The sequence below is a fragment of the Grampus griseus genome (assembly GCF_964374135.1).
Source record: "Grampus griseus genome assembly, chromosome: X".
Classification (NCBI taxonomy): Eukaryota; Metazoa; Chordata; class Mammalia; order Artiodactyla; family Delphinidae; genus Grampus; species Grampus griseus.
The window spans coordinates 102,946,937-103,019,025 of NC_138999.1; the positions used below are offsets into that span (position 1 = coordinate 102,946,937).

At 41.6% G+C, this 72,089-nt stretch overlaps 1 protein-coding gene across 6 annotated transcripts; it reads left to right on the forward strand.

Moving 5' to 3' along the window:
* The first annotated feature begins 23,858 nt into the window (after positions 1–23,858).
* Positions 23,859–43,917, forward strand: ATP1B4 (ATPase Na+/K+ transporting family member beta 4). 6 transcript variants are annotated; one of them, XM_082681759.1, is made up of 9 exons: positions 23,864–23,900; positions 24,070–24,234; positions 28,122–28,374; positions 32,471–32,599; positions 32,860–32,964; positions 36,012–36,208; positions 37,105–37,161; positions 39,841–39,936; positions 40,669–43,917. In XM_082681759.1, the coding sequence occupies exons 2-9, from the start codon at positions 24,172–24,174 to the stop codon at positions 40,828–40,830; spliced, it is 1,062 nt and encodes a 353-aa protein (XP_082537885.1). In that variant the 5' UTR covers positions 23,864–23,900; positions 24,070–24,171; the 3' UTR covers positions 40,831–43,917. The 6 variants fall into 6 exon arrangements, with proteins under 6 accessions (XP_082537886.1, XP_082537889.1, XP_082537885.1 ...); XM_082681758.1 differs by having other exon boundaries at positions 23,865–23,900; positions 28,122–28,386; XM_082681760.1 differs by lacking the exon at positions 32,860–32,964 and having other exon boundaries at positions 23,859–23,900; positions 28,122–28,386.
* Positions 43,918–72,089: the final 28,172 nt, after the last annotated feature.

Genomic DNA, 72,089 nt, shown 5'->3' on the forward strand with positions numbered 1-72,089 from the left:
TTTACTTCCTGGATCTGTTGAAAAGAGCCCTTTCCTGCTCTGTGACTTATTCAAAGGCGGTAGATTTCCATGTCTCCAGGTATATGAGTGGATCGGTGTTCTTAGGTATGGAATGGTTTGCTCTAAAACCCAAACAGTTCTTCCTGGTACTGTGCTTTTCTTCTTTGTAGTAGGCATTATAAGATGCCACAATTTGTCTTTTACTTTGGCAGGGATTTTCCTGCATGCTCCTAACCACTGGATCCTTAAAAAAACTTCATTAAATCTTTATAGGTTTTAGCTCCTACAATGTGGAGCACATGTGTCTTACCAAGGCCTCCAGAGCACTAGCCATCTGCTGCTGTCCTGCTCAATCAGCATGATGCGGTCATCGATGTAATGGATAAATGTGATGTTTTTGTGGCTGTTCAGAGAGGCCAGATCTCTTTGAACTATATTATAACAGAAGGGAGAAGAAGTAACATATCCCTGGACAAAACTTTAAATGAATATTGTTATACATTCCACATAGATGTGAACTCGTTCTGATCCTCTCTCGTTTGGAATAGCAAAGAACATATTTGCCAAATCAGTGGCCATATATCATGTACCTACAAGCCAAATTAATATGCTCTAGTAAAGATACCATGACCGGCATAGAAGCTGAGATTGGCTACTACTTGCTTAAACTTTCGGTCATTTCCAGTCATCTTTCAAGTTCTACTCATTTCTGCATGGTCTATACTGGTGTATGTGTGAAATGGGGAACACCATCCCTTCATGCTTGAGATCCTTAAGGTAGCACCAATCTCTGCCATACCCCATCCTGGGGCAGGGGATGGAATACTGATTTTTATTTATTATCTTGACTGTCAGCTGCAGCTTTAGAAACTTCAACCTGGCCTTTCCACTACTGTAGCTCTTACACCACAAGACAAAGACCCAATGTGAAAGTTACTCCAGCTGTCGAGTATGCCAATCCCAGTGAAGACACAGTGACCAGGGAAATGAGCACCTAGTACGTGTAAAGACCTAGTGGACCTTCTGTAAGGTGTCTTTTTGCCAGGACTCTATTTATTATCCGGTCTCCCTATAATCCACTCTCTAAAGGGAGCCATGATGACACTTTCAGTCTCTGGGTATCAATGTCCAGTATTCCTCTAAATGTCTCCCCTTTCCCCAATGTACAGTCACCCAAATAAACGGCAATAGGTCCCTTTGGGAAAGACCTGGGGTTAGTATTATGGTCTGTAATTGCCATAGTGATTTAGGGTCCTTCCTCCTGGGGACCTGGCCACCTTTTCAGCCAGTGGGTTCTAGGTCTGAAAACTGAGTCAGGTGCAGGAACTTGGCAAGGGATCATGGTTTTCTCAGACTGCTGCTCATTCATTGCAGATATATATATATGTGAATGAGTACTCAGCTTCCTAGTAATGCTACTGCCTGTCTCACTAGCACTTTCCTCATGGCCTTGCTGAACAGTGTGTTCCCTGAGCCCTTGCATGGAACATAGTCTCCAGTGGGTCTTTTGGTCTCACATAACATATACACTGCAGCATGCCTACTTCCTTGTGCCTTTTAATCCCTTCCTCCACTGTCTCCCGTAGCAACTCAGGCATTTTTACCGCACTCAGTGTGGGTCACCACGTTGCCCAGGCTCCTAGGAGTCACCCTAGCAGCAAATGTGCATCTTTCTCCTAGGGTCCTGGCTGGAGTATTGCCTCAATCCGTTCAGGCTGCTATAACAAAATACTACAGACTGGGTATCTTATAAACAATAGAAATTTATTACTCAGAGTTCTGGAGGCTGGGAAGTCCAAGATCAAGGTGCCAACATGGTCGTGTCCTGGTGAGCGCCCTCTTCCTAGCACACAGCCAGCACCTTCCCACTGTGTACTCACTTTGCAGAAGGGGCTAGGGAGCTCTGTGGGGTCTAATCCCATTCATGAGGGCTGCACCCTCATGACCCAAGTACCTCCCTAAGGCTCCACCTACTAATACCATCACCTTTGGGGGTTAAGATGTCAACATATGAATTTGAGGGGAACACAAACATTCAGACTACAGCATTCCACCCCAGCCCTCCAAAATTAATGTCCTTCTTGCATGCAAATACATCCATTCCATCCCAACAGCTCCAAAAGACAACTCGTTTCAGCATCAACTTAAGTCTAAAGTCCAAAGTCTCATTTAAATAGCATCTAATTGTTTCCCAAAGGCGCATGATGGAGCGAAAATCTGGTATACAACCGTTTCTCCAAATGTAAACTCTTTTGTTATTGGAGAATCTCTAAGAGATCTCTCAGATCCTTGGTTTCTCTCTCTTTTAAATGACAGGATTGGGTTATACCTAGGCTGCCCAATACAGAAGCTACATGTGGTTACTGGGGACTGGAAATGAAGCTATCCCGAATCGAGATGCTCTGTGAGTGTGAAACAGACCAGATTTTCAAGACTTAGTCCAAGAAAAAAAAAAGGGAATATAAACTATCTCATAAATATTTTGATATTGATTACAATGATAATACCACATAGGCTAAATAAAATACATTATTCAAATTAAAATAAAATAAATAGCATCTAAAACCAGATATGGATGAGACTCAAGGTATGATTCATTCTGAGGCAAATTCCCTTCCAGCTGTGAACCTGTGGAATCAAAACAAGTTATGTGCTTCCAAAATGCAATGGTGGGACCAGCATAGGGCAGACGTTCCCATTCCAAAAGGGAGAAACAGGAGAGAAGAAAGGGGTGGCAGGTTCCAAGCAAGTCGAAACTCCAAGGCAAACAATATTAAATCTAAGGCTTGAGAATAATCTTCTTTAACGTAACTCTTTGCCCTCTGGGGCAGAGGTCCTGCTTTCTGGACACATTGGGGTAGGCGTCCTGCCTTCAGGACACACTGGGGCACTCGACCTTCATGGCTTTGATGAACCATGTGGCAGCTCTCTCGGGCTGAAATCACATGCTAGTGGCTCTATCAGTCTGGGTCTTGGGGGTGACCCTACCCCCCATGACTCCACTGAGCAGGGGTCTAGCACCCACAGCTCTGAGTGGGACTCATCTGGCTTGTTGAAACTCTGGAGATGGCCCCCCGCTCTTGAAACCAAGGAGGCAGCCCTGATAATCTCTGAATTGCCTTTGGGTCCTTCTTCTTGAAGAATATTGTACTTTTGTAGGTGAATAGCTCTATGGTCCCGTCCTGCAAAATCTAAGAAGTCTAATAACAACTTTCCTTTCATTCTTTCTTGTCTCCTCCTTCAGTTCAAATTGGCTGTTTTCCTGCTGAGGTGGCTGATTAAGTCCATGGCTGACACCCCTACTAATCCCCTTATCAAAGCATCCCTTGGTCATGCTTATTAGTGTTCTCATCTGAATATGCTTTCTCATTTTTTGCCATATGGATAGGCTGAGAATTTTCCAAACTTTTAATTTCTGTTTTTCTTTTTTTTGTAACATCTTTATTGGGGTATAATTGCTTTACAATGGTGTGTTAGTTTCTGCTTTATAACAAAGTGAATCAGTTATACATATTAATTTCTGTTTTTCTTTTGATTAACAATTTTAAGCCATTTCTCTCTTCTCTCATTTTACTATGAGAATTCAAGAGAAGCCAAGCTGCTCCTTCAACACTTGGCTTGAAATAGCTTCAGCCAAATATCCAATTTTATCGTTCACAAATTCTGTCTTCCACAAAACTCTAAGACATGAACACACTTCAGTGAAGCTCTCTGCCACTTTATAACAAGAATGGCCTTTCCCCCAGTTTCCAGTAAGATGTTCCTCATTTCCATCAAGACTTCATCAGAATGACCTTCAGTGTCCATGCCGTGACATACTGTGACCAGGCTGTTTATGACCACTTAGGTATTCTCTAAGATTGAAGCTCTCTCTACACTCTTACCTTCTTCTGCGCCCTTATGCAAATTGCCTTTAATGGTCCATTCATGGCAATGTCGACTTTTTCTAGCACGCACCTCCAAACTCTTCCAGTCTCTACCCATGACCCAGTTCCAAAGCCGCTTTCACATTTTTAGGTATTTGTTACAGCAGTACCCCACCCCAAGTACCAGAATCTGTATTAATAAGGGCTCTCCAGAGAAATATAATCAATAGGATATATATATAGATATATATAAGAGGAAATTTATAGGGATTGACTTACATGGTTATGGAGGCCAGAAGTCCCATGATCTGCTGTCTATAAGCCGGAGACCAGGTAAGTTGGTGCTATAATTTCTTCTGAGTCCAAAGGCCTGAGAACCAGGAGCTCCAATGTCTGAGGGCAGGAAAAATGGACATTCTAGCTCAAGAAGAGAAAAAGGAAATTTGCCCTTCCTTCGCCTTTTAAAATGATGCTTGTCCACATTGGTGAGGGTGGATCTCTTTGTCAGTCTACGGAATTAAATGTTAATCTCTTTCAAAAACACTCGCACGGACACACGCAGAAACCATGTTTTATCAGCTATCTGAGCATCCCTTAGCCCAGTCAAGTTGACACATAAAATGAACTATTACAGGCACAGGGATATCGGCTTGGTGCTTTGTGACTGCCTGGAGGGGTGGGATAGGGAGGGTGGGAGGGAGGGAGACGCAAGAGGGAAGAGATATGGGAACATATGTATATGTATAACTGATGCACTTTGTTATAAAGCAGAAACTAACAAACCATTGTAAAGCAATTATACCCCAATAAAGATGTTTAAAAAAAAGAACTATTACAACGATTAGATCTTGTAACCCAAGAGAGTACCCCCAGATCAATAAACTCTCCCTTATCCAGTCTTATGACATGGCCCCCTTGATTGAGCACCCTCAAAATCAAGTCCCATGAATACCCTTCTGACTGCTGCTGACACATTCTAGCTAATTTGTGTGGATCCCTTGGGCTATAGGCCCTGTCCTCTCCTATCAGGCCCATGTCGTTCTTAGATGGGCTATGCAGCTATGCCTGCCCAACAGGAGAAGAGGTGGGGGCAGATCCTGAGGGGGGTCTCCTGTTGCCTTGAGGGAAAGAGGCCTCTGCAGTGTCTTCCCACATGGGGGTGGGCTGGAGTGCTATTTCTTAATAAAAAGGAATGGGGGACTTCCTTGGTGGTGCAGTGGTTAAGAATCCGCCTGCCAATGCATGGGACACGGGTTTGAGCCCTGGTCCAGGAAGATCCCACATGCCGCGGAGCAACTAAACCCATGCGCCACAACTACTGAGCCCGCATGCCACAACTACTGAAGCCCATGCACCTAGATCCAGTGCCCCGCAGCAAGAGAAGCCACCACAATGAGAAGCCCGTGCACCTCAAAGAAGAGTAGCCCCTGCTCACTGCAACTAGAGAAAGCCCACGCACAGCAACGAAGACCCAACGCAGCCAAAAATAAATTAATTAATTAATTTACAAAAAACAATGTGGATAAAATTTGTATTAAAAAAAAGAAGAAGAAGGAATGGGCCATCTGTGCAGGTTCTGAGGGTGCAGAGGGGCCTGGGGTAGTGGTGTCAGATAATTGACAGGATGCTCAGTTAAATTAGAATTTCAGATAAATAAATAAAATTTTAGTATAAATATGTCCCATGCAATATTCTAATTTTTGTTATATTTTTATTTGCTAAATCTGGCAATGCTAGTCTGGGGAGCTGCTATGATCTGAATGATTGTGTCCCCCCTAAATTCGTATGTTGAAATTCTAATGCCCAATGTGATGGTATTAGAAGGTGGGGCCTTTGGGAGGCGATTAGGTCATGAGGGTGGAGCCTTCATGAATGGGATTAGTGCTCTTATAAAAGAGACCCCAAAGAGCTCGCTAGCCCCTTCCACCATGTGAGGACACAGAGAAAGGTCTGAGACCTGGGAAGAGGGCCCTCATCCAACCATGCTGGCACCCCGATCTCAGACTTCCAGCCTCCAGAACTGTGAACAATAAATTTCTGTTGTTTATAAGTCACCCAGTCTGTGGTATTTTGTTATAGTAGCCCAAACGGACTAGGGGAGACGTCAAAATGTTCAGGGTCACTCATCAACACGTGTCCCAAGTTTTCCCAACCAAGACTCTGATTTTAACAAAATAGACTTGCCTCCGCCAAACAGTCATCTTTGAAGCTGGATTCGAAGTTTTAAACCTGGATTAAAGAACCTGGATTCTTTAAAATCCTGAGTTTGGTCTTGAGATTTTTTTTCTGTTCTTCCACCACAGAAGATAAGAGCTTCGGTGTAAGCTACCAAAGAGACACTCTGGATTTCACAGTATTTGTTTGTTAACGGCCCTCACCTTTTCATTAGCCTTCTGTAGGTATCCATGCAACTAAATGATAGCTGGCAAATCTCATTGTCTTTGTAGGATTCCCTCTTCTCCCCTCCCACCCGCCACCCCGCACCAACCCATTTCCCAAAAGCCTGAATCACTGCACTGACAAGGCATTCCCTTCCACAGAACATTTCCCCAAGACACTGCTTGTGAAAGTTTTAGCAAGTGCGCCACCATCTGGTGCCTGGGACAATCCATACCCCACATACCACTGGGGATGGGGTCTATGGTGACAGCCTGCTAGTGAGTAATCCCATCCCCCAAATACCATTTTACTGCCTGGTTTCTCGGATCACTCCTGGTAGCAGATGTGTTAGTTTAGGTCCTCTGGTAAGGAGACACTGAATTGGAGTACAAAGTACAAGAGGTTTATTGGAGGGTAATGTTTGAAAGGAAGGGAAAGCAGGATTGGGCGTGGAGAACCTCAGATCGTGAAAGTTTTGGCATCCTGGATGAAGAGTTCATTAGAGGAATCCCTCAATGGGCAGAAAGGATCAGGCCTTAGTACGCCTCCCATGCTCACTCATTGGCTAGGGGCTGCGTGGGAAGAGCTTGGCTTCTGCTTAAATGCTTTAGCGATCTCAAAGGTGCTGCACCTTGAAGCTGACATCTAACTGCACTCCTTGCAGCTGGATGGCAAATTCTTTTTGAAAGAATAGCCAAGAGACACAGATGCTTCTTTTCAAAAATGGTGCTGGGACAATTGGGTACCAATATGGAAAAAAGGAAAGAGATTGGACCCTTACTTCAATTAATACCCCAAGATCAGTACAAGTAGATTATACATCTAAATCTGAAGGGCAAAATTATGCTTTTACAATGTAAATGATTATGTTCACAGCTTTGGAAGTTTAAGAACTTCTTAAACAGTACACAAAACTATTAACCATAAAAGAAAAAACTGATACTTTGATTATATTAAAATTAAACAGTTCATTAAAATATACCATGAAGGGGCTTCCCTGGTGGCGTAGTGGTTGAGAGTCCGCCTGCTGATGCAGGGGACGCGGGTTCGTGCCCCGGTCCGAGAAGATCCCACGTGCCGCGGAGCGGCTGGGCCCGTGAGCCATGGCCGCTGAGCCTGCGCGTCCGGAACCTGTGCTCCACAACGGAAGAGGCCACAACAGTGAGAGGCCCGCGTACTACAAAAAAAAAAAAAAAAAAAGATACCATGAAGAAAATTAAAATTGATCCATACAGTAGCAGAAGATATTTGCAATATATATGTAGCAAATAAAGTTCTAGGACTTGGGACATATACAGAACTGCTGGAAAATGATAAGAAAAATTTTTTAATGGGCAAAAAGTCATAAACAGTTACTTCACAAAAGTAGAAATCCAAATGGCCAATAAACATATGAAAATGTCCTTAACTTTATCAGAGAAATGCAAATTAAAACCATTATGAGATACCACCACACATCTACCAGAATGGCGGCTGGCTTTGTGTGTGTTTTTGTTTTAATCCTTACAATACCAACTGCTGGCAAGGATATGGAACAACAGAAAGTCTGACACACTGCTAGTGGCAATGTAATTTGATTTAACCATTTTGAAAAAGTTTGGCATTATCTAGCAGATTTGAAACGAATGCATTTTCTGTGACCCAGCAATTCCACTTCTATATATATACCCAACAGAAATTTGTGTATATGTTCATCAAACGACATGTACAAGAATGTTCTTAGCAGCACTGTCTTAATAGCCCTTATACTTGAATAAGCCAAAATTCAAGCAGTTGAATTTTGACCAACAGTTGAAAGGGTAAACATCGTGATATTTCCAAACAATGGAAAACTATTCAGCAGTGAAAATTAATGAGCTACAGCTATATGCAACAACATGAATGTACCTTACAAACATGACACTGATGGAAACAAGCCAAGAACAAATATTACATACTGTATGGCTCCATGTATATAAAGCAGAAAAACAGGGAAAACTAATCTACATTGTTTAGGAACTCACACATAGGTGGTAGAACTATAAAGAATACCAAGGACATGATGAACAAAAGTCAGGATATTGGTTATTTCTTGGAAAAGGAAAAATGGGAGTGATCAGGAAGGGACACACTGGAGGACTTCTATTTTTTTTCCAATTTTCTATTATGGAAAATTTCACAGATACAGGAAAAGTTGAAAGAATAATACAAGTAACATTCATGTACCCTCCAGTTAGATATAACAGTTGCTAACATTTTGGCATTTTGCTTTATATCTCTCCATGTATACTTACATATATTTTTAGCAGCTTTATTGAAATGTAATTCATATCTCATACAATTCACCCATTTTAAATGTACAACTCAATGGTTTCTAGTATAATCATGGATATATGCAACCATCAGCATATTCAATTTTAGAACATTTTCATCACCTCAGATGTAAACTTCATACTTTTGGCTATCAATTCCCTATCCTCCCATCCTCCCAGCAAGCACTAATATAATTTCTGACTCTATAGATTTGCCTATTATGGACATTTCATATAAATGGAATCATATGTGGTTTCTTGTGATTGGCTTCTTTCATTTAGTATCTTAAAGGTTCATACATGTTGTAGCATGTGTCAGTAATTGTATTAGTCTGTTTGGTCTGCTATAACAGAATACTACAACCTGGGAGGTTTAAACAACAAACTTATTTTCTCGTAGTTCTGGAGACTGGAAGTCCAAGATCAAGGTGCCACCAGGGTTGGTTTCTGGTGAGACCTCTTCTTGGGTTGCAGATGGCCACATTCTCACTGTGTCCTCACGTGGCCTTTCTTCTGTGTGCCTGCAAAGAGACAGATCTCTGGTATCTCTTCCTCTTCTTACAAGGATGCTATTCCTATGGGATTAAGACCCCACCCTTAGCACCTCATTTAACCTTAATTATCTCCTTAAAGGTTCCAAATTCAGTCACATTGGGGGTTAGGGCTTCAACACATAATTTTGCGGGGGTGGGGTGGGGCATAATTCAGTCTATAACAGCACTTCACTCTTATTTATGGCCATATAATATTCCATTGTATAGATATGTTACATCTTGTTTATCCATTCACCACCAGTTGATGGGCATTTGGGTCGTTTCTACCTTTTACCTATAATGAATAATGCTGCTATATTATAAACAGTTGTATATAAGTTTTTGTGTGGACATGTGTGTTCATTTCTCTTGGGTATGTACCTAGGAGTTGAATTGCTGGGTCATGTGGTAACTCTATGTTTAACCATCAGAAGAACTGCCAGACTGTTTTCTGAAGTGGCTGCATCATTTTACATTCCCACCAGCAGTGTATGAGGGTTATAATTTTATCAAGTCTTTGACAACACTTGTTATTATCTGACCTTTTATTATAGTTATCTTAGTGGGTGTGAATGGCATCTCATTGTGCTTTTAATTTTGCATTTCTCTGATCAATCATGATGTCAAGCATCCTTTTAATGTGCTTATGGGCTATTTGCATTTCTTCTTTGCAGAAATGTTTATTCAAATCCTTTGCCCAATTTTTAATTGGGTTATTTCTCTTGGTATTATCAAGTTGTAAGAGTTCTTTATGAATTCCTTGTTTCGTGTTTCCTTGCATTTCCTGTTTTTGTCTTGTTTTGTATTTACTTACAGTTTATGGAGCTTCCTGGATGTGTAGACAAATGTTTTTCAATAAATCTGTGAAGTTTTTAGCCATTATTTCTTCAAATAATTTTTCTGCTCCTTTCTCTCTTCTGCTTCTAGGAGGTTAGTATTCGGTGGAATGGAGGGCAGTAGCCTCAAGTTTTCTACGCTTGCTTCTCCCAGCACAGAACCACCACCTTACAAGCCAGAACAAGGGTAATGGGGCCCCAGTATTTTCAGCGGTGCCATGCCCAGGGTAGAGTCTCCATCCCACAAGTGGTGGCTGGGTAAAAGAAGGAAGCCTGCGCCTCTTGGACATGGTCACTGGATCTTAGCTTCAGCGACAGGTAGCTAAGGGCAAGATGAGAAAAGCTCACATCCTGCGCCTTCTAAGAAGATAGCCTTCCAACTGGGAGCTAGGGAAAGGTGGAGCCCTGTGTTCTTGCTTGCAATCCGGAGAGGAGTTTCCTTCTTGCAGAGCTAGAAAAGGGGGAGGAAGGGAAAGGGTCTTGGTTCCAATACCACATACTCCCCATGTTCTTATCAAATTTTAGTAGACTTTTTATTGAGTAGATGTTTCTTCATTTTCTGTATGTCCTTAGGATAATTTCCAGAGATTTTTTAATGGTTGTACGTATTTTTTCATAATTTTCACCAGTTTCACTGGAGAGCTGGTCCACAGAGCTCCTCACGTTGTCCTGCCAGAAGTGGAACTTCCATATATATCCATATATATTTTTTGCTGAGCCATATCAAAATAAGTTGCAGACATCAGGAAACATCCCTAAATACTTCAGCATGCATCTCCCCCAAATAAGGACGTTTTCCTATATAACCATAATACTATTATCATTCTTGAATAAATTAACATAATTTTATACATCATCTAATAAACAGTCCATATTCAAATTTCTCCAAGAATGTCTTTTATGGGCCTTTTTTTGGGTGGTGTGTGGTGGGGAACCAATAACCAAACAAGGTTCACATATTGCATTTTGTTGCTTTGTCTCTCTAGATTTCTTTAACTTAAAACAAACCTTCCACTTTTTCTTTTCATCTTATTTATATTTTGAAGAGTCCAGACTAGTTGTCTTGTAGAAGTCCACACAGGAGGATGGTTACTTCTTGAGTGCTGTCAATCTTCTATTTCTTGACCTGGGTAGTGGTTTCCCTATGGCATTAGCTTTTAAAATTTTTTCATTAGGCTACACGATATTATTTTATGCGTCACATTTGTATGTAATCAGTACTAAAAAGAAATGAGCTATCAAGCCATGAAAAGACATGGAGGAACTTAAACGTATATACTTTAGTGAGCGAAGCCAATCTGAAAAGGCTACCTACTGTATTATTCCAATTATACAGCGTTCTGGAAAAGGTAAAACTAAGGCGACAGTGAAAAGGTCAGTGGTTGCTAAGGGTTAGTGGAAAGGGAGGGATGAATAGATGGAGGACAGAGGATTTTTAAGGCAGTAAAACCATTCTGTATGATACTGCAATGGTGGATACATGCCATTATACACTTGTCAAAATGCATAGTATGTACAACACCAAGAGGGCACCCCATTGTAAACTAAGGACTTTGGTTGATTCTGATGTGTCAGTGTAAGTTCATCGATTGTAACAAATGTACCCCTCTGTGGCGGATGCTGATAGTGGGGGAGGTTGTGTGTGGGGGAGGGTAGGGGGTACATGGGAACTCTCTGTACTTTGTTCAATTTTGCTAGCAATCTAAAACTGCTCTAAAAAACAAAGTCTATTTTAAAATCTGTATGTATATTATATTCCACAGTCTTTTGTTAAAGGAGGAAATGTCTGGAGAGAAGTGATTACAGTTATAGTGCTCTAAGTTGCTCACATGTTTTAAGAGGTATGTCAATATATTAACTTTAGACTTAATTAAGTACAGTGGGCTATCAAAGTCAAAATTCTATGCTTTCCCCATTACACCGTCTTCCTCTCTAGAACCAAGTAGGAATTATTGACTTTCCAAAGTCTCCTACGTTCAATCTTGATAAGTGAACTGCCAGATTTAGTGCCTGGGCTAATTTTTGCAGTTGTCATAGCTTCTTCTTCCCGTCTTGTGAGGGTCTCCTTACAAGCATTTCAAAGTTCCCTCCAATCTCATTCTCTCCAATGAGTTGGATTCTCCCCTTGACCTCCAAATTACAATAGCTGAGAGGTAACAATCTTCTCTCTCATGCCCTCCCCTGAAGTTAATCATGGCTTGCCCCCTGCCCTGGGGAGAAACAGTGACAGAAGTCTTGGCATACCGCTTGGAAAGGTCCCTGACTCATGATCAAGGGGATTAGACTAAGAAAGAGACCGAGCTAATGATTAAAGAGAGTTAGGGATAATGTTTCCTTGCTTCTATTCCTAGCAGTACTGTACTAGCACGGGATTGGTTCAAATTAACACCTGACTTTCTATCTGTGAAACTAGGGAGACGGATCTGTTTGGGCTAACAAAATATACTTGGGAAAAAAAATGTTTTTGCTGATACCATAAGAGTGACTGACCAGAGAAGTCTGGGAATTTTTATAAATAAAATAACCATGAATGTGCTTGTAAACACCATGCCGTTCCACAGCATCATTCCTTTTTTTAGTCAGGTTTTTGTTTTTGTTTTTGTTTTTTGAGAACAGATTTTTGTCACTGAACAGATGCAGGCTTTGCTGGGAAGGGAAAGAGTAGAAGTGGGTTACAAGAGAAGTGTAAGGTACAGGCCTTGCCTTCAAGGTTCTTATGATCCTATTGGAGAAAAAAAAATTCAGCTAGGAGAAGGAAGAGAAAATATCTCGCTGGTTTGGAGTGCATGATCATTTCTTTATATGCCAGAGGTGAAGTTGACCTTTGAAGAAGGGGAGGAAGGTTTGTGTAGCTAATTAATTGTGAAAAATGAGGGCACTGTGTAGGTTCCTTAAAAGTGAAGGCCAACAGATTTGCTTTCAAAAACACCTTTGGGGAATTCCCTGGTGGTCCAGTGGTTAGGACTCAGCGCTTTCAACCCGGGCCCAGGTTGGATCCCTGGTCAGGGAACTAAGATCCCACACACCACGCAGTGCAGCCAAAACAAACAAACAAAGAAACAAAAACCACCTTTGGCAGCTGTATTTTCTCTTAAAGAATGTCTCTTAATGTCAACTGGGATCTGTTCTTTCAAGTCCTCTGCAGATTATAGAAGTCTTATTTCTCTGACCCTACTTTCTATCACCAGTACTGCTGCCTGTCTTGGAAAGTAATAGGACTCCACTCCTTGGACAGTGTTCTACATCCTAGCTGGTCCACAAGTTTAGATTGACCTTTCACCTAGTTAGGGCCCAGGAGTGACGTTGACTCCATCAAGGAAAAGTGGTAAGAGATATGATCCTACGTGGACAGTGTCTCTCAGTGAGGCAGTGCGGATCAAACGAGGGAAATGGGGATAATGCTCTCTTCCATATGTCATGCTTTCTTGGTGACCAATAATTTCTGACTTATCTGTTTAATGTCGATCTCCCCAATGAAAGGGCATGCTCCATGAGGCTGTTGACCGTGTCTTTTTCATTCTTGGTTGTATCACCAGCACCCAGCACAGTATCTGACACATAGTCAGTGTCCTATAAATAGCTTTTAAATAAATAATTAATTAATTAGTTAAGCAGGACTTAAATCCTGACGCGATGTAGATGGAAACTAGAAAATGAGTGAGAAAAGGTGGTGAGAAATAAACTGAAGTCTTCGTTGGGAGCCATGAAGTGACTGCAGGGACAGACCAGGAAGTGTGGAATAGGAGGGCTTTCTAGTAACAGTGGTGAGAAAGTGAGAGTGAGAGGAATGAAATTAACGCTTGTTGAGCATCTTCTAGGTGTCTAGTGCTTTAACATGTATAAATTCATTTAATCTTCACAGCTCCATGAGATAGGCAATATTATAATACATGTTTTACAGGTGAAAAAAAAAAGAGGTTCAAAGAGGTTCAATAACTTGCTAATGATCATTATTGTGAGATAATTTCCCATGGATCTCTCATGTTTTTCCACATCTTGTGAACAGAGACACTGACTGACATGGTTCTGGACTATTTTTTCAAGGATACTTGTATAGTGAACAGCTTTGGAAGACACAGTGTCTCCCTGTGGAGCAATGGAAAGGCAAACTTACTGCCCATCATAAAAGATTCAGACTCATTAAGCTCAGTGTTGCTCTCCTGTAACACAACCCACTGCATGTGCAGGTGTCACCTGGCCCTTTCTGAGTAGCTCCTATGAGACTTGGGGGCAAGGGGAACTGACACAAGAAAAAGCTTATACTCTGGCTACTACTATTGCTGACCCAGGAGTCTCATGTCTTCTGCCAGCATCCATGAAAAAAATGTGGCAGGCTAACTTGTTAGCTTGCAAGTAAGATAAAATCTCAGAACCATCACAAGTCTTGATGGTTACACAGGTGAAGTGTCAGAAATGGGAACTGTACCCATATCTGTTTGGCTCCAGAACCCACACTCTCTTCCCAGGATGCTGTTGCTTCCTGAGCCGTACACAGGAGTAGCTGCTGCATCGTATGATGTCATTCCTCCCTGCCCTTCTCCGGTACCTATGTGTCACTAGACCTGACTTTACTTTTCAAGTTGGATGATTTGGGTGTTCCATTAAGCAGAGAAGAGGTTTAAAGTATCTGATTATAATTGTCTTTCCCTCTGTCTCCTAGATTAATGGAAGTCTTTAATCTATCATCCTATCTGCTTAATCACGCTATTTGCCCAGGGTTATGGTTCTTGTAACAGTCAGGCTTTTGTCAGGCATATTCATCCTGATGAACAAAAGTTCCCAGAGGACACAACAACTGGAGCACCTTAGATACTTCATAAATAACCGGCTAGTTTTAGCTCTTTGGGGGTTACTTGCCAAGCTCTACATCAAAAAGCACTGGGCCTTCTATATCCTTGTTGGGCCACCTAGGGGGTATACAATGGTGGGATCCCAAGATCACATTTTCCATATATTTTTAACCTGCAAATTAATTGTATAAAGTGGTTTCGGTAGACATTTCTAATCTCAGGAGTCCCAAATACCCCTTTTGTTCATATAGGTCTTTTGCTCTTGTTATCTACAAACTCTTTTTAGCTTCAACAATGTTGGGATGTCAGGCAATCATTCTCTCTGTTCACTAAAGCTGGAGCTACAGCTGCCGCTACAGCGTTGGGGAGAGAGGAAACAGGAGGTTGTGGTGGAGTGAGGCCACTCCCCCTTATCATGTCCCCAGAGGACTGCTCTACCAGAAGGCCTGATGATTTGTCTAGCATTTGCACCAGAGTGATCGCATGCTGTCCTCACAACAGCCCTTTGAGGAAACAGGTCCAAAGAGTTTAAGTGACTAACTAGTCCAACATTATACTGTACATTCCTAGCAGATCTGAGGCTAGAATTCCTCTCTATACCTTGTATATTTAGTGAGTTCAGAGGCTAGTGTCCTAGTCTTCAGGTGGTAGAGGAGTAGGATGAGGAATCTTCCTTTTGACAGCTTCTGGTCATCCTGCCATAAGACAGAATGCCCGGAGGCAAAGGGCAGGACAACGTCAACGCCTAGCCACATCATGCTTCCTTCCACAAAGGCAGGGTGGAAGGGTGGTGGAAGGACTGATGTACTGCAAAGAGCTGAGGGCTGGGAGTCCTAAAGTCTGACTGGACCATGAATTTTTCTTTCACCACCCTGCATCCAAAATCTACAATGTGCCGGTGTCTTTGGGTCTGGGAGTCCAGCCAGATAACCAGTTCTCCTTGCCGAATGGCCCACTGGCAGTTTCGAGCAGCAGAATTAACCTCCCCACAGCCTTCGGCTCTCCCCTTCCTGACCCCCTCTAGCAGCTGTTGCTCTTGTCTGAACAGAGGATGATTGTTTCACTTCTTGACTTCTAGGCATGGATTTACCAAGCTGGGCTCCGCTTGGGTTGGAGCCAGAGTTGATGGGAAGCAAACAGTTCAGAAAAGGGCTACATAACTTGGAGTTTCCACCATGGTGAACCAAGCAAGGAGGACTGGGGATAGGAAAGGGAGGCATTTGGGATGCAGGCATGTGTGAAATAAGGAGGGTCTCGAGAAAGTAGACTCGGGGTCTCTTTTCTTGAGCTGTATGTCTGTTTGAAGAGGCAAAAGACAGGGAAACAATTAGCTTATTTCTGTCCTGCCAGCTCCTCAGGTGAGCAGCAACATGCCCCAGAGACACTTTCTTTTTCAGTGTGGGCATTAGCAGTTCTCTAAGAACTGGGAACCTCATAGAAGGCACATTAATTTAATCCTTTTATCATAGATAACAGAGGTCCATTTAGGATACCTCAAGTAAAGAAAGATTATGATGACGATACACATAGCCTGGAAGACCTACTAGATTCCAAAGCAGCACTAGTCCTCAGCGTCATGTTCCCTTCCTCTTGTATAACGTCCCTGCTTCCCTCTGTAAGTCGGCTCTATTCTCCTCTTGCCAGGGACTAGAAAATTCTCTCCGTAGTCTATATGAACAGTTCCACAGGTTGCTGGTCTGACTGCCCTAGCTTGATGCCATCAATCCTGTTGGACAGAACTCTTTATGCCTGGCTACCTTATCTGTCACCAAATCTTGCGGCCCATTCCTGGTACAGTCAAGGTCACCCCTATGCCACAAATAGCTGGATTTGCTTTCCTGACCAGGAGGCAGTGAGGAGAGTATTGGACACGGCAGACACCGTGACTAACAGGTCTAGTACAGAGGACTTCCCCTGAAGGTTTACATCAGCCTTGGTGACAATTCACCTATGAGAGATTCATAGGTGAACACGAGAGAGACAGGGCCAGTTCTGTGTGTATGTGGAATAGGCAGCTGCCCACGCCAGTGTTTCCCAAATCATGGTCCTCAAACCCCAGCAGAAGAGTCATCTTCGTGCTTTAAACCTTCAGATTTCTGGGCCCAACTTCAGGCTTACAGAATCACAATTTTGGAGTCGGGATCAAAGAATCTGCATAGGTAACAAGCTCCTCACGTGACTCTGTGTCCACTAAAGTTGAGGACCTCTGTTCTATATTCTTCGAGCTTCATTTGAGTTGTTGCCTCTTTCTTCCAGTTCTTCTCCTGCTATCTCTGTTTAGCAAAATCCTGCCCCAACCCTGGAGGCCAAGCTCAGGTGTAGCTGCCTTCATGGAGCTCTCCCTGATTTCATGTCTCCTTAACTCCAACTATTTCCTGATGCTATGCAGCAGGGGATATTAGGCATCTAAGAACTGGGGTGCAAGGGAGTGTTGAGGCTATGAGAAGGCACATGTGGGATGGAGCTGTAGGAAAGAATTTATGTTTTGCTCCCAACTTTTTATTTGGAAAAATCTGAAAATAAACTATGATAAATAACAGCATATCCTTCACCTGGAAATTAACATTTTAGATTTGCACATATGCTGTCTCTCCATACACACATACACACATGTAATAAAAACATGTATGTGTTTGGCTACAACATTTGAAATTAACTTGCAGGTATCATGCCACTTTGCACCTAAATACTTCAGCATGTATTTCCTACAAACAAAAGCATTCTCTTGCATAATAATAACACCATATCACATCCAAGACATGTAACATTGATAGAGTAATATTATTCAATATTGAGTCCATATCAAAATTTCTCAAATTATCTCCAAAACATCCTAGCTGTTTGTGTTGATACAGGATTCAGTCAAGAATCATGGATTTCATTTGATTGTCTTTTCTTTTTAGTCTCTTCTAATCTAGATTCTAGAACAGTACCTTTGGCTTTTTTTCTTAATGAGGCTGATATTTTTGAAGAGTCCAAGTCCTTTGTCTTGTTTACAGTCTGGAGTTGTCTGATTGTTTCCTTACGATTAGGTTCATATTAAACATCTTTGGCAAGAATACTACAGAAGTAACGTTGTTTACTTCCCATTGTGTCACATCAGGAGGTTCACATGCAATTGCTCTGTTATTGGTGATGCTAAATTTGATCACTTATGTAAGGTGGTGTCTTCTAGAACTCTTCATTGCAAAGGTACATTTTCCCTTTGAAATTAATAAGTAATCTGCGGAGTAATCGGGAATGAGCACATTTAACAAGCTCTTATGGTGACTTTTTAGTGCACTGAAGTTTGACCTGCTGTTTTACACGGTGTGGTGTGAATGAGGGTCCTCAAAGGCCTTATCTGCCTCCAAAATACCTCAGGCTTAGCATGTCTGCCTTCACATTTCACCTCTCACTCCACCTCCAAATACCCTCTCCCTCTTGCCTGGCCCCAAATCCCTAGCATGAGAGACACTAGTAGGCCAGATGGGGTCATTGCCTACAACCCGAGGGAGCTTTCTCCCCTACTCTGGTCATTGGCCTTGTGAGGAAGCGCCCTTGAAACAGACAAGGTATTTTTGTTTGGTTGGTTTGTATTATTATCAATAATAATAATAATTGAGTGAACTAAGCCAAGCACTGTACACAAATTACATCATTTGATCCTATGCCAATCTGATGATTTTACAGATGGGAAAACTGAGGCTCAGAGGAGTGAAGTAACTTCTCTAAGGTTACACAGCTATTAAGAGTGGGAACTGGATTCAAATCCAGTACCACTTATAAAGCTCATGCTTTTAAACACTAAGCTATATACTACCTAATGAGCAATAATTTACCCAACTTCAGAATTCTCTTGCCATTTTCTTCCGAAGAGTTCTAGGCCCACAGCATTCCTGAGAGTGAGGAAGCAGGGACACTGGACTTATTATCTTTAAAGGTGGAGAGATGGTTTAATAGAGAAATCAATTGGCATTCCTGTGGTCTTACAGCAAGTGAGTAACCAAGCAGGGATGTTGATGGAGAGACCTTAAGCTCTTGCTTATGAATTTGATTTTGATTTAAGAGGCCGCTGAGAGCCACTGTGATTTCTGACTGGTGCTTGCTGAATCCAGAGTGGGTTCAGGTTGGATTAATATCATTGTCCTTTGTGTGGGGAAATGCTGCTGCTTGATAATAAACAGGCTTGCAGGCTTTGGTGGAAAAGACCGGTGTTGCCTAACAGCCCCTTTCTGTGCTTTGCACACTTGATTGACTGTCTTTATGTTTACACCTCTCTGTCCAGCCTGTCACAGGGGAAAATGCTACCTCTTAGATTCTAGTTAGCTCAAGAAAACCTCTTCCCCTCAACCTACACCCTCCATTCCCAATAAACAGAAAGAAAAACCTTGTAAAGGTGCTCTGAATCTGTGTAGCCCACAGTTTTCTCTAGTCTGCCAGTTCTCCCATGAGGATGCCCAGTCAAATGCTGCAGTGAAATGGAAAAAAAAACCCCACAAAAACCAAGACTCTCTCCTGCTAGCAAGAGTCATTTGTAATTTGGGGGGTTATTGACCGATTTATCTTTAAGCTTCAGGTTGCCCATTTCTTAGCAACAGGGGTGTCAGGAAAATACCTCTGCACCTGTTGCAAGGTTTCATCTATGGCTGGAGATAGACACAGACAAACACATATAGAGTATCATCCCAATTTTAGCATTTGCGCTGTTAAAGCAAGCACATGTGCATATAAAGTATCACCCAAGTTTAGCATATGTCCTGATAAATTAAACAACATCATATATAGACACACAAGATTTCAAAATTGGAAGAGTCCTACTCTTCACCCCCTGGCTGTGCACGCTTAGAACATCTTAGAACATCTCTATACTGAGAGACCAAAGCTTGGGCAGCTCATGTGACAAGTTACTTACTAAGTTTCAGAGGCAGCTGGTCTCTGTGACCAGCTTCCAGCTTTTTTTTTTTTTTTTAAACAAAGGTCTTTGAGAAAATAAAGTGAAATCCATCCTCCCAGTAACTTCTAGCTTTTGGTGGCTGCTCCCTTCCTCTGGAGTCACGAAGAACGAGGGATCACCTTTTCTACCCAGGCCCTTCCCCCTGACCCTAGAGAGACTGAAACTTCCAGCACCACAGTTCCCAGCCAGGACCTTCTCTGCAGTGACTCTTCTCCCCTTCTGACTGCTCCCTTTGGATGGCATGTGTCTCCAAGGTTCATGCTCCTGGTGGGTGCTGTCCCACCTATATTGCTCTGCTTCTCCCTGCCCACCAAGCAAGCTCAAAGCTCCTGGGAGGCTGGGCCTCTGCCAGCCCACTGCAGTGCCATCGCTCCGCTTGCCAAAAGCCATCTGATGCATCAGGTAAGCAAGTGGTTAGAGAGGTACATTGGGTTTCTGAGAGGCACTAGTCTAGCTAAGGCAGAAACAGGCTCGAACTTAATAATCTGCTCATCACACACAGTAAGAGACACCCTGACTTATTCAAAGACACCGTGGGTGGTGCAGAGGATGAATAAGCATGATTCACTGCCACTCTGGCACCCGGGGCATGAAGAATAATAAAACCCAAAGAATTGTAGCCGCCTGAGTAGTAAATTAAGAGATCCGGGGCTCAGCTAGACTCTCGACATCAATGTTACCATGGCAATAAAGGGCCCCAGCATTCAGCAGCTATTACAGAGCAGACATCTAATAGGCTAGTCTATGTCACAGCCAAAGCCCAAGGGGCTAGCAAAGAAGACCAATTAGCATATCCATTCATTAGGGGCCTCTGCACACTTCTTCTCTTAATTCCAATTAGTTGTTTGTTTGAACCAACGTCGCTTGCCTGCATTATACTCATTAGTGCCTTTTAGCCACTGGAAATAGGCTTGAAACTCCACAAGGACCTCACTATTTCCCAAGCCTTCATTGTTTCCCTAGGGGTCTAAGCTTATATAGTCACCAACTTAGAGCCCTCAGTCCCTCGAAATGAAAGCATCACTCACTGTACAACTGTACTCGACAGATGGAAACTCTGCTCAGGAATGTGATGTGCTAAGGGTTCTTCCTGGAACTCAGCGAAATAAGGATCTGGGGCCATTATCTGGATCATTCAGGTCAAAGAAATCCTCTGGCCTTAGCCAGTGAGCCTGCTGGCCACGCTTGCTGGCCACTACTCAGAGGCTAGCTGTTCAGGAGGGGAACTTTGGGCACTGGGGACCATACTGGCATCATCAAAGTCGAGCAGTAGCTGTTCCAGCTTGAAGGACTGCCCTTCAAGGTCCAGCCCAAACCCCGCCTATTCTGGGAAGCCTTCCCTGATCTTTGCAGTCCCAAATGAGTTTCCCCTCCTCCACAAATTTTGAAGATGACACCCTATGCTGGGCAGCATTCATGGGAAGCCTCAGGTCCTAGGCCAGCCTGGAGTTTCCTCACCAGTGACTTCAGAGTCCTCAAGGTCACTACTTCTGGAAGGGACTGGGGTTCTAGAGAGCACTCAGCAATGCTTGGGTGACTCCAACGGCAAACAACTCTTAAGCTCCACTGCACATGACCTCCTAGAGACTCCCTGAAGACCTAGCCAATCCCTAGGCAGGGAAAGTACATAACCGCTCTTTGATGGCTCTAGGACACTCCCCCTTACACACACACACACACACACACACACACACACACACACACGATTGTGTAAATAGCCCACAGGAATAGATACCTTAAACTAGCCCCTCTCAGAAGCAAAGAATCTCTCAAAAGTGCTACCTTCTCTTCCTTCCTTTGGGAACAGGAGAACTCAGTCCATAAGACTGTTTCTGTTCCCCGTCAGCCACCATGTGGTTTTCCTGAGGCAGGCAACCAGGAAAAGGGGCTTATAGAAGCAGCTGCTAACATCTGTGCACAAGGACTGGCCATATAGTTTTAGGGACTTGAATCATTTGCCTTTGAACTTGCTATCAAGTTCAAAGCCTCTCCTTTCTCCCTCCTCTCTTGCCTCTGTAGCCACTGCTTCATTTGCAGCCCCATTGGCCACTTCTGGCTCCAGTCTGCTACACTGTTAAGCAGATTGCTTTTTTCCAAAATTGGCAGGAATGGTTTCTCCTCTAGTCTTTTGAGTGTGAGCTCATACAGATTTCTGTCTTTGAGATCCTATGGGATTTTGTTATTTTACCCCACCCAACAGCTGGCATTCCAGAAGCCAGCCTGGGCTATAGTCAAAATACACTGCAAATATATTAAGGATATGGCAAACCCCAAATTACCCAGAATGCTAGGGAATGAGAGATTCTGGAGAATGGAACATTTTGTTACCTGAGTTCACATTGCTCCAAATCCTCTTTTATCTCCCACTCTTAGTTTTTTCTCCCAGTTTTATTGAGATATAATTGACATACAACATTACATAAGTTTAAGGTATACAATGTGATTTTATACACATATATATGTGTATATATGTGCACTATATATGATACACATATATATTGCAAAATGATTACCACCATAGTGCTAGCTAACACCTCTAGCATGTCACATAATTACCATTTATTTTTTATGGTGAAAACACTTAAGATCTACTCTCTTAGCAACTTTCAAGTATGCAGTACAGTATTATTAACCACAATTACCATGCCATACATTAGTTCCCTAGAGCTTATTCATTTCAAAACTAGAAGTTTGTACTCTTTGACCAACATCTCCCCAATTCCCCCACCACCCCCCAGCCTCTGGTAACCGCCATTCTACTCTCTATTTCTATGAATTTGGCTTTTTTAGATTCCACATATAAATGAGATCATACAGTATTTGTCTTTCTCTGTCTGACTTATTTCACTTAGCACAATGCCCTCAAGGTCCATCTATGTTGTCATTAATGGCAGGATTTCCTTCTTTCTCATGGCTGAATAATATTCCGTTGTATGCATATATACCACACCTTCCTCGTCCATTCATCTGTTGACAGGACACGTATCCGTATCTTGGCTATTGTGAATAATGTTACCCCCTACTCCTAGTTTTTTAGATCTTGCTAACACGACTGTACTGTCTTTTCTGCCTTAGTAAGACAAGACCAATTTATCTATCCTCTGTTTGGTTTTTGAGGCTCCCAAGGGCTTCAGGTTTCTTATACTTAACATAAGGAATCACACAAAAATCTCAAGTGGAGAAAGTGTAAAGATAAAGCTCAATGTCTACTGAGACCAGGTTATCCCCTGGAATACATTTTGCTTTTATTAAAATCCAAAAAGAGGAATGAGTTTCTCTTTTCTTTGTCAGTGTTCTCTTTCTCTTCAAATGAGGGTATCGGGGGAGACTCCGTAAGAAAGAATCCTGAGTAATAACGTTCTAATAAATGGAGTCTATATTTAAAATTAACCACTATTGAAGCTGTCTTCATCAGAATAGCCTAGGCTTGGCATTATGAATAAATCTGTCTATCTAAGAGGTTGGGTTGGCTTTCTTGGTTATGAATGTGCCCAGAATCTCAGTACCTGCAACATTCTCAGTCACCTGGGTGTAATGGGGGGGAGGGGATTTGTGAAGGATCTCACATTCCTCCTAGGCCTTTTGGCCACCCAGGCTCCAGTGGGGTGAACCAAACAAACCAAAAATGCTATACAATGTTCTTGGCTGTTTTTACTAATTTTTCTTTTGTTGGATCCCACATTGGCTTCAGGAGTTATATATGTCTGGGAAACTGACACTGCAAAGTTCTGGCTTGTTCCCTGCCCTGATGCTAAGGGATAAATATAGAGCTCAACCACTACAGAAATTTGGCCAGGATTCCAAGGGGTGTGTGTGTGTGAGGGGTAGTGCTGATGGGGTCATTCTGACATGTAGGCTAGAAAAAGGCTTCTTATGTCCAAGATCCTCTTTGGGCAGGGAGGGGCAAAGCAGGAGCCTGGCCTCTAAAATCAGAACGCATAATCCACCTTTAAGGGGCTGGTGGATTGACACAAATAAGGAATATCGTAGGTGGCTTGGTGTGTGTGGAGGGGGAGGTGGGGAGAGCAAAGGGAATCTTTCCTGACACCCTAGATCCTTTTGCATGAGATCAGCCTTATGAAAAAAGAAAGTTATTCTTGGCCAACTCCCCTCACCCCCAACTCCCACCCACGCCCCACCCCCTGCACACACTGATATCCAACTCTCAGTTGAGAAGAACACAACTTAAGATTTCCATTGGGCCCATAGTAGCTCAGGCGCTAGAGAAGAGCAGGGAGTGAGAAGAGACATGAAGTTCGGGGCGGGGGGGTGAGTCGCTCATCCTCGTGACCCAGAATATCTCCCCCTCCCTGTAATGATGAGCTTGCTTTTCCATAAGGGCTTTCCTTTGATTCAGGGAAGGGGCCAACCAATGAGAGAGGGGCATGTTAGATTATTTTGGGGAAGGGCTCATGCCAGGAGGGTTCACTTTTACTAGGCGCCAAGTATCCCCAGCAACCAGTGTCTCCTGTACCAGCAGAAGCTCCAGAGCTCTCAGCCACTTGCCTGCCTCTGCCGCGTCTCTGCCCACTGAACAGCCATGAGAAGGCAGCTCCGGTCCAGAAGGGCTCCGGCCTTTCCATACGGTTATCGCTACAGACTTGTGAGTCCCAGGGAGCAGAATATTTTGCTGTCCCTTTTTAGTGGGGTGGGTTGGGGGATGTGTAGGTGGTGGCTTAGGGCTGCTTCTCCTTAAGATGGGCAGGAACAATGAAGTTTAAGGAAGCCCATTGTTTCAAGCTCGAGCAGTGACTCCCAGTACCCCACTGCACCCTAAATTGCTGGATTGAAAGAGGAAGCCCCTCTTCCTGTGCAACAAACATAAGGGAAGGGGAAGATGCCAGAGAATAAGGGGGACTTCTAAAATTTTTTCGTGGGAGTCTAGAATTTGAACAGACCTTTTGGAGTCTGGGAATAGAGGTTTCATTCCGAGAGCAAGAAATTTAGCCAAGAGAGAAGGGAAGGGGAAGAGGAAATGAAAGGCGCTGCCTACCCAGCTGTCTCAGTCGCTTTGGGTGGTAGCTTCTTAGGAACCCAGCTGCTCTTTTCTAAAGCAGAAATTCCAAACGATGGCTAAAAGCATGGAATCCTAGATAGAAGTTGGGAGCAGTCCTAGACATCATCTCTCCAGAACCCCTCATTATGTAAAGGAGGCTGCTGGGGCTCAGAGCACAGGAGTGGCTTGCAAGTTACTGGAAGAGCCAAAGTGAGAATGTAAGTTTCCTGACTTCTGATCCTGTGCTCTTTCCATCATATTTGCAGCATGCCACTCCCTAGCCCTCTGATTCTCCACCACCCATTGCCTCCCTGCCTGCCACCCTGCCCTGCCCAACACTCACGCACCCCGACTTCAATGTCACCATTTATCTCCAGGGTGCGTTAGAAATTTTTTTGAACCCAAAGTTTCTTTGCGTTTACTTTGCTAGAAATCATGAATATATGCCGCATGCAGTAGTTTTCTTTGCAGGGAGGTATATTCTGAAACCTCCCCCAGAGAGGGTTGTGATCTGGGCCCCAGGAAGAAACAAAGCTTAATCCATTTTTGGGGGGGAATGTCCACTTATATAACCAGGGAGCTAAGTGGAGACTGTCAACAGCCAGCAGAGGCAGACACGAATTCCTCCAACCCCGTATCAACCTGCGGAGGGCTTCTCGTAACTTTCCAGCCACAGTTTGTAGAATCTCTCTTTTGACATCCCCAAAGTCCCTACCAGGTCTCAGAGCAGTCACAGTCTGTAGGGCATACATAACTATTCCTTACTTCGCATCTTTTCTCTATAATGCTGCTAAAGCGTTGTGTATAATTTCAATTATTTGTCAACTGGTTTGGATTTTAAATGCATCAGGGGAACTTGCTCTTTATAGGGGCTACTTGATCAAATTTAAAAAGAAATTATTTGATGCAGTGAATAATCGGGTGCTAATGTCTCTTTGACAATTAACCAACTGTTCGAATGTTTACAGGGTGTTACTCAATGCAGGGCACAAATTTACCTTTCGGGTCATACTGTTTGTTTATATATTTGTTTATACGTTTATATATTTAGAGTGCTCAAAATGGAGCCACCTTCTGCCCTTCAGACTCTTTCCTTTTAGGGCAACACGATGGCCCCAGCACACTCACATACACTATCACATGAGGGCAGTGCCACTTTAGGAAACTGACAAAAACAGACCCTCTCATTACCAAAGGATTCCCTGCTGGATTCCGTTAAATAGTTAGTTGCACAAAAGTGCCTCTCTTGTACAACGTGAGGTTCTCCTATACCTGGAAGCAGGGGAGAGGGGAAAAGATATTTGCGGTTCCTGAAGCTCAGGCAGTGTGAGAGCCGTGGGGAAATTAGCTCTGAGAAGGTTAATTCTTCCCGGGAGGGTAAAGCTTTAATGACAAGCCATCTTTAATGGGATTATCGTGAGAGCTCATATCTACAAATAAGATCAGGCTGAGGCCAAAGCCAGCTGCCTCCTTGGTGGAGGGCAGGCAAACAGGCAACAAGGAGAGAAAAGGAAGTTTTCCAGAAAATATAAAGGGAATATAAATGTCTCCACGTTGAAATGTTATACTTCAAATTCTCTGAGATTCTCAGTTGCATTAGATTCTCTGGGGGCCATGATGACTACCCACTACAGTCCAAATGAGCGCTGAGGCCAGAGCAGCAAGCTCTGTGAGATCATTCCCCCAGAGCTCTGGTTCAGGAGTTTTCAGTCAGGCAGTTATCACTGACGTTTGTTCAGTACCTGCTGGTTACCTAGCTGCGGGCTCCCCATCAAGGAGTTAGAAAATATGGACCCTGCCCCCGGGTGCTCAGAATGTCATTCTGGAGGTCAAATGGGTACATATGTTCAAACACAAGGGAAAGAGATTTAAGAACATTTATGAATCCATTCAACATTGAGTGATGAGGTTTACTTTCCTAAGCCTTACTCTGTGAGTCCTTGTCAGAGTTAGAAATCTTTGACTATAAGCACCTCCAGTCTCTTGGGAACGCAGAATCTAACACATCGTCATCCTCCATAAACCACCTCTGCTAAACCGCCTCTAGGCACTTGTGCTCAGTGTGAGAAGCATCACATTGTCCAGGGTATCAGGAAGCATGGTTCTGAGACTGTCAGCTCTATCATGACCTTGCTGAGTGATTTTGGCTAGATCCTGTCCCCTCTCTGGGCCTCACATGGAGAAGTGAATCTTCAAGGTCCCTGTCAGTGCTGATATGGCACGTGACATAAAGCTGTACATTTGAACAAACTAGAGAGCGATTCAAGAGTGCTTATAATCAAGAGCTAGATAGCGCCGGGCAGACTGAATGCTGAGAGTATAGCCTTGTCACGCTGTATCACTTTTACTGATTCTGAACAATCCAGTTTTCTGACCCTCCCCCCCAGCCATGGCAGCCCTTTTAGCTGAGTGTCCTCTAAACGGCCTTTGAGGAATCAGGCAGGGAGGGTGCAGCACAGAGCCCCTGGCCTCTATCATTTGACACATCCAACCCCAACAGGTGCACAGGCCCCGCCACTCTTCAGATTTGGACAGCAGAGAGAAGGGACGGTGGCCTCAGACCCACAAAGAGCAAAGATCCAACCCTCCAGCCCGGGCTGGGAGGCATTGGAAATACCATTTGGTGAAGTCTGGGTCTTTCTTTTTTTTGTTGTTGTTTTTTGTTTGTTTGTTTAATTTTCTTAGAACCACTCGGAGAAGATTACAGTTTCAGATCTCAAGTAATGGCTGCAATCAGTCAATCAACAAATATGTGCTGAGCATTTGCTGCGTGCCCAGACTTCTGCCTAGGGTATGGGGTTGGTGGGGGGAAGATGACGTATCAGTTGCCGTGCCAGCCCTCAGGTGGTCTGTCCAACCTGCTTAAGGCAGGAGGAGGTTCCAGTGTGGGCAACAGTCAGAGAAGCAGCAAGTAACGCCCCCATCTCTTGTTTTCTGTCGGGAAGGCAGTCTAAGCTTTGAGGAGGGGTACAGCAGCTGGCCTCTCCTCCTGATGTCTGTCCCAGGCTATTTTTAGCCACAAGTTAGGATGGTGAGGTTGAGCAGCTGAAAGTGTACAGGGTGTTAGGACAAAGCTGGCTTGGACTGAGAATTTGCCATCACGGACACAAGTGTCTAAAACTACTCCATCCTCCAGTGTTGAGCTCAGCTCTGCCCTGACAGGCCAGACAAAGTTAAGTGGGAAGCCAAGGCCCCAGGACAGAGTAATGACATGAGCAGTCCTAGGGGAACAGCCCAAATGCCTGAAGCCGATAATAAAACTTGCACCTCTATGGAAAGAATATTGGGTCAAAATGGGTCATAGAAAGGATATTTCCTGCAAAAGAACAGAGAGAAAGAAATCTGCCTCTTGTAACAACAGGTATGTTTATGGGTAAGTGGACATCTGAAGCATCTCCAAATATTGAGTCGTTTTCCATTTATTTTGGCTGGTGGGATGTGCCATTGGAAATCTTCTTCTCCAAAAAGGGGATTGTGTTTTGTCACTGTTTCAGGATGATCAGGATGAAGTGAATCAGAACTACTTAGCAGATGAAGAGGAAGAAGCAGAAGAAGAGGCTCGGGTGATGGTGGTACCTGATTTGGAGGAGGAGGAGGAGGAAGAAGAAGAGGAGGGGAAAGAAGAAGAGGAAAAGGAAGAGGAAGAGAGTCAGGCTCAGGAAACAGGCAGTGCCTGGTGGCGGAAATGGCAGATCGTGAACGAGTACCTGTGGGATCCGGAGAAAAGGATGTCTCTGGCCCGAACAGGTCAGAGTTGGAGTAAGTCCCAGTTGTCCCAATGCCCCAGTCGGGTGTCCTTTGCTTTTGGCTTGGTGTCCAGGACTCCTTTACCATACGTTGGATGGGCTTGTCTGCAAAGTTCTCTAGCACTTCATGTAACAGGATCACTGCCTAGGGAAATTAATGGGGAGATCTCATCAGAACAAACTCCCAAGTGGGTGAACAAACTTGATTGTATAGCTGAAATACACTGGGCTCGATAGCATTTGCAGTGCAGAGAGACAGTAAGAATGAGTTGAAAAAGTGCAGATTTCTTTGAAGCCCCAGCCCTGTCACTTTCTATCTGTAACTTTGGGCTCATCATTTATCTTCTCTGAGCCTCAGTTTCCTCACCTGCTTAATGAAGGAAACAGTATCTGCCTTACCTCTCTCACAGGATCAGCCTGAGGCTCCAATAAGATGTTAAAATTGTAAAGTACAAAGTACTATGCAGAAGACTATTCCTAAGATACGAGACCCAAGACCCTGCTAACCTGACCAAGGGTTTGTACAGCCTCATCATTTCACCTCGTAATATCAGTGAAGGAGAGCCACGGCTGCCCCTGGCCCCAGCTTGCATGTGCTTTGCGATCGATCCCATGGTGTATAGAGAGAAATGGGTTAAAGGGATCATTTCTAGCAATTTAAGGCTGAGTCCCCATATTGCTTGATCAAAGGCAGAATTGCGGTCCCCAGCATTTCCTCTTCGTACCACATGCTGCCACCACCTTTACTTCACAGCTTCCCCAGCACGCCTCTCCCAGGGTCCTACTCACCTCTTGAACTATTAATGCTGATCCTTATCAGGAGATTCAGCTTGTGGTAAAATTCACACTCGCCATAGTCTCTGAACATCCCAGGAAAAGAGCAGCCGCTGGTTTGAATTCAGTTAACCCACAGAAGAAAACAATAGATAACTCTATGGATAAAATAAGAGTCCCCCAGTGCCAAGGGTCTAGGTTGCTAAAGTCGATGGTCATGCCTTCTAAAGGCCCCTTTGGCTGAGAATTCCCTCCTTTGTAGTTTATGTTTCTAATTCAGCTCAGTCAGGGTGAAACAGCCAGCCCTGCTGCCTGGAATTAGCAATAGCAGGTGTGGGGCTCTGAACAACACCCACCTCCCTTCACCCCTCTTCAGTTCCCAGCCCCACCCCTGCCCATCCCTCGAACTCTCAACTGGAACAAATGTACCATTCAAGGAACATTCCGACGTTCTGGAAGCTGCAGACAAATGCTGGACACTCACTGGGGCTCCAAAAGGGGGCACAGCTGTTTCTCCCTTGCCTAAAGAGGACTGGAAAAACAGGCCTTGTGAAATGCAAGTGTGATTCTGGGAGAGGGAGCCCTACGTTAACCCTTAAACAGCCAGCCATTGGAACTTAACCAGATGAGCTGATCCCAACTGCGCCTGCGGAGAACAATCCATAGGCCAACAAGTGGGGATGAGGGAGGAAGGTTCAAGTGCCCAGGGAATATATGGCAGTGGGGACACTGCACGGTAGGCCGTATCCAGGCCTCGGGGTAGCGGGTCTAAGGAGAGCCCGGGCTACCCCTGGGCAAAGGGCAAATAGTGATGCTAATGCCTAGGCCGCCACATGCCTTGCTGCCCTCCTGCTTGAGAACTAGGTGCCACTTAGCACTTACTAACACTGTCCCAGCCTGGACATCAAAATGACCAACATATTCACCCAGCCTATTATTATATTCTGGGCTTTTCCTCTGATAGCTGGGCAACTTCTATTCTTAGGAGCTTTATGTTATTTTATTGGGTACTGACAAGAACTGTATGAGGTAGTAATATTATTATCCCCATTTTACAGATGCAGAAACTGAGGCTTAGAGAGGGTAAGTAACTTATCTAAAGTCACACAGTTAATAAAGTGGCAGTACTGGGATTCAAACCCAGCTTGGATGAACACTGGAGTTCATTCTCTTGCCAGAACATCATGCTGTCTTCATGAACTCTAGCAATGAGCAAGGCCCTGATGGATAGGGCCTCAGGACTTGATGGGGTGTTTTAGTGGAAGGACTGAAGAGTTGGGATCGTGGGTACCTAGTCTATTCAAGATATAATGGTCTATCCAAACTTGGGTGGGACATTCAGGAGAAAACCCTGGATTACCTAGAGGAGCAGCCCAAGTAAAACTTGGACATTTGGAGCAGAAAGGGTTGGAGGGATCAATGGGTTCAGGTGGGTACAGTGCTTGGTTTTGCCGGGGGCAGGGGGTGGTGTAGCTGAGACAGTTAGCCTATCACAGACTCCAGGGCACAGACTCCTGGGCAAAGCTGAGGGGACTCCTTGCTAGTGCCCTTCTCCCATCTACAGCTTCCTGGCCACACATCCTGGGCAAGAAGGAAGATATCTCCAGGGGAATGTACCTGTATTCTATTGCTTTCCTCTCATCCATGAAACTGAGCCTTCTGGTCCCCCAGGATGGCTCCAGCTGTTGATCGGTTCCCAGGATGGGGATGGGGGTAGAGGGTTGGAGGAGGAGTCACAGGGCACATCCCATCAGGACAGCAGGCGGGCAGCAGCCAAGTATCACAAGCACACGAGGTGCTGCTGTTTCTTCTCCAGGGACTCCAACTGAATCAATGTGTTCATATTCCAGTTCTGCTTTAGTTCATCTTATAAAACATAAAGGTTCACTTCTAGTTAGATTAGTAAGAATTTTTTTCTCCTTTTCCCTACTCCTTTTTTTCTATTTTTTTTTGGTTCATTTTATTTGGTTCATGGTTCAACTTAAAATTTAATATTTAATAAATAAATAATAATTAAAATGAATATCTGCTTATAAAAAATTAATATTTGGATTTGGTTTGGGGTACAGCAAAGCTATGTGGTTTGTTCCAGTTTCTGGTTCATGATTCAGTTCAAATCTGTAGCTCTGACATCATGTCACTGCTGTGAGTGGAGCTAGATATTATTTTCTGAGAGAGCCCCGAGGAGGACTTGAAAGAGCTTCTCAGCAGCAATCTCATGCTCATTCACTCATTCTGTGCTGCCTAATCCTGGGGCAAACCTAGTGCTAATCCAGCCCACAGAGGAAGAATTCACACAACTGTGCTTCTGGTCCTATGGCAATAATAATATTAATAATAACAATGATGAAGACTGCCACTTACAGAGCACTTAGTACATGCCAAGCTCTGTGCTGTGCTATTTATATGCATTATTCAATGTTAAGAAGTAAGTACTATTATTATCCTCATCTTACAGATGAGGAAATTGAGGCCCAGAGAGGTAAATAGCATGTCTAAGATTAAACAGTTAGGAAGTGGTAGAGTCAGGACAGGATGTAAGGAAAGGCTGAATTTCAGATAGTGTTAGGGATATTGATCAGAATATGAGGTAAGTGCTGAACTTATCCCCATTTTACCTGTGAGGAATCGGGGGTGCCAGGAGGTTCTATAACTTATAGCTCACAGGCTGAGCTCACAGGTAGCAGGTGTCAGTAATTAAGTACAGTTTGCCCCTCTTCCCTTCCCCATCCTGCGTCAGTGTTCTTTTTGAAAAGCAGAGTCACTTAGAGTTTTGCCAAAGATAAAGAAGATTTGAAATACGTAAAGTGAAACCTCACTTTGCCTTCATTAGAGGCACACCCAGTGGAAACGAATCAAAGGTTTGAATTATAGGCTATGTGAAAAGAAATGCTGTTTTCATCACTTGCAAATACATATAATCACTGGAACCAAGCTGCTAGGACTCTTTAGGGCACCTACTTTAATGAATAGCGAAGAATGACTTGTACTTAGGACATCAACCATTGCCCAGAGGACTCCCAGGCAATTTGCCCTCTGCAGTACTTTAAACTCCACGCCCCTGTAATCTCGTTCACGGTCATCATTTGCTCAGCAAGCCCTTCCATCGGAGATGCTGTAAAGGTAAACTGCAATCAGACCTCTGACGCAATTCTCACCAATTTCAAATTGGTGAAACCTGAATAAGCAAGGACATGCTGAATCTGGGGAATTAAACAAAAAGCCATGTCACGTGTTTGGGTTGGTTCTGGTTCATGAGTTCAAATGCAGAGGCAGGGCTTGTTGGCCAGCACTGACCACCCTCATCTGTGATTGTTCTGCAGGCCTGATCTTAGTCATTTACTTCTTCTTCTATGCTTCCCTGGCCGCTGTGATCACCCTCTGCATGTACACGCTATTTCTGACCATCAGTCCTTACATGCCGACCTTCACTGAGAGGGTGAAGCCTCCTGGTGAGTGCCCAAATACCCTGTGCTGTCAGAACTTGCTGGACAGAAATCTGCTTGCACAGCATGTTCAGCTTCAATTAACTTTGGCTCTTCCCGGTAATGACTTAGGGATTCAATTATTAAGAGTAAAAGTAAAATGGTACTTAGCAAATTATGGTCCTTTTCATTTTGATTGCCTGGGGGGAAATGGTTTCATGGGAATCGATACAAAAAAATTATCCCAAGAATGGGTTAATATATCCAAGACCTGTTTTCATTGCCAGGAGTTATGATCAGACCCTTCGCCCATAGCCTTAACTTCAACTTCAACGTTTCTGAACCTGACACTTGGCAGCATTATGTGATTAGTCTAAATGGCTTTCTCCAGGGTAAGTTCCTCTGAATGGTGAGAATCTCTTTGGAAAGGTGATGGGTGGGAACTCAAAATTCAAAATTCACTTGGCTCAGAAATCCCAGTCTTACTAGCACTGCCCATTCTGGTTTTTCCTTACCATGCATCCCCCTCAGCACCTGCAGATACAATCAAAACTGCTGTGGTTTGTGATTGTATGTTGCCTTGCAAGCATATAAGCCAGTAAGATGATAAGTTCATTGGGGCAGAGAACTTGTTTTCTCCTCCTGAACACCCTATAGCACCTAGTTATGTCCTGGGCACATCCAGATGGCTCAATAATGATCAATTATAAAAGATAATTCGGGGGCTTCCCTGGTGGCGCAGTGGTTGGGAATCCACCTGACGATGCAGGGGACGGGGGTTCGTGCCCCGGTCCGGGAGGATCCCACATGCTGCGGAGCTGCTGGGCCCGTGGGCCATGGCCACTGGGCCTGCGCGTCCGGAGTCTGTGCTCCGCAACGGGAGAAGCCACAGCAGTGAGAGGCCCGCATACCGCAAAAAAAAAAAAAAAAAAAAAAAAAGATAATTCGGGGGGAGGTAGTGGTGAGAAAAGAAGAGTGTTCTCCAGAACAGGAAGATTCTTGCCTCCTATGTTTTCTCAAGGTAAGAGAATTCATTTCTTGGAGATGATCCATCTTAGAGGAGGAGAAAAAGTGTCTTCATTTAAATAGCAGTCCAAAAGGGAGTTAGAGGAAGAATCTCTGGGTGGCACTCACTGCAACATTTTGATAGCAAGTGTTTTCTATAGCATCATCAGATACATTTTCAGGGGTGAATGAATGGCTTTCTGAGAAGCCCTTACACAGGGTGAAAACTGAGGTAGCAGCTTGGTTAAGGTTAAACACAGAGCACACAGTCTCTGTATTTATCCAGCTATCAAAGAGGAGCCCCCATGGGTTTACTGCACCTATTATTTGTGGAAAAAAAGCCAGGTTTGGTTTCCCTGGCCTGGCTGAAGTGGGGTGATGGGGGTGGCCAACAGAATGTGCACTGAATTAAGAGGATTCTCTTATGTGATAGGAAGTGTTATTTAAATGTGTAAATGTTGTCACTGAACTTTAACCCTGCATAGCAGAGTCTATCGTCCCCATTGGGGGAACTAAGGCTCAGAAAGGAGAAGAAATGTGATCAAAGTCTCCCAGTAGCAGTAGTGTTTAAATTTAAACCCTTGTTTCTGTTCTCGACACCCTTGCTACTCAAAGTGTGACCCATCAGCATCACTTGGGAGTTTGTTGGAAAGGCAGAATCTCAGGCTCCACCCAGACCTGCTGAATGGGGATCCGCAGGTGATCTGTATGTCCATTAAAGCTCGAGAAGTTCTTTTCATAATTCTTTGTTGCTGCCACATGACCAGGAGTTAGAAACTCAGCTTTGTATTGGTAATGCTCAGTGTCATCTTGCTTAAGTCTGAGCTTCAGATTCCTCACCTGTAAAATTAGAGGGGCTGGGTTCTTTTTGAATCCATGTAGTTCCACTTTTGGCTCCCCAAAATGTTTTGGGCATCATAGGCAGCACAATATCTTCTTTTCTTTCAAAATGTTTGTGAGCTATTGCAAATGTACTGCCAGAATCTCTGGCGAGGAAATTCCTCTGAGAAGGTAGTAGATGCAGAAATATCAGTTCTGACCTGATGACACAGGTGGGGAACATTAGGAAAAGCATTGGGTTTTTTACTTCCTAAGTGTAGATAATATGCCCTGTTAAAAAGGAACACATCTCTGAAATAGACATCCCAGAGTATCAATTTCATTCCCATGAGGACAGGGATTTTGCAATAAGGGTCATGTCCATGTCACAGTATTTTTAATGGAACTACCTCAAGAGAAACAAGGAGCACATGATTAGAGCTTCTATTTAGAAAGTTGCTATTTGAACATAGTTTACTCTAAAAAAAAAAAAAGAGAGAGAGATTAAAACAAAACCTTGAATTGAATGTAGCTTTGTCAAAGGACAAATAAAGGCTTAGCCATAATTAGAACAGATTTAAAATTCCCAGTTACATTTGGAGTTTCAACACTGGTGGATTGTAGGTGCACAATCTCCTCTAAAAAACTGAGCTACTTGGAACATGAATGCATGGGGGCTGGATCTAACAGGACTAACTGGATTCCATCATTTAGAACCAAACTGGAAATAATGCAGTAATTTCTAAAGCCCAGTTCTCTGGCATCTAGTAGCCCAAAGAGTCAGCTCACAGATAGCCCTTTTCAGCTCTCTCCCTGATATATGTACCTTGGGCACATGTTAAATTCCATCCAATGTAAAGGGACACTAACTCTGAGTGCCTCAGGTCTCAGTAGACAAGATCTCACCCCCTCACCCTCTCAGTGGAGACCCTATGGTTGTCATTGTTTTCTGTCTTTCAACCTAAGCTTCTATTTTGCAGTGCTAACTTCCCTCTGTAAAGAATGAGGAGCTGGTTTATCTCCTCCTCTTTGTCCTCCCCCTTCCTCCTGTCCCACAACACACACTCTTCACTGTCTTGCATCGGGTGCCTCTCATTGACCTCAAAGAGAGATGTTTCCCTAGGCTGAACTTAAAGATATTTAACCCAGGGGCTTTGCCTCCTTATATATGCCATGCCTCGATATGATTCAATCCTTCTTCCAAAATCCATCTACTATTTTGCCTATTCCTCTCCTAGAAGTAGGAAAGGCAGCCCTCCAAGTTTACAATTTACCGTATCAGAAAAGAAATAATGAAAAATAGAGAAAAGTTATAAAGCGATAAACATACAATCCAGAGACAGATATCGAAGAAGTTCAAGGGAATGAAAAGCAAGGGGACAAGCAATCAAAGTGGGCTGAGGGGACCAGCCCAGAAGGCTTCTTGGAGGGAGGTTGCTGATGAAGGGCCTTGGGCACCTGATGCCAGGTCACAGGCCCTAGGACAAACTGAGTGGGCTTTCAGAGGAGCACAAGCAAGTTCCTGGAGAAAGGAAACTAGGGAAGAGAACTACTGAAAACATGGCCTTCCTCTGTAGTACCTATCTAACATGACCCTTTGCCGCCCACACTTTAGGTTATAACGACAGTCTTCAAGAGGAAATGAACGTAGATTGCCCCCCGGGCCAATACTTCATCCAAGATGGTGATGAGGATGAGGACAAGAAGGCCTGCCAATTTAAGCGCTCCTTCCTGAAGAACTGCTCTGGCCTGGAGGACCCTACTTTTGGCTACTCTACTGGACAGCCCTGCATCCTTCTAAAGATGAACCGGGTATATTGGCCCTTGTCACTCTGTCTATGATAAGTGGATGAGTTGGGTAGGAAGGCTCTGGCCGCTACATTTCTCTTTGGGCTCTGTCTTCATACACTGTAAGTTTGGCCATTTTTACCAAGAGTGTCACGAATACAAACAACCAGACAAAACTACCAAGCAATAATTCCTTTTCTCCCTGAACACTTTCTATTTTGATTCTTCTCCAGCACCCCTAAACCTTTGATGCTCTGTCAGGAATGAGATCTTGAGCTGTTTGGAACAGGGGACTGACATGGGGGTGGCATGGGGGACAATTCTTATTTTTTTATTTATTTTATTATTTAAAAAAAATTTTTTTTGCGGTACGCGGGCCTCTCACTGTTGTGGCCTCTCCCGTTGCGGAGCACAGGCTCCGGACGCGCAGGCTCAGCGGCCATGGCTCACGGGCCCAGCCGCTCGGCGGCATGTGGGATCTTCCTGGACTGGGGCATGAACCCGTGTCCCCTGCATCAGCAGGCGGACTCTCAACCACTGCGCCACCAGGGAAGCCTGGGACAATTCTTATATCACAAGAAATGCATTTTCCTTCTCTCCTGCCATGCCTCAGGTGTGGCAGAGCCTTACCAGGCATACTCCTCTTGACCCAGTACGTTCTTTACATTTTCAGGGTAATCCTGCTGCAGTTACCACTGTATGAATATCAGGCACAAATAAAATAAGAAGTAAGCTGAGCTGAGCAGCTCAGAAGATACTTTGCATTTTCTGCTTTCTGTAACATTTCTGAGAGGGCAAAATAGATCATGTTTATGCCTAAAGAAAGGACAACTCAAGGGGGATTTAGAAAAGCCATATTTTTACTGTCAAATCTGTTTTGGTTTTTGTTTTTTAAAAACACGCTGGTTTTCTTTTGCTAGATTGTTGGCTTTCGTCCTGAGCCTGGAGACCCTGTGAAGGTTTCCTGCAAAGTTCAGGTAAATGCCCTTTTGAGTAAGTACTGTTAGCACATCTGTTTCATGCAAAAGGGTGGGTCATCCCTTCCAAGGGCTTTACCATGGATGGTTTCCTAAGGGTTAGGGAAAGGGTTAATCTTTTCATAACTACACCTCCATTTATACCTTCAGGCCTCCCTGTTTCCAGAAAGCATTCCATTCATGTGTATTCGTGTGTGTAGTGTTTGTGTGTGTGTGTGCTGATTTATACCTGTGAAAGCCAAAGACTGAACCTCAGCTGAGAGCCACAGCAGGAAACAACAATGTGCCAAGTCATTAACGGAAATTCTGTTTACACTTTTGCTCTAATTACTTGTTTCTTTGAACTAAACAAGCAGCTTTCATTAGAGTCATTAGTCCCTGCTTTTAAAACTGATTTCACAAAAGAAAAGCAAGGGAATGATATCACAAAAGTGAGGTAGTGTTTGTGGAAAGACAGGCTCTGATCTGTTTCTTAACTTGGGTGGAGGTCTTCAGGGGTCAATTTTCTTCTTCTTTAAATCGTGTGTGTGTGTGTGTGTGTGTGTGTGTGTGTGTGTGTGTGTGTGTGTGTAGCCTCCATACTCTTTGACATATTTTACAATATAACATATATAGCAATACAAAAATAAATAAATAAATAAAACTGATTTCACTTTTTGCAGCAATGACCAGTGGCACTGGGTGTTGCAATAACAAATGACTACAAGGGAAGTATAAACAGAACTCCATTAATATGCTAATTAACTGTCCTTCAAGGGACCATTAACTCCTATCTCATTTGTGCCAATTAGCTCCTTTGTAGGAAAAAGCCTACAAAGATCTTGGGTTTGCTGGGGTTTGCTTCTTAAAGTTGGCAGTAGCTCCCTCCTGTTTGGTAACACCTACTACACCCCCAGTCCTGGACGGTTGTCTTGCAAATGTGTGAAGCCGGGTAACCCCATTCTCAGTACCAGAAATGCTGCTCAAAACTCCAGTCTTGATCGTGGCAGATCAGAAAGCAGCAAAAGGCAGCATTTATTCAGTCAATAGTTCACATTCAGCAAGAATTTATGGATCACTTATTAAGTACCAGGTACTTTGCTAGGTGTTGGGGGTGCCAAGATAAATATGATTCCGTCTCTGAAATCAGGGCCATCAAGTAATACAGGTGCTATGAAAGGTGCAGTGTGGGGCTTCCCTGGTGGCGCAGTGGTTGAGAGTCTGCCTGCCGATGCAGGGGACACGGGTTCGTGCCCCGGTCCGGGAAGATCCCACATGCCGCGGAGCGGCTGGGCCCGTGAGCCATGGCCGCTGAGCCTGCGTGTCCGGAGTCTGTGCTCCGCAACGGGAGAGGCCGCAGCAGTGAGAGGCCCGCGTACCGCAAAAAAAAAAAAAAAGGTGCAGTCAAGACATTAAAGAGGGAAAGGTTAGTTCCACATGAGAGGTGGTGACACTGAAGTTGAGCTTTGAAAGGTCAGGCAGTGCTTGCTAGGTGAACAAGGTAGGAAGGACATTCATTCTGGTCACATATATGTGAGCATGTATAAACATACACACGTGAGGTGTGACTGCAAACTGGTGGAACTGATTCCACACACCATTCACAAAAAAATGAATTTCATTACTTTTTACAAGAATATATAAATAAACCATAAAGTCTTAAACCAGCATATTAATTGGATTGAGCCCTGCTTATAGTTCCCTAGTGAAAGCCATTCATTTTTCAGCTTACGGCGAACCTTGCTGAGAACTGTCCTTTAAAAAAAAAAAAGAAACACTGAATCATTATACATTGTATAATAATCAACACTGGTCAAATCCACACCCACTTGTGGAAATCAAGCATGATGAGGTAATTATTAGAATAAATTAAGGAGAGCTCGGTTTATACTAAGAGCCATTATACTATATCGATAGAAGTAATCACATGACCCGAGTGATTTGCTAGTAGTGATGCACTATTTGCCCCCAGTAACCTCTAGACCTCTGCTATTTAGGGCAAGCCTAACGCATGGGCAGAATGGGCAGTCCCCTACCCGACATGATATGATTAGGGTAGACTTGTTTATTTAATCATTTCCCCCCTTGCTTATCCTCCTGACCCCACCTCCTGTAATTAAGCACCTCAGAGAATGTGGTCAGAGACGTGCATTTAGGTGAGCCAACTACAGGCTGTGTCCCTATGCATCAGGTCCCTGTGCACTGGGTCTGACCTCAACCAGAAATGAGCACACCGTGTGCACGTTGTTGTGGAGTGGGATTTACTAGGCATGTTCCAACTTACACCTGCCTCAGCTCCAAAGTCCAAGACTGGGTACCAGGACCAGTGTGATTCTTTGGAGAGGTGCTGGCATGGTAGGCCCTCTTGCCAGAGCAACACTGGGTACTGCAAGCCCTTTGGAGCCCTTCTGCCTGGGTCCCCTAGGAGCCAGCATAGAGCCATACTGAGAACCTTCAGCCTCCGTGGTCTGGGCCTTCTATTCAGTGTTCTTTGCACTGAAAAGCCAAAGCACAGTCTCTCCCTGGAAACACTCCTCTGGGGATAAGTCTGGGCTGAGCTATGCCCCATTCTGCTTTCGTGGTCTTCCTGAGACAGTTGTGGGTCACACAGTGATTTCACCTGGGACACAAGCCCCTTTAGCTCAGGCTCCAACTCACTGAGTGACCCAGCACCTGATATGTACTTGCTTTTACTTACAGAGAGGTGATGAAAACGACATCCGATCCATCAATTACTACCCAGAGTCGGCTTCTTTTGACCTCCGTTACTACCCTTACTATGGCAAACTGACTCACGTAAGTCTGTATTCCCTTCAGTCTTTGCTGTCAGAAAGGGCTCAGAGACAAAGGAAGGGCTGGCTGGGATCTATGAGAATTAGGGAGCAGCAGGTAGTAGCAAAGGGGTGAATAGCTGCTGGCCCAGACTAGGAGTTCCCTCTACCAATTCCTATCCCAACCGCTCCTTTCCAAATCTGGAGGAATCTCAGACACGTCTGGCCTAACTCCTTCAGTTTACAGATGGAGAGATTAGGGTTCAGAGAGAGGAAGTGACTTGCCCAAGGTCACATAGCTAATTAGTGGCAGAGCCAGGAGCAGACAAATCACTTGCCATTGCACTAAATTATGCCCAAATAATCACTTTCCTGTTTCTCCCACTTAGAGACTTGGGGCAGTGAAAACTTCATCTCCAGCATGGAGACTTGATAAATACTAGTTCTGGTTTGATTCATGGTCTGATATCTAGAAAATCATATCACGCTGAGCTAGAATTGGTTTTCCCCAGAGGACAATCAGACAACTGACACTGACTTATGAGAGAAATATGTCATTTCTCCACTGTCCCAGGGCAGAGACAGCATGTCAGTTGCTTTAGCCATTTGTGACTTGGCATCATGGGATTTACTCAGTTCCTTTTGTGGAGGTTGTTCCATCCTCCTGCACTGATTATCTGATCACTTCCATCCTATTGCCGTCCCCTACATACCCTCCCCTCCTGACACTTAGAATTCATTGTTCTTCCACCTACAGGTTAACTACACCTCCCCGCTGGTGGCAATGCACTTTACAGATGTAGTGAAGAACCAAGCGGTGCCTGTGCAGTGCCAACTGAAGGGCAAAGGCATCATAAATGATGTCATCAATGATCGTTTTGTGGGTAGGGTAATCTTTACTCTGAACATAGAAACCTAAGAACTTCAGGGGGCCACTCCCACCAGTTCTGTTTCTGTTTTATTTCATGTTACCCTGGTAGTACCTGAATTCTTTTTCTTCAGTTGGGACACAGCCAAGTGGACACCTGAGACAGCAGATCATCTTTCCTTGCCTTTGACATATGTTCGAAATGGCATTGTGGGAGCTATTTGATTTTTAAAGGTAGTCTCTCCTGATGACAAATAGCTTATATTAATTTCCTTTTCTCCCACTTAAAACTAAAACCCATTCTTGCTGCTAGAAGTCTCATTGTAGTGTAACATAGTATCTGATAAAATTCACAATAGCCATGAAGGAGAATTTCCGTAATGATTATAAATTCATCATGTTTTCTAAAAATTTGTTGTTTTTAGAGGTAAGATTCCTCCCAACCAGGCTGATAACTAACCATTTTTGTTAACCTGCCTGGCAAGGTCCTTCCCTGAGAATCACCAACCAGACCAATCCAGAATACACCTAGGGCCACCATACCTAGGGAACTCTACATCCAGGGGTGCTTGTGAAACTGGCTGCCTCACATGGGCAACTAAATACTGATTCACAGACTAGGTTATCTTCAACTGGGACAGAAGTCAGTGATAACTGGATATTGTCCTGGGATAGACCAGAACATAGACCTTCCCTATAACTTTTTTTGGGAGGTGAGGCCCACTGCAACTGGGGAGAACACCTACCATGTGGACGTGACTGGTATTAGATTCCTTGCTTTATGGTGTAATCCAAAGGCAAATGTTCCTGCAGAAAGGTTTGTCTCAGCTTCAGACACAGGAAGAAAACAAGGAAGATCTCCACCAACTAATTCTTGAGCTCTTTGTTTGACAGTAGTGTGATGTTCTTTGAGACCATCAGGGATAGATGTGTTGACCGTCCCCGCCCACACCTCATTACAGCGCTGGGGATTGAAATCAGGGTCTCCCAACTGATACGTGGTAAGACAGAAAGCTCCTGCCAGGCCACCCTAAATTCAAGGCCCATTAGCCAGCTTTGCAGTTGTTTAAAAAATGATAAGAGGCAGATGTTTATCCAGGTTGTGGATCAGCCAGGCTGCTTTGTCTTATCTTTGGCCATGTGACCATTCCACTGTTCCTTAACACCTCCACCAGGGGGAGGGCTGGGACAAGGAGAAAAAGAAAGCATCAGAGAAGAGCATAGTGTCTCAGGGTCCAAAGCAGGGTTAAATGCCACCTAGAAGTATCCAGAGTCTGAATCTCCTCTACAATGTTTACCTTCTCCCAAAACAGGGAACTGACAGTATGGTAGTGAAGAAAAACAAGTAAAGAAGTAACTACAATATAGCGTGACAAGAGTTATAATACTAGTATGTGGAAATGCTATGGGAACATGAAGAAAAGTAAGCTGAGAAAGTAGCAGAGGAAATTTCACATGCAAAGTCACAATCACGAAAGACCATGGTGTGTTTGGGTAACTGAGCAGTTCATGTAGCTGGAGTGTAAAGGGCTCAGAGCAATGGCAGGGAGCGGCAGTGGATTGGGCTAGAAATGTATACAGGTACTGAAAGAAGACTTTGAGTTTTATCGAGTAGGTGAAAAGGAGTCATGAAAGCATTTTATGCAGGGAAGCTCTGTGATCATATTTACTTTTTAGAAAGAGCACTTTGGCAGCCACAGTGTGAAGGGTGGATTGGAGAAGGGCAAGACTGGGGAATGGGCAACGAGGGAGAAGAAGGAGTCAAGAATGACGCCAAGGTTTTGAGCTTGGCTACACCCAGTGGGATAGTGATATTGTTAAGACTGGAAATACACGAGTGAAGCAGGATTGGAGAGGAAGATGTTGAGATCACTTCTGGACATTTTAGGCTTTTGATTTCTATTGGTCAGACATTGATGTGGAGATGTAAATATAAGTGGGGTTGGGAAGAAGGAAATCTGAGAACAAAAGCAGCATTCGCTGAAGTGAACTCTCTTAATAAAGTCTAAGCTATTTAATCATGGGAATTTGAGCCACTTATGTAAAGACACCACAGCAGTCTAGTCTCTCGGGTAGTGCTTCTCTCTTGGCTTATGGCAGAAAGGACTGCTGCTGCTCGTTGGAATCTCCTTCCCAGACACCTTTCCAACTTTTAGTGACAGAGTAAAGGGGGGTTGACTGCTAGTAACAAGTGATTAAAAGACATGCGACAGCAGATTTGTGGAAAATACAAAAAACAATGAAACTGTCTCCTCCCAACGCCTTTCCTTACCAAATTCCATTTTCAAAGCTAACCTTTAAAAAGAAACAAACTTGAAGATAACAACTTTAAAGCCACCTAAAAATTACCTCAAATAACCAAACTCTCGAGATTTAGTAGTAAAAGGTAATAGAACATTAGATCTGGAAAGGATATTAGAGCGTTTAGTGAAAACAACCTGCGTTGCATCTGACTCCAGGTCCAGTGCTCTTTCTACTCTGAGCTGCTGCTTACCAGGAAGTACCATCTTTTTAAAAATCAATGAATGATATCCCAAACATTTTAAAACATATGTCAAATTTGAGTTAGAATAGTTAACATTTCACAGGAATTCAACTGGTGCTATATATTATACATAATACATTATCCTGTTAAATACGTTGACTATTAGACAGACAAGGAATTATGAATCTTTTGTCATACAGTATTTCTCATTCAGTGGAATCCATCGTGTCCACAGTTTCAAAGCAGTAATGAATAGTACTAGGGCAGTTGGGGATGTCAGCTGGGACATTTAAAAATAGCTTTATTATACAGAACTGGATATTATAATATATTCACTAAAATTGAATTCTAACAATTCAATAAACTTCAAATGGATTAATTTAAATAGTCCCCCAAACTGTGCTGTACCAGGATTTGATTTGTATACCATCTGTTGCAGTGCACTTGGTTTTACTTGATTGTCAATGAGAAATACTACTTTCAAATGCCTTCATGATTTTGTCCATGCTAGACTTAGGATTTTTTACTTCTTATCCCTCTGAAATTATTATCCTGAAGTTACCTTTCTTAGGCATCTGTTTGCTGGGAATCTTCATATAGAAGACATTAATATTGTCTTGGGGAGTTGTTGACAGCAATAAATTAAAATTAAAAAGGAGTGTATGATTTCCTCTTTCTAAACTGTACCACTGATTTTCCCATAGGAATACTGGGCAGACATGTGGGTGGAAAACTCGACAACTGACAGCCTATTAGTTTAAGACTTTTTTTCTTCTTCTCCCTCCCACTTTTTTTTTCCCAATTCCTGGGATTTGGCCACAGGAGAATGAAACTAAAACTTGTTTCATTCCCATTGCCCAAAATCAACCAAAAGTCAGAGGGCAAGGAAGCCCACCGATGTGGTCCATACAGGTCAGCCTCCCAAGGAAGAAAGCAGGGTGGAAAAGGGTAGAAAGTGCATTTGGAGGGGCAAACGAAATACCTAGCACAGCCACCAAGATTTTGAGATTCTGAGGACAGACTCCTCAGAGCCTGATACAGTGCTGGAACTATCTAAAAGGAATTTACTGAATCACATAACTGAAAAGTCCAGGAACTCTAAGATGTCATTAGGAACCAGTCTCTCTCCATCTATCTATTCTGCTTTCCATCGCATTGGCTTCATTCTCAGGCTCCACAAATCAAGATATGCATGATGGCTGCCAGCATTGCCAGGCCGACATCCTTAAAGGCTAATTCCCCTTTGAAAAGATAACTTCTCTTCCCTGATAGTTCAAATAAAAATTCTGAGTCTCTCATTGGCTTGAATTGGACTCTGTGTCCATCCCTGAACCAACCTCTGTGGCCACAGGGGGAAACTTCTCTAGTTGGCCAGGCTTGAGTCACATGCCCAGCCCTGGATCTTGGGGTGATATCAATACCACTCAACCTGCCTGGAATGGAAGTCAGGGAGAGGTGATCCTCCGGAGGAAAACTGAAGTGTTGTTACCAAAGAAGGATGTACGGATGCGAAGTGGAAGATAGAATAGATGTTCACTACATTTTGTCAGTGTCCTGTCAAATCCTATACCTACATATGGTTGTATCTGAACTTTTAGACTAAAATCTTTTCAAATTTTTAACATTAAGATATCCAAAGAACAGTCCTTTCACTCTACTCTGGCATTTTGTCAACACCTTTTGCTTGGAAGAAAAGGAAGGTGGAAAGAGAAAGAAAGAAACCATCTTGATTTGTTCTACTTTGTCTTCACCAAAGAGAATTCCAAAATTTAAATCTGCATTCAGAGTCTGGCTTCCATAAAACATTTTCTTCCCGGAATAGAATGATATAACCTTCATAAAACAGTTAACTTGAATCATAAAAGTATCTGACTTGAATCAGAACAAACATGTTCACAAATGAGATGCAGGAGGAGGGTCACATCCTTTCCCTCCTCTCCAGTCCTCTGGCTGATGATATCATCTTGTATATAGAAAATCCTAACCTCCTAGAGAAATAGAAATAAAAACAAAAATAAACAAATGGGACCTAATGAAACTTAAAAGCTTTTGCACAGCAAAGGAAACCATAAACAAGACCAAAAGACAACCCTCAGAATGGGAGAAAATATTTGCAAATGAAGCAACTGACAAAGGATTAATCTCCAAAATTTACATGCAGCTCAATATCAGAAGAACAAATAACCCAATCCAAAAATGGGCAGAAGACCTAAGTAGACATTTCTCCAAAGAAGATATACAGATTACCAACAAACACAAGAAAGAATGCTCAACATCATTAATCATTAGAGAAATGCAAGTCAAAAGTACAATGAAATATCATCTCACACTGGTCAGAATGGCCATCATAAAAAAATCTACAAACATTAATTGCTGGAGAGGGTGTGGGGAAAAGGGAACCCTCTTGCACTGTTGGTTGGAATGTAAATTGATACAGCCACTATGGAGAACAGTATGGGGGTTCCTTAAAAAACTACAAATAGAACTACCATACGACCCAGCAATCCCTCTACTGGGCATATACCCTGAGAAAACCATAATTCAAAAAGAGTCATGTACCACAATGTTCATTGCAGCTCTATTTACAATAGCCAGGACATGGAAGCAACCTAAGTGTCCATCGACAGATGAATGGATAAAGAAGATGTGGCACATATATACAATGGAATATTACTCAGCCATAAAAAGAAACGAAATTGAGTTATTTGTAGTGAGGTGGATGGACCTAGAGTCTGTCATACAGAGTGAAGTAAGTCAGAAAGAGAAAAACAAATACCGTATGCTAACACATATATATGGAAACTAAAAAAAAAAAAAAGGTTCTCACGAACCGAGGGGCAGGACAGGAATAAAGACACAGACATAGAGAATGGACTTGAGGACACGGGGAGTGGGAAGGGTAAGCTGGGACAAAGTGAGAGAGTAGCACTGACATATATACACTACCAAATGTAAAATAGCTAGCTAGTGGGAAGCAGCTGTATTGCACAGGGAGATCAGCTCAGTGCTGTGTGATCACCTAGAGGGGTGGGATAGGGAGGGTGGGAGGGAGACACAAGAGGGAGGGGATGTGGGGATATATGTATACATATAGCTGATTCACTTTGTTATACAGCAGAAACTAACACAACATTGTAAAGCAATTATACTCCAATAAAGATGTTTAAAAAAAAAAGACTATTACAGCTAAAGAACAAGTTCACTAAGGTCTCAAGATAAAACATCAGTATAAGAAAATCAGTTGTGGGACTTCCCTGGTGGCGCAGTGGTTAAGAATCTGCCTGCCAATGCAGGGGACATGGGTTCGATCCCTGGTCCAGGAAAATCCCACATGCTGCGGAGCAACTAAGCCCGTGTGCCACAACTACTGAGCCTGCACTTTAGAGCCCGTGAGCCACAACTACTGAGCCCTCGTGCCACAACTACTGAAGCCCGCATGCCTAGAGCCCATGCTCTGCAACAAGACAAGCCACTGCAGTGAGAAGCCCGTGCACCACAACAAAGAGTAGCCCCCACTAGCCGCAACTAGAGAATGCCTGTGCACAGCAACAAAGACACAGTGCAGCCAAAAATAAATAAATAAATTTATTTTTTTAAAAAAATAATAAGATTTTTAAAAATTTAAAAATAAAAAATCAGTTGTCTTTCTCTACACTAGCAGTGAACAATTCAAAGTGAAATTAACAAAATAATTCCATTTACGATAGAATAAAAGCAACAAAATACTTAGAAAAAGATTAACAAAAGAAGTGTAAGACTTGTACACTGAAAACTACATAATATTGTTGAAATAAATTAAAGAACTAAATAAATGGAAAAACACTGGTGTTCATGGATTAGAAGATTAATAGTGCTAAAATGGTCATACACCCCAAATTGATCTACATATTCAATACAAACTTTTCAAAACTCCAACTTCCTTTCTTCTTTAGAAATTAACAAGGTGATCCTAAAATTCATATGGAAATGTAAGGAACTCAGAAAAAACGAAGTAATCTTGAAAAACAAAAATCTGGAAGACTCATACATCCCAATTTCAAAACTTACTACAAAACTAGAGTAATTAAAATAGTGTGGTATTGTCATAAGGATAGGCATATAGATCACTGGAATAGAACTGAGAGTCCAGAAACAAACCCACACGTCTATGGCCAATCGATTTTTCAAAATGGTGCTACATCCATTCAATAGTCAAAGAATAGTCTCTTCAACAAATGGTGCTGGGACAATATACATACAAAAGAATGAATTTGGATCTTTACCTCACACGATATACAGAAATTGGCCCTAAATGGGTCAAAGATATAAATGTAAGAGCTAAAACTATAAAACTCTTAGAAGAAAACCTAGACTTAAATCTTTGTGACCTTGGATTAAACAATGGTTTCTTAAATATAATGCCAAAAGCACAAGTGACAAAAGAAAAATAGATAAATTTGACTTCATCAAAATTAAAAACTTTTGTGCTTCAAAGGACACTATCAAGAAAGTGAAAATACAACCCACAGAATAGAAGAAAATCTTTGTAAATTATATATCTGTTAAGGTAGGGGTCCACAACCTCCAGGCTGTGGACTGGTACCAGTCCTTGGCCTGTTAGGAACCGGGCTGCACAGCAGGAGGTGAGCAGTGGGCAAGTGAGCAAAGCTTCATCTGCTGCTCCCCATTGCTTGCATTACTACCTGAATGATCCCCCCCCCTTCCGCCCCTGGTCCGTGGAAAAACTGTCTTCCAAGAAACCAGCCCCTGGTGCCAAAAATGTTGGGGACCGCTGTGATAAGGGACTAGTATCCAGAATATATAAAAAACTCTTACAACGCAACAGTAAAAAGACAACCCAATTTAAAATGTGCAAAGAATCTAAATAGATATTTCTCCAAAGGAGATATACAAATGGCTAATATGCATATGAAAAGACGTTAAGTATCATTAGTCATTAGGGAAATGCAAATCAAAACCACTATGAGATACCATTTCACATCCACTACAATGGTTATAATAATTTTTCTTTAAAAAATAAGAGTAACAAGTGTTGAGGATATGGAGAAGTTAGAACCTTCATACACTGTTGGAGAGACCATAAAATGGTGAAGCCACTTTGGAAAAACAGTTTGGCAATTCTTCAAAAGGTCAAACATAGAGTTTACCAAATGACCCAGCAATTCCACTCCTAAATATACATGAGAGATAATTAAAAACATATGTCCACTCAAAAACATGTACACAAATGTTCATAGCAGCATTATTCATAATAACCAAAAAATGGGAAGAACCCAAATGTCCACCAACTGATGAATGGATAAACAAAGTGTGACATATCCATACAATGGAATATTATTCAGTCATAAAAGGAATGAAATACCGATGCATGCTACAGCATGGATGAATCTCAAAACATTATGTTAAGTGAAAGGAGCCAAACACAAAAGGCCACATGTATGATTCCATTTGTATGACATGTCCAGAACAGGCAAATCCGTAAAGACATAAAATAGATCCGTGGTTGCCGGGGGGCTGGAAGGAGGGGCAATGGAGAGTCACTGTTAATGGGGATGAGAATATCTAACTATCTATCTGTCCGTCTATCCATCTATATATAGAGAGAGGGAGAGAAATTTCTGGGTCATATGGTAATTTTATGTTTAACTCTGAGGAACTGCCAGACTGTTTTCCAAAGCAGCTGCACCATTTTACAGTCCCACTAGCAATGTATGAGGGTTCCAATTTCTTTACACCCTTGGCAACACTTTTACTATTTTTTTTTTTTATTAGAGCCATCCCACTAGGAGTGCAGTGGCATCTCATTGTGGTTTTGATTTGCATTTCCCTGATGACTAATGACGTAGAGCATTTTTTTTTTTTCTTGTGCTCATTGGCCATTCGTATATTTTCTTTGGAGAGCTGTCTATTTAGATCCTGTGCTCGTTTTTTAGTTTGGTTGTCTTTTTACTCTTGATTTGTTAAAGTTATTTATATATTCTGGATACTAGACCTTTATCAAATATAAGATTTGCAAAAATTTTCTCCCATTTTATGGGCTGTCTTTTCAATTTCTTGATGGAATCCTTCGAAGTACAAAAGTTTTAAATTTTGATAAAGTCCAATTTATCTATTTTTTCTTTTGTTGCCTGTGTTTTTGGTGTCATATCTAAGAAACTCTTTCCTAACTGAAGGTCATGAAAATTTACTCCTATATTTTCTAAGCGTTTTATAGCTCTAGCTTTTACATTTAGATCTATGACCATTTTGAGTTACCACACTCTTAATTACTATAGTTTTGTAGCAAGTTGTGAACTCAGGAAGTGTAAGTCTTCCAACTTTGTTCTTCTTTTTAAAGATTTTTTTTTCTTTTTAAAGATTTTTTTTTGGCTTTCCTGCATCCCTTTAATTTCCATATAAATTTTTTGATCTGCCTGTCAATTTCCGCAAGAAAGGTTATATTTCAATGGTTGCTTTAGAGTTTATACCAGGTTTTCTTAATCTCAGCATTGTTAACTTTTTGGGCCAGGTAATTCTTTGTTTTGGGGACTGTCCTGTGCATTTTGGAATGTTTAGCAGCATCCCTGGCCTCTATCTAATAGATATCAGTAGTATCCCCTTCACTTTTGGAAACCAAAAATGTCTCCAGACATTCCTAAATGTCTTCCGGGGGTCAAAATCACCCCTGATTGAGAACCACTGGTTTAGGGTATATATCTTTAACATCACAATCCACCTTCAAGTTATATTATACTACTTCACATATTGTATGTGAACCTTACTGTAGTATACTTCCATTTCTCACCTGTGGGCCTTTCTGCTATTGTTATCATACATTTTACTTATTCATATATCATAAGCCCCACAACACATTGTTATTATTTTTATTTAAACAGTAAACTATTTTTAAAGATTTAAATAATAAGAAAAATTCTTAATATTTAATTATGTAGTTACCATTTCCAGTTCTCTTTATTCCTTTGAGTAGATCCAGATTTCATTTCCAGATTCCATTTTCATGCTGCTTGAAGGACGTTCTTTAATGTGTTTTATAGTGCAGAACTGCTCGTGATGGTTTGTTTCAGCTTTTGTATGCCCAAAAGTCTTTATTTTTGCCTTTGTTTTTGAAAAATATTTTGATGAATATAGAATTCTTGATTAAGAGTGCTCGCTTTCACTTTAAAGATGTTGCTTCACTGTCTTCTGGCTTGTTTCTTTTATAAATTTATTTATTTATTTTTGGCTGCGTTGGGTCTTCATTGCTGCATGCAGGCTTTCTCTAGTTGCAGCGAGTGGGAGCTGCTCTTCGTTGCAGTGCGCGGGCTTCTCATTGCAGTGGCTTCTCTTGTGGAGCACAGGCTCTAGGAGCACGGGCTTCAGCAAGGGCTTCAGTAGTTGTGGCACGTGGGCTCAGTAGTTGTGGCTCGTGGGCTCTAGAGCACAGGCTCAATAGTTATGGTGCATGGGTTTTGTTTCTCCATGGCATGTGGGATCTTCCCGGACCAGGGCTCGAACTCGTATCCCCTGCATTGGCAGGTGGATTCTTAACCACTGCACCACCAGGGAAGTCCCTGGCTTGTTTCTTCAAGAAATCTGATGTCAATCTTTGTACATAACATATTTTTTCTCCTGCTGTTTGTGAGATTTTCTCTGTATCACTATTCTTAAGCAACTTGATATTATGTGCCTGGCATAGTTTCCATGTTCCTTGTGCTGGGAGTTCATTGATCTTGGATCTGTAAGCTTATAGTTTTCATTAAATTTTGAAGTAACTCAGCCATTATTCCTTCAAATATTTTTTCAGCTTCCACTCCCACCCCATCCTCTCCTTCAGGGACTCCAAATACACATATATACTGGGTCACTTAAAATTTTCCCACAACTCAGCGCAGTGGTTAAGAATCCACCTGTCAATGCAGGGGACACGGGTTCGATCCCTGGTCCAGGAAGATCCCACATGCCACGGAGCAACTAAGCCCACGAGCCACAACTACTGAGTCTGCATTCTAGAGCTCACGAGCCACAACTACTGAGCCCGCGTGCCATAACTACTGAAGCCCACGCACCTAGAGCCTGTGCTCCGCAACAAGAGAAGCCAACGCAGTGAGAAGCATGCTCACCGAAACGAAAAGCAGCTCCCACTTGCTGCAACTAGAGCAAGCCCTCGTGCAGCAACAAAGATCCAAGGCAGCCAAAAATAAATAAAATAAATAAATTTATTTTTAAAAAGATGGACTGAAAATAATTTCCCACAACTCACTGATACTCTGATCTTTTTTCAGTCTTCTTCTATCCATGTTTAATTTTGAATATTTTCTATTTTCATAACTTCACTAATATTTTCCTTTACAACTGGTAACCTATAGTTAAGCTAATACAGTGCTTATTTCATCTCAGATATTGTACACTTGATCTTAGCCAAAAGGCCGAGAAGCGATCATCTCAGGTATTGTAGTTTTCATTTCTGCAAGTCTGATTTGGGTTCTTTTTATATCTTCCATGTCTCTCTTTTTATGTTCAATATTATGTTCATAATATTTCTTTATAATCCTTTTAATGTCTGCATGAATCCATAGTGATGCCTTTTCTCTCATTCCTGATATTAGTAACTTGTGTCTTATTGCTTTTTTCCCCTAGAATCTTGCTGGAGGTTTATCAATTTCATTGATTTCCTTAAATACCAGCTTTTAATTTCATTGATTTTCTTCTATTGTTTTACTGTTTTCTACTTCATTGATTTCTGTTCTGATTTGTATTGGGTTTTTTTTCGTATTATTTTGGGTTTAATTTGCTCTTATGTTTTTGGTTTCTTAAAGTGGAAGCTTAGATCACTGAATTGGGAACTTTATTCTTTTCTCGTGTAAGTGCTTAGTTCTATGAACGTCCAAGGATATTTAGATTTAAACATGTCATGTTTACATTTCCCTCTAAGTAAGTTATGCTTTAGCCACACCTCAAAAATTCTAATATATTGTGCTTTTATTTTCATTCCCTTCAAAACACTTTCTAATTTCCCTTTTGATATCTTCCTTGACTAATGAATTATTTAGAAGTGTATTATTTAGTTTCCAGATACTTGGGGATTTCCAGATATCTTACTGTGATTTCTAATTTAATTCCATTGTGGTGAGACAACATACTTTATATTATTTAAACAATTTGCATTATAGGTATTAATAAAAGTGTTGAATAAATTAATTTCAATTAAATATACCTGACCAAAAAAACCTGCAAATAAATAAATAAATAATTTAAAATATATTAAGACTTGTTTTATAACTCAGAATATTGTCTATCTTGGCAAATGATCACTTGAAATATGTATTCAGATGTTTGTGGGTGTAGAGTTCTATGAATATCAATTAAGTCAAACTGATTAATCATATTTTTCACGTCTATATGTTTATTGATTTAATAATTGTTTAATAATTGTTCAGTTATTACAAGAGTGGTGTTGAAATCTCTGACAATAATTTGTTTGGATTTGTCTATTTTTCCTTTCAGTTCTAAGTTTTTGCTTCATGTATTTTGAACCTCTGATATTAGTTACATAAAGATCTAGGAATGCTATGTCGTTTTTTTCCTTTTATTTTACTTTATTTTTTATTGAAGTGTAGTTGCTTTATAATATCATGTTAGTTTCAGGTGTAGAGAGGATTGTTATGTCTTTTTGATGAATTGATCCCTTTACCATTATGAAATGACTTTGTTTTTCCCTGGTAATATTCTTTACTCTGCTATCTACTCTGCTTGAAATTAATGCAGCCATTTCAGCTTTATTTGATTAGTGTTAGCATGGTGTAATTGTTTCCTATTCTTATACTTTAGCCTATTTGTGTCTTTATATTTCAGGGGCTTTATTGTAGACCACACATAGTTGGGTCTTTCATATTTTTCATCCTGACAATCTCTACCATTTAATTGAGTTGTTTAGACCATTTATATACAGTATGATTATTGATTTGGTTGTATTTAAATCTACCATCTTGCTATTTGTTTTCTGTTGGTCCCATCTGTTCATTGTTCCCCCTTTCTATTTTTCTGTCTTCTATTGGAATTGTGTTTTTAAAATGATTCTACCTTATTCTGTCTTCTGTTGGAATTAACTGAGTTTTTAAAATGATTCTACTTTATTGACTTATAGCTATATTGCTTCATTTATTTCTTGTGTGTTTTTTTAGACATTGCTTTAGGGTTTCATAGTAGATATCTTTAACTTATCACTGTCTACCTTCAAGTCATATTACACCACTTCATGTATCGTATAGGAACTTTACAACGATTAACTTCCATTTCATCTTTGTGTTATCATACATTTTTCTTTTATGTATGTTATAAACACCACACTTCATTGTTATTATGTTTGCTTTAACCTTTATCATTTTTCTGTTCTTAACATGACTTTTAATAGCTAAATAGTATTATGTACTATCCAGAGTATGGATGCATCAAAATTTATTTAATCAATTCCAAATTGTGCATTAAGGTTTTTACCTGTTTTTTCCTTGATATTAAAAATTATATAGCAATGAACATTCGTGTGCTGAAATCTCTTTGCACACTTCTGATTATTTCTTATTTTTTTGCTGTGGCAAAAAAATACACACAACATAAAATTTCCCATCTTAACCATTTTTAAGTGTATAGTTCAGTACCATTCAGTAAATTCCCATTCTTGTGAAACAGATCTCCAAAACTTTTTCATCTTACAAATCTGAAACTTTGTGCCCATGAAACAACAACGCTTCTTTCCCCATTTCCCCCAGCCTCTGGTAACAACCATTCTACTTTCTGTTTCTATGAACTTAGATATCTCATATAAGTGAAATCATACAGTATTTGTCTTCATGTGGCTGGCTTATTTCACTTAGCATAATGCCCTCAAGGTTCATCCACGTTGTAGCATGTGACAGAATTTCCTTCCTTTTTAAGGCTGAATAATATGCCATTGTATGTATATTCCGTATTTTGTTTACCCATTCATATGTTGATGAACATTTGGGTTATTTCCACCTTTTGGCCATTATGAATAATGCTGCTATGAACATGGATGAACAAATATCTTTTTGAGACCCTGCTTTCAATTTTTCAGGGTACATACCCAGAAGTGAGATTGTTGGATAATATGGTACTTCTATTTTTAATTTTTTAAGGAACCTCCATATTGCTTTCCATAGCAGTTGCACCATTTTACAATCCCATCAACAGTGCACAAGGGTTCCAATTTCTCCACATCCTTGTCATCACTTGTTATCTTCTGTTTTGTGATAGTAGCCATGCCAATGAGTGTGAGGAAGCTCATAGATCTGTGCTTCATTAGGGTTGATGTCTAGAGTTTTATTTTGTTTCTTTGATTGGGCCATGTTTCCCTGTTTCTCTGTATACCTTGTAATTTTTTGCTGGGCTTTGGGCATTTGAAAAACAACCACTTCTCCCTATCTTTAAGTGCTAGCTTCTTGCAAGGGAAGACCTTCACCAAGCATCCCTGCAGGAGGTTCTAGGACCTCTCAAACCTTTTCTGATCTCTTGCTCCCCCCCGTGTCTACCTGCAGAACTACAGCCCTAATATGCTGTTCTCTATTCTCAGAAGCTTCCAAACTCTGGTGCTGGTCCCATCAGTGTTCTGAGTCAGGCAAGAGAGAAACTAGTCCCTCTGGCAGTCCCAGACAAGTCAGAATGTTGGACATATGGTCCATTTTTATTCCTTCTGGAGGGAGGAGCTCCAGTATGGAGGGTTTCCTCCTGGTTACTCTGTACTATGCAGAACAGGGGGAGTGACATGAATGAGTAAACAAAAATGCCACGAATTTTCCTACCCTTTCACTGGAATCCCTCTTGTTTTTATAAGGGCCTAGTTGCTGTAGCTTCTCAACTGGTATCTAGAGTTCTCACAGAGGTATTCTGGTCTGTGTGTTATTGTTAACGCAGTGTCTCTGTGGGGAAAGGAGGGCCTGTAGCTTCCTAGTCCACCATCCTGTACCCTTTGCCAATTTTATTTCAAGTGTGAGTCCCCCTTCTGCCTCAGACCTTCAGTTCCCCTTTGCAGAGACAATCACTGTGGTGGTTTTTTTTTTTTAATATTTATTTATTTGGCTGCACCGGGTCTTGGTTGCAGCACGTAGGATCGTTAGTTGTGGCATGTGGGATCTTCAGTTGCAGCATGCGAACTCTTAGTTGCAGCATGTGGGAACTAGTTCCCTGACCAGGGATCAAACCTGGGCCCCCTGCACTGGGAGTGTGGAGTCTTAGCCACTGGAACACCAGGGAAGTCCTCTTGTTCCCTTTGCCCTTTTTTCTAAAAAAAAAACATCTTTATTGGAGTATAATTGCTTTACAATGGTATGTTAGTTTCTGCTGTATAACAAAGTGAATCAGTTATACATATACATATGTCCCCATATCTCTTCCCTCTTGCATTTCCCTCCCTCCCACCCTCCGTATCCCACACCTCTAGGTGGTCAAAAAGCACCGATCTGGGCTTCCCTGGTGGCGCAGTGGTTGAGAGTCCGCCTGCCGATACAGGGGACACGGGTTCGTGCCCTGGTCCGGGAAGATCCCACACGCCGCGGAGCGACTGGGCCCGTGAGCCATGGCCACTGAGCCTGCGCATCCGGAGCCTGTGCTCCGCAACAGGAGAGGCCACAACAGTGAGAGGCCCACGTACCGCAAAAAAAAAAAAAAAAAAAAGCACCGATCTGATCTCCCTGTGCTATGCGGCTGCTTCCCAGTAGCTATCTATTTTATGTTTGGTAGTGTATATATGGCCCTGCCACTCTCTCACTTTGTCCCAGCTTACCCTTCCCACTCCCCGTATTCTCAAGTCCATTCTCTAGCAGGTATGCATCTTTATTCCTGTCTTGCCCCTAGGTTCTTCATGACCATTTTTTTTTCTTAGATTCCATATATATGTGTTAGCATATGGTATTTGTTTTTCTCTTTCTGACTTACTTCACTCTGTATGACAAACTCTAGGTCCATCCACCTCACTACAAATAACTCAATTTCGTTTCTTTTTATGGCTGAGTAATATCCCATTGTATATATGTGCCACATCTTCTTTATCCATTCATCTGTCGATGGACACTTAGGTTGCTTCCATGTCCTGGCTATTGTAAATAGAGCTGCAATGAACATTGTGGTACATGACTCTTTTTGAATTATGGTTTTCTCAGGGTATATGCCCACTAGTGGGATTGCTGGGTCATATGGTAGTTCTATTTTTAGTTTTTTAAGGAATCTCTATACTGTTCACCATAGTGGCTGTATCAATGTACATTCCCACCAACAGTGCAAGAGGGTTCCCTTTTCCCCACACCCTCTCCAGCAATTAATGTTTGTAGATTTTTTTATGATGGCCATTCTGACCGGTGTGAGATGATATCTCATTGTACTTTTGACTTGCATTTCTCTAATGATTAATGATGTTGAGCATTCTTTCATGTGTTTGTTGGCAATCTGTATATCTTCTTTGGAGAAATGTCTATTTAGGTCTTCTGCCCATTTGTGGATTCGGTTGTTTGTTTGTTTTTTGATATTGAGCTGCATGAGCTGCTTGTAAATTTTGGAGATTAATCCTTTGTCAGTCGCTTCATTTGCAAATATTTTCTCCCATTCTGAGGGTTGTCTTTTGGTCTTGTTTATGGTTTCCTTTGCTGTGCAAAACCTTTTAAGTTTCATTAGGTCCCATTTGTTTATTTTCGTTTTTATTTCCATTTCTCTAGGAGGTGGGTCAAAAAGGATCTTGCTGTGATTTATGTCATAGACTATTCCTCCTATGTTTTCCTCTAAGAGTTTGATAGTGTCTGGCCTTACATTTAGGCCTTTAATCCATTTTGAGTTTATTTTTGTGTATGGTGTTAGGGAGTGTTCTCATTTTATTCTTTTACATGGAGCTGTCCAGTTTTCCCAGCACCACTTATTGAAGACGCTGTCTTTTCTCCACTGTATATTCTTGCCTCCTTTGTCAAATTAAGGTGACTATATGTGCATGGGTTTATCTCTGGGCTTTCTATTCTGTTCCATTGATCTATATTTCTGTTTTTGTGCCAGTACCATACTGTCTTGATTACTGTAGCTTTGTAGTATAGTCTGACGTCAGGCAGCCTTATTCCTCCAGCTCCGTTTTTCTTTTTCAAGATTGCTTTGGCTACTCGGGGTTTTTTGGGTTTCCATACAAATTGTGAACTTTTTTGTTCTAGCTCTGTGAAAAATGCCAGTGGTAGTTTGATAGGGATTGCATTGAATCTGTAGATTGCTTTGGGTAGTAGAGTCATTTTCACAATGTTGATTCTTCCAATCCAAGAACATGGTATATCTCTCCATCTATTTGTATCATCTTTAATTTCTTTCATCAGTGTCTTATAATTTTCTGCATACAGGTCTTTTGTCTCCTTAGGTAGGTTTATTCCTATTTTTTTCTTTTTGTTGCAGTGGTAATTGGGAGTGTTTTCTTAATTTCACTTTCAGATTTTTCATCATTAGTGTATAGGAATGCAAGAGATTTCTGTGCATTAATTTTGTATCCTGCTACTTTACCAAATTCATCAATTAGCTCTAGTAGTTTTCTGGTAGCATCTTTAGGATTCTCTATGTATAGTATCATGTCATCTGCAAACAGTGACAGCTTTACTTCTTCTTTTCCAATATGGATTCCTTTAATTTCTTTTTCTTCTGATTGCTGTGGCTAAAACTTCCAAAACTATGTTGAATAATAGTGGTGAGAGTGGGCAACCTTGTCTTGTTCCTGATCTTACTGGAAATGGTTTCAGTTTTTCACCATTGGGGACAATGTTGGCTGTGGGTTTGTCGTATATGGCCTTTATTATGTTGAGGAAAGTTCCCTCTATGCCTACTTTCTGCAGGGTTTTTATCATAAATGGGTATTCAATTTTGTCAAAAGCTTTCTCTGCATCTATTGAGATGATCATATGGTTTTTCTCCTTCAATTTGTTAATATGGTGTATCACATTGATTGATTTGCGTATATTGAAGAATCCTTGCATCCCTGGGATTAATCCCACTTGATTATGGTGCATGATCCTTTTAATGTGCTGTTGGATTCTGTTTGCTAGTATTTTGTTGAGGATTTTTGCATCTATGTTCATCAGTGATATTGGCCTGTAGTTTTCGTTCTTTGTGACATCTTTGTCTTGTTTTGGTATCAGGGTGATGGTGGCCTTGTAGAATGAGTTTGGGAGTGTTCCTCCCTCTGTTATATTTTGGAAGAGTTTGAGAAGGATAGGTGTTAGCTCTTCTCCAAATGTTTGATAGAATTCGCCTGCGAAGCCATCTGGTCCTGGGCTTTTGTTTGTTGGAAGATTTTTAATCACAGTTTCAATTTCAGTGCTTGTGATTGGTCTGTTCATATTTTCTATTTATTCCTGGTTCAGTCTCAGAAGGTTGTGCTTTTCTAAGAATTTGTCCATTTCTTTCAGGTTGTCCATTTTATTGGCATAGAGTTGCTTGTAGTAATCTCTCATGATCCTTTGTATTCCTGCAGTGTCAGTTGTTACTTCTCCTTTTTCATTTCTAATTCTATTGATTTGAGTCTTCTCCCGTTTTTTCTTGATGAGTCTGGCTAATGGTTTATCAATTTTATCTTCTCAAAGAACCAGCTTTTAGTTTTATTGATCTTTGCTATCATTTCCTTCATTTCTTTTTCATTTATTTCTGCTCTGATCTTTATGATTTCTTTCCTTCTGCTAACTTTGGGGGTTTTGGTTCTTCTTTCTCTAATTGCTTTAGGTGTAAGGTTAGGTTGTTTATTTGAGATGGCTCTTGTTTCTTGATGTAGGATTCTATTGCTATGAACTTCCCTCTTAGAACTGCTTTTGCTGCATCCCATAGGTTTTGGGTCGTTGTGTTTTCATTGTCTTTTGTTTCTAGGTATTTTTTGATTTCCTCTTTGATTTCTTCAGTGATCTCTTGGTTATTAAGTAGTGTATTGTTTAGCCTCCATGTGTTTGTATTTTTTACAGATTTTTTTTCCTGTAATTGATATCTAGTTTCATAGTGTTGTGGTCGGAAAAGATACTTGATACGATTTCAATTTTCTTAAATTTACCAAGGCTTGATTTGTGACCCAAGATATGATCTATCCTGAAGAATGTTCCAAGAGCACTTGAGAAGAATGTGTATTCTGTTGTTTTGGGATGGAATGTCCTATAAATATCAATTAAGTCCATCTTGTTTAATGTATCATTTAAAGCTTGTGTTTCCTTATTTATTTTCATTTTGGATGATGTGTCCATTGGTGAAAGTGGGGTGTTAAAGTCCCCTACTATGATTGTGTTACTGTTGATTTCCCCTTTTATGGCTGTTAGTATTTGCCTTATGTATTGAGGTGCTCCTATGTTGGGTGCATAAATATTTACAATTGTTATATCTTCTTCTTGGATTGATCCCTTGATCATTATGTAGTGTCCTTCTTTGTCTCTTGTAATAGTCTTTGTTTTACAGTCTATTTTGTCTGATATGAGAATTGCTACTCCAGCTTTCTTTTGATTTCCATTTGCATGGAATATCTTTTTCTGTCCCCTCACTTTCAGTCTGTATGTGTCCCTAGGTCTGAGGTGGGTCTCTTGTAGACAGCATATATACAGGTCTTGTTTTTGTATCCATTCAGCCAGTCTATGTCTTTTGGCTTGAGCATTTAATCCATTTACATTTAAGGTAATTATCAATATGTATGTTCCTATTACCATTTTCTTAATTATTTTGGGTTTGTTCTTGTAGGTCTTTTCGTTCTCTTGTGTTTCTTGCCTAGAGAAGTTCCTTTAGCATTTGCTGTAAAGCTGGTCTGGTGGTGCTGAATTCTCTTAGCTTTTGCTTGTCTGTAAACGTTTTAATTTCTCTGTCAAATCTGAATGAGATCCTTGCTGGGTACAGTAATCTTGGTTGTAGGTTTTTCTCCTTCATCACTTTAAATATGTCCTGCCACTCTCTTCTGGCTTGCAGAGTTTCTGCTGAAAGATCAGCTGTTAACCTTATGGGGATTCCCTTGTGTGTTATTTGTTGTTTTTCCCTTGCTGCTTTTAATATGTTTTCTTTGTATTTAATTTTTGATAGTTTGATTAATATGTGTCTTGGCGTGTTTCTCCTTGGATTTATCCTGTATGGGACTCTCTGTTCTTCCTGGACTTGATTAACTATTTCCTTTCCCATATTAGGGAAGTTTTCAACTATAATCTCTTCAAATATTTTCTCAGTCCCTTTCTTTTTCCCTTCTTTTTCTGGGACCCCTATAATTCGAATGTTGGTGCATTTAATGTTGTCCCAGAGGTCTCTGAGACTGTCCTCAATTCTTTTCATTTTTTTTTCTTTATTCTGCTCTGCAGTAGTTATTTCCACTCTTTTATCTTCCAGGTCACTTGTCCATTCTTCAGCCTCAGTTATTCTGCTATTGATCCCTTTTTGAGAATTTTTAATTTCATTTATTGTGTTGTTCATCACTGTTTGTTTGCTCTTTAGGTCTTCTAGGTTCTTGTTAAACGTTTCTTGTATTTTTTCCATTCTATTTCCAAGATTTTGGATCATCTTTTCTATCATTATTCTGAATTATTTTTCAGGTAGACTGCCTATTTCCTCTTCATTTGTTAGGTCTGGTGGGATTTTATCTTGCTCCTTCATCTGCTGTGTTTTTCTCTATCTTCTCATTTTGCTTAAATCACTGTGTTTGGGGTCTCCTTTTTGCAGGCCACAGGTTCTTAGTTCCCCTTGTTTTTGGTGTCTGTCCCCAGTGGCTAAGGTTGGTTCAGTGGGTTGTGTAGGCTTCGTGGTGGAGGGGACTGGTGCTTGTGTTCTGGTGGATGAGACTGGATCTTGTCTTTCTGGTGGGCAGGACTGCATCTGGTGGTGTGTGTTTTGGAGTGTCTGCATCCCTGTGGCTCTGCTCTCCTCCACGGCCCCAAAGCTTCCCCCCTCCGCCACCTGCAGTCTCCACCCACGAAAGGGCTTCCTAGTGTGTGGAAACTTTTCCTCCTTCACACCTCCCTCCCAGAAGTGCAGGTCCTGTCCCTATTCTTTTGTCTCTGTTTTTTCTTTTTTCTTTTGCCCTATCCAGGTATGTGGGGAGTTTCTTGCCTTTTGGGAGGTCTGATGTCTTCTGCCAGTGTTCAGTAGGTGTTCTGTAGGAGTTGTTCCACATGTAGACGTATTTCTGATGTATTTGTGGGGAGGAAGTTGATTTCCACGTCTTACTCTTCCACCATCTTGAAGCTCCCTCCTTTTGCCCATTTTTTAGTCGGGTTTTTTAAATCATTCAGTTGTAGGAGTTCATTATATCCTCTACATATTAACCCCTTATCAGATACATGACTTACAAATATTTCTCCCTTTCCATGGGGATTCCTTTTCAATCTGTTTTGTGTCCTTTCATGCACAGAAGTTTTAAATTTTGATATAGTGCAATTTATACTTTTTAAAAATTTTGTTGCCTTCATTTTTGGTGTCAGATCCTAGAAATCATTGCTAAATCCATTCTTTTACTTTTAAACTATTTGTGTTTTTATATTTAAAGTGTGTTTCTTGTAGGAAACTTAGAGCTGGGCCTTGGTTTTAAATCCACTCTCTGAGAATCTCTGAGTTAATTGGGGTGCAACCTCAATGGTGTATTTGCCCCGTTTATTTTTTTCTCCTTTTTTGCCTTATTTTTTATTAATTCCATGTTGTTTATGATTTCACTTTTTTACTTTTGTTGCTTTTATTAGCATTAGCTTTCTTTTGTTATTTTAAGGTTGCTTTAGAGTTTACAGTATACATTTTTAAGTTATCACAGTCTACCTTAATGTGATATTATACCATTTCATATATTATATGAGAACCTTACAATAGTACATTTCCATTTCGTCTCTCCTAGCCTTTATGTTATTTTTGTTATGCATTTTATTTTACATATATTTTAAACCCTACACTAGATTGTTAATATTATTTTAACAGTCAATTAAATTTTAGATATTTAAATAACAAGAAAAAATCATATATATGTATATCTCCTTGTTGTAACCATTTCCGGTGTTCTTTTTTCCTTTGTATAAATCTACATTGCCATCTATCATTTTCTTTCTGCCTGAAGAAATTCCTTTAACACTTCTTATAGTATGTGTCAGCTAATGATGCATTATTTCAGCTTTTGTATAGCTGAATAAGTATTTCACCTTCTTTCTTGATATTGTTAAAAACAAGACAACAGGTCACAAATGGAGTCACTTATGCTAAGCCCCATGTCACCAAACCGAGACTTAATTAGCTTCAGCTTTCCCAGAAATGGAATCTTAAACCAGTCAGTCAGGAATTACCTGATCAGCACTAGTGAGGTCATCTTCCTGATAGACCCTGCCTTCCCCTAAAGGAAAGTGACCTTGCCACAACCAATTTCCTTGTTCCTGCTCCCTTCTGCCTATAAAAGTCTTTCATTTTGTACAGCTCCTCAGAGCTCCTTTCTATCTACTAGATGGGATGCTGCCCAATTCATGAATCATTGAATAAAGCCAATAAGATCTTTAAATTTTACTCAGTTGAATTTTGTTTTTTAACAATATTTTCACTCGGTATAAAATTCTAGGTTGGGGCTTCCCTGGTGGTGCAGTGGTTGAGAATCTGCCTGCTAATGCAGGGGACATGGGTTCGAGCCCTGGTCTGGAAGGATCCCACATGCCGCAGAGCAACTAGGCCCGTGAGCCACAACTACTGAGCCTGTGCGTCTGGAGCCTGTGCTCTGCAACAAGAGAGGCCGCGATAGTGAGAGGCCCGCACACCGTGATGAACAGTGGCCCCCGCTTGCCACAACTAGAGAAAGCCCTCACACAGAAACGAAGACCCAACACAGCAAAAATAAATTAATTAATTAATAAACTCCTACCCCCAAAATCTTCTTTAAAAAAAAAAATTCTAGGTTGATAATCATTTTTTTAATTTCAAGACTTTAAAGGTTTTGCTCCTCTGTCATCTTACATTATTTCTGATATGAGATCTACTATCATCCTTTTATGTAACCTATGTCTTGTTCTGGTTGCTTTTAAGATTTTCTTGGGGAATTCCCTGGTGGTCCAGTGGTTAGGACTTGGCACTTTCATTGCCATGGCCCGGGTTCAAACCCTGGTTGGGGAACTAAGATCTCACTTCCCAAAAGCCACGCAGCGCAGCCAAAAAAATATATATATTTTTTCTCCTCATTGTGAGCAACTTAATCATATATACCTTTAATCATATATGTGAGGTAGAGCAGGTGGAAGTCTTGTGACATTCAGGTAGGGAGAGGAGACCTCATGATGCTCAGCAGAGGAAGGGAGGGTAGACCTTGGAGTCTCTAGTTAGCAAAATCTAAAAATTTTATTTGGAAGGACGTGTTGATAACATACATTTCAAAGAGTCACAATATTTGTCCAATAAAATATTAAAGAACTAAAAACAAAAGAGGGACTTTCTTGGTGGTCCAGTGGGTAAGACTCTGTGCTCCCAATGCAGGGGGCCTGGTTCGATCCCTGGTTGGGGAACTAGATCCCACATGCATGCTACAACTAAGAAAACATGCCACAACAAAGATCCTGTGTACCGCAACTAAGACCCAGCGCAGCCAAAATTAATTAATTAATTAATTAAAATAAAAACAAAACAAAAAAATCATACATGCCTTGGTGTAGTGTTCTTCAATTTTTTGTGTGTGCTTGAGGTTCTTTGAGCTTCTTAGATCTGTGGGTTTATAGTTTTCATGAAATTTGGGGAAATTTTCAACTATTTTCTGTACTCCCTTCATTTGGGAACTCCAATTACACAAATACAGTTTTCTCACAGCTCAGTGATGCTTTGTTCATTTCTTTGGATGTTTTTTCTTCTGAGTGTGTCATTTTGGATAGTTTCCATTGCTACAGTTTCAAGTTTACTAATTTTTTTCTTGTGCAATGTCTAATTTACTGCTAGTCCCATCCAGTATATTTTTATTTCAAATTGCATATTTCTCAACTCCAGATATTTGATTTCTTTTTATATTATACATGTCTTAACTTTTGAAGATATGGAGTTATAACTGTTTTAATAGTTATAGTAACTGTTTTAATGCCTTTGCTGCTAATTCCAACATCTGTGTTATTTGGGGGCTGCTTTTGATTGGTTGATTTTTTTCATCTCATTATGAGTTATGTTTTCCTGCTTCTTTGCATGCCTAGAAATTTTTGATTGGATACACAACACTGAGAATTTTAACTTGTTGAGTGCTAGTTGTTTCTGTAATCCTACAAATATTATTGAATTTTTTTCCTCAGAAACACTTAAGTTACACGGAAGCAGTTGAATCCTTTAGGATCTTGCTTTTATGATATTTTAGGTGGATTGAGAGCAGTGTTCAGTCTGAGTCTAAATATCCTCCACTACCTAGGCAAGAACCTCAGTATTCTATCCAATGTTCCATGTTTTACCAGTCTGGATAAAGGGAACAGGCACTATTTCCACGTCTATTTGTGTTCCAATCCTTTTGTGTGATTAATTCCTTAGCTTTGGGTAGTTTCTTCACATGTGTGAGCACATCAGTACTTAAGGGAACCCTCTGCAGGTCTCTGGAGTTATATATATGTATATATGTATATATATTGATAGGTATCTATATCTATATATAGATATAGATATAGATCTTACTCTGTCTTCCAAATCATAGCTGCCTTAGTTTCCGCAGATTCTTCACTCCATCTCCTCAACTCATAGAGTTTTTCAGGTTCCACCTTGTTCCCTCTCCTTATACTATGTCCTGGAAACTCCAGACAGCATGCTGAGCAAACATGGGGCTCACCTCATTTGTTTCCCATTTCTTAGGGATCACTGTCCTTCATTTCTTGATGTCCAGTGACTTGAAAACTATTATTTCATATCTGTTGTCCATTTGTAAAAGTGTAGTTTTCTTTTGCTGATAAGAGAGTAAATCCAGTCCCTGCTATTACCACCTTGGCCAGTAGCGGAAATCTACCTCCTTTTTTGTTAAATTTTATTTCAAAGTATGCCAATCAGGCTTCAATCAAAGTAGCAGGACTACACTGTGTATGTGTGTGTGTGTGTGTGTGTGTGTACGTGTGCACACGTGCACACATGTAAGTGTGCATGTGAGTGTATGTGTGTAATTTTTAAGGGATTTGTTACAGAGATTTTACCTTACAGAATTGTGGGAACTAGTTAAGAAATCTCTGTAAGGCTGTTTTCTTCACATCTGATGCTGGAACTTGAAGTCCACAGTGCAGATAGTCAGGAAGGCAAGATGGAAATAGATGTAAAGTGGGAGAGAACAAAAACAAACTGGAACCCACAAGCATGAGCTAGCGCTCCCAAGGACGAACTGAAACCTGCGTCAGTTTCTTGTTTCCTCCGACCCTGATAGAATGGGCATCCAGTAGAGGCCAAGACACCGTCTCAAAACTAAACTTACACACCTGACCCAAGAGTCAGAGGAGTTAAAGGAGAATCCAGGGGAAGGTGGGGGCAGTTCCAAACCCAGTTGCTGCCTTGTGCCAATGAGGTGAGTCAGCAGAAAAACAGCAACGTGATCAAGCTACAAAATGGCTACTGCTTCACTTCTGTCCTCTGAGTCTCCACAATAATCTCTCTTGTGTCCCACCCTAGCTGGAAACTTAAAGGGAAAGGAATTCTGGGAAATGTAGCTGAACCTAAAGAAATTAATGCATTATAAACCTACCGTGAAGTATTTTATAATCTAAGTCATTTTGGTGAATGAAGTACTTCCTCCATTTCTATTTATACTCGTTTATTCCTACTATAAAGAAAATTTAACTTTTAAATATTTACTCTGTATCCAACAACCTTAATGATGCTATTAATTGTATTAGTATTTATTAGTGTCTCTTGGATTTTCCGGGTATATCACACCAGAAAAAGTTACGGTTCTTTTTTCAATATTTATTATGTTAAACCATTTTATTCCTTTATTGCATTTATTAGAATATCTAAGAATATGTGGAATAATAATTATAATAGCATTCCTGTGTAATGCTTGGTTATCTGGGAAATGCTTTTAGTGTTTCATTCTTTAGAATGATATTTGTTGTTAGTTTTTAGTAAGGAGCCTTTAGGTAGGTGCTTTCTAATCCTCTTTTACCTTGCGTTTTTATTAGAGACAGTTACTGGATTTTATAAAAGCATTTAAAGTATATTATTAATATGTCCTATGATGTTCTTCTTTAATTCATTTTGTTATGAATTACAAGTATAGATTTATTTATGTTGAACAACCTTTGTATTCCCTTTATATATCCAAAATGATAATAATGGATTATATCTTCAGTTCAGAATTATTTTGACTGCAAGTAACAGAAAGCTTAATTAAAAATAGCCTCAACCATAAAGACATTGAATTATTCAGCAACACTAGAAGTCTGGAGCAGGTGGTTACAAGGTCTTTTGAGAGGCTGAATAAACTCATCAAGGAACCAGCTATCTCACTTTTCCATACTGCCATCAGAAGTATGCTCTAATAGAGTCGAATCCCTTTTACAATGTTTGACTGCTGACAGCTTTTAAGCTTCATCCTCCCTCTTCCCTTTGTGCCTCACATCTTGGCAAGCTGATAAGAAAGCCTGGGTTCTCCTTCCTTTGGCACCAGCCATAGATTCAACCCCCCAGGCCCCATCCCATGCACAGGAACCTTCACTCCAGCCCACCCCCTGACCACCATAAAAACCCCAAGCCAGTCTTCTTTCCTTGCTCTCTCAAGTCATTTCAGATCAGTTTGGGATGCCTGCCCTGGTTGCCCCAGAAAGCCTCATTATGTAAGCAATAAACCTTTCATATCCTCTAGATATGTGTCAGTCTTGACATCAAAACCAAATTTGGGGTGGGGGTCCATTCTGTTTCTGTAGGGCGTCCACAACTGGTACTGTGAGCAGAATGCTGAGACAGTGACCACCACCACCAGGGGTCTGTCTTCTCTTGCTTTGACTTGCTAACTGACTCTGATGCCTGCTGGCTAGCTTGCGCTTTGAGCTGTGCTGCTTTGTGCTGCATTTGCTGAGTCCTACTGAGCCTCTGTTATTGATTTAACTGGCTTAAGTCAGAAGTTTCAGTAATTAATTGGCATTTAGGGATAGAAGTATAGGATCAGGGCCCTCCTTAAAGTGACCCTGGGTTGTGTCTTGGCCCAGACCTATCTGTACGTCTTAGAATGAATCATCTGTCTTGATTCTAGCACAAGCTTTGACTAATGCTAGGCTCAGGAGAAAGAGATCATTTGGTTGTGTGTCTCAACAGCAGTACCTACTGTTCTATAGAGCAGTCATGGGAAAGACTACACCCTGTGCAATATACAGGCCCATTGGGTGGTTGCTCATGTGAAGGAAGATCATTCACTATTTGAAAAGGAGTTACTACCTGTATTTTTTTAAGATTTTATTTATTTATTTATCTATTTATGTTTGGTGCGTTGGGTCTTCGTTGCTGCACGCGGGCTTTCTCTAGTTGCGGCTGGGGGGGGCTACTCTTCGTTGCAGTGCGCAGGCTTCTCATCGCGGTGGCTTGTCTTGTTGCAGAGCATGGGCTCTAGGCACGCAGGCTTCAGTAGTTGTGGCTCGCGGGCTCTAGAGCACAGGCTCAGTAGTTGTAGCACATGGGCTTAGTTGCTCCGCGGCATGTGGGATCCTCACGGGCCAGGGCTCGAACCCGTGTCCCCTGCATTGGCAGGTGGATTCTTAACCACTGCACCACCAGGGAAGTCCCACTTGAATATTTTAATTATTGAATCCAGATACCTAAAGGCAGAGGGCTCACTAGGACCCTGCAAGATGCTTTTTTTGCTGTTGCTGTTGCTCCTGCTGCTGCTGCTTATGCCACAACAAAGATCCTGATCCACAGGGTTATAGGGAAAATCACCAATTGTACCCTCATGGCACAACAAAGGGGTAAATTCAAAGTCAACTTTGGGGATGTAATGTACAACATAGGGAATATAGTCAATAATATTGTAATAACTTTGTATGGTGACAGATGTTAACTAGACTTACCATGGTGATCATTTTGTAATGTATAAAAATATCAAATCACTATGTTGTATACTTGAAACTAACAAATATTGTAAGTCAATTATACTTCAATAAAAATTATTTTAAAGAATCAGTAATGTTTCAGGCCAAAAAAAATATAATCATCCTCATCAGTTTGAAAAAAAAAAAAAGCTCAACTTAAGCCTGAGGTCTTTAAGCTGTATAAAGTAACCCTTGCTATGGGAGAGACCCTAACACTGATGATGCTTGTCTGAGGCTCTCTGGAGGAAGAAATGTATAAATACAAGCAGGGTAGAGAGAACTTCGCCAAAGTATATCCAGTAATCATGAAAAAAGGAAAGACAGAAAGCAAGCAAGGAAGGAAAGAAGGAAGGGAGGGAGGAATCTGGATACAGGGGAGGAAATAAAATAATGAAACAGAGGTCCACAATTTGAGCCAACTGGAAATCCGAAATTTACTAAAAGTATTTATAAAACAAAAAGATTGGGACTTCCCTGGTGGCACAGTGGTTAAGAATCTGCCTGCCAAGGCAGGGGACACGGGTTCGAGCCCTGGTCTGGGAAGATCCCACAAGCCATGGAGCAACTAAGCCCATGTGCCACAGCTACTGAGCCTGTGCTCTAGAGCCCACGAGCCACAACTACTGAGCCCGCGTGCCACAACTACTGAAGCCTGTGCGCCTAGAGCCTGTGCTCTGCAACAAGAGAAGCCATCGCAATGAGAAGCCTGCGCACCGTGAGTAAGAGTAGCCCCGCTCAAGGCAACTAGAGAAAGCCCGTGTGCAGCAATGAAGGCCCAACGCAGTCAAAAATAAATAAATAAATAAAAATTTTTACAAAAGTGTGCTGATTCGCTTTTGCACCTCTACAACATAGTTTCTGAATTAATTTTAACATCTGCTGAAATGCACCAATTGGCAAAACTTGATGGCCTTAATCAAGAGTTGGGCTCAAATTACAGTAATACCTGAGGATTCTTCTAAATTTGAACAACACAGCCCCACTAATCTTAGGGGGAATTACTGTAATATAAAGTAGAAGACAAACAGTTATGCCTCACCTTAACTATCAGAAAAATAGCCTTTCCTAAATTCTCCATGATGGTAGCACCCATTGCCCTAAAATATCCCATAGTGGGGGCATGGATGCACTGACCCAATGGGTAATAAGTTAAAACTAAATCTGTGGCAGACATTGAGAACATACTTGTGGTTGCCAAGGGAGGGGGGAGGGAAGGATTGGGAGTTTAGGATTAGCGGATGCAAACTGGCAAATATAGAATGGATAAACAACAAGGTCCTACTACATAGCTCAGGAAACTATATTCAATATCCTGTGATAAACCATAATGGAAGAGAATATAAAAAATAATATATGTATATGTATAACTGAATCACTTTGCTGTACAGCAGAAATTAACGCAGCACTGTAAATCAACTATCCTTCAAGTAAAAAAACCCTAAATCTGTGGCACTTACAAATTGGCTTTTAAAAATGGGACCACATGGACCTTCTCCCCTCCCCATCCCTGTTAAAACAGCTAATAAGGTCCAATGTAAATTTAAATAGGGGCTTCAAGAATTGAAACCCATTATACAGGACCTATTTAAAGAAGGAGTGATTGTTACCACTGCTCCTCCCTTTAAAAATCCAATTTGGCCTGTTTTTTTTTTAATTGAGGTAACATTTGTTTATAACATTGTATAAGGTTCATGTATACAACATTATATTTCTACTTTTATATACCCTACAGTGTGCTTACCATCAAAAATTTAGTTTCCATCTATTACCACACAGTTGATCCCCTTTACCCATTTCGCCCTCCCCACTCTACCTTCGTCCCTTCCCCTCCAGTAACCACTACTCTGTGCTCTGTATCTACATGTTTGTTTTTCTTTGGATTGTTCATTTAGTTTGCTTGTTTGTTATATTGCACATATGAGTGAAATCATATGGAATTTGTCTTTCTCCTTCTGACTTATTTCACTCAGCATAGTACCCTCAAGGTCCATCCTTGTTGCAAATGGCAAGATTTCATCTTTCTTTAAATGAAATGTGGCCTGTTCTTAAAGTTGGAAAGAATTAGTGGTGCCTCACAGTAGATTGTAGCAGCCTCAATGCTGTGGTCCCATTCATTAAGGGCTCCATATTCAAAATTATTGAAATTACTGACTCCATCCAATTAGCAAATGGTAAATATTTTTCTGTAATAGATTTGACTAATACGTTCGGTTCAGTCCCTATTTCAAAAGCCTCTCACCCACAGTTTGCCTTCACTTCCTAAGGTACATAACACCTTTACCTGGCTATCTATGGAGCACCTCAACAGTCTTGCCATCACACACAATCTTTGCAAACATGATCTTAACTGCATCCAGCTTTCTCCAGGGGCACAGGTATGGCTTTATATTCACGACATCCTCCTCTGAGGATATTCACCAGACACATTTATTCAGGACATACAAATATTCACAAGGGAGCTCAGAAAAGGGGATGGGCCATTGCCTCACACATAGTACAAGACCCCACCACCTCTGTAAATTCCTGAAAATTATTTGGTAAACGGAGGGCCCCTCCGTACCTAACACTGTCAAGAAACAGTTATTAACCCTCTCAACTTCCACAATGTTAAAACAAGCCCAATACCTTTTAGGCCTTTTGGGTTCTGGAGGTTATATATTCCTCATTTACAAATTTTACTTTAGCCCATTAACGTAATTATTTGCAAATCAGCCCACCTTGAATGGAGCCCCTTCCAACAAAGGCTCTGTCAAAATTGCAATACAACAGCCAGTCTCATTAGTGCCCCTCAACTAGACTCCTTGCACAATTGAAGCTTTAGCAACCTTCTTTCATGCCTCCTGGAGTCTCCGGACCACCCATACTGGCCACAAGTCACTTATGGCTTTCTGATGCAAAAACTGCCCTCCTCAGCCCTGTGCTGTTAGAACTGCAATCGCTGACTACATCCTGGGCTTTCCTGGAAACAGAGGTCCCACAGGCCCTGAGCCCATGACCCTCCATACCCAGCTTCCCACTATGCATTGGGTCATGGGAACAGCACCGACAAGATTTCCAAGGCCACCAAGGCCTCCTTTGCTGCAGGACAGAACCAGACTGAGGCCCTCTTCCATGTCCCATCTGCAGGAGGACTGGCTGCCCTGTCCTCATTTCCTTGCCAGATGTCATGGCACTGGAGGAGGCAACCTCTCTACTAGACCCCTTAGCTACCTGGGGAGCCCCTGGAATCAACTGAGTAAACAGCAGTGGGAGCTTGTACACTTTTCACATGCTGTTGCCACCACCACATGTAACTGAAGTTCACTGGAGAGCTACTGCTTTTTATCCCTTAACCAGGACACCCCTGATAAAGGATAAGACCCAGGGGTCAACACAATTGGCCAAACTTCAGGCATGTATCTAGGCACTGTTTTCCCTGGCTAAAAATCAGCCCCATCTGCACCATTTTACAGACTCTTAAGACTGCTGCCAATGGTCTGGCTCTCTGATCCAGCCTATGGCAGCAACAATAATTTCTTGTCCAAGGTTTCCCCTTTTAGGGTAAAGAATTCTTGCCTCATAGATTCCCTAAATATAAATCAAGGTCACACATTCTTGTACATATACTAAAACCACAATAGAAGACCTTACCAAGACGCTCTTTTTCCCCTTTGGAATCCAGGCATTACTGACAGCGACTAAGATGCTCATTTCGCTTCTCAGAATACACAATACAGGGCCCTTGAACAAGACATTCAATGGAACTTTCACCTTCCTTACAGGCTACAGGTTTCAGGCTTCAAAGTGCCATAATCGCTTATTTAAACAAGCTCAAATTCACTTAAATGAAGCATGGT

Bases quoted from the DNA above. Each gene is read 5' to 3' on its own strand.
- ATP1B4 (XM_082681758.1), top strand. From the start codon at position 24,172: ATGAGAAGGCAGCTCCGGTCCAGAAGGGCTCCGGCCTTTCCATACGGT. The intron at 28,387-32,470 runs GTAAGTCCCAGT...ATTGTTCTGCAG, and splicing joins CCGAACAGGTCAGAGTTGGA to GCCTGATCTTAGTCATTTAC. The intron at 36,209-37,104 runs GTATATTGGCCC...TTCTTTTGCTAG, and splicing joins TCCTTCTAAAGATGAACCGG to ATTGTTGGCTTTCGTCCTGA.